This window comes from Zootoca vivipara, chromosome 7 (assembly GCF_963506605.1).
Source record: "Zootoca vivipara chromosome 7, rZooViv1.1, whole genome shotgun sequence".
Taxonomy (NCBI): domain Eukaryota; kingdom Metazoa; phylum Chordata; class Lepidosauria; order Squamata; family Lacertidae; genus Zootoca; species Zootoca vivipara.
Genome location: NC_083282.1, coordinates 63,656,941 through 63,708,756, shown reverse-complemented (window position 1 = coordinate 63,708,756; position 51,816 = coordinate 63,656,941). Strand labels below are relative to the sequence as shown.

Genomic DNA, 51,816 nt, shown 5'->3' with positions numbered 1-51,816 from the left:
ACCAGTGTGCCTCCAGATGTTTTGGGACTACAACTCCCATCATTCCTGACCACTGGTCTTGCTAGCTAGGGATGATGGGAGTTGTAGTCCCAAAACATCTGGAGGCACACTGGTTGGGCAACACTGAGCTACAGGATCATTCTGGCTAATGCCATGTGAATGCAGCTTCAGAAACTAGCAGTGAGTGTGCAGTGGATGTAGAGTAAGCTGTAATGCGAATGTAGCCTAGATCTTTATAGGGTATCTGTATTCTGCAAATTCCTAGTACATTCACAATAATGCAAGCAACATTTTTAAAATATGAAATGGATGCATTCATTGACACAAAGTGAGACCTATGTTGAATATTTAGTTCAAGAAGTGAATATGAACTATCTTTCTCCATATCAGTCAGGGCTTGTATACTTGCTGTATGCTAGGATACAGAAACCAAATATACCAGAAATATATCTACCGTGAAATTCCCTGAAATGAGAGGTAATCGGATAAAATAAATAAATAAATATATTTAAGGAGCTAAGGATATCAAGGAACAAATGAAAATACTCAAAGCCTTAACGGGATGCCGGCTACAACCTCGTTTCACTGCGATTAACAGTTTCCTCAGAAGGAAATTGAAATAAACTGTATTTTAAAGTAAACATCTTTCAGAAGTAAAGACTAAAGAAAACACCAATTCTGCATGTTCAAAGCCTAAAACCCAGGCCAAATGAGAGGGATTCAAATTAAGCTATACAGCTTTCTAAAAAACTCAAAGTCTGGGCTACAAGAGCTCCATGATCTAATGTTTGGCAGTGACTGCTGAAGGCCGATCCTAGTTACAGGTTTATATAGTCTGTAGTAAAAGACTTCTTAAAGGGGCAGGCCATATTATTACTCAATATGGGCGAGGCCGAAGAGCTTTTTTGAGGGAGGAAAATTGAATACAATGATACAGGATATAATTCCAGAACTGAAACCAATACCAATATTATGCCCAATATTATTTCTAAAGGCTTGGAGTATTTTCATTTGTTCCTTGATATCCTTAGCTCCTTAAATATATATATTTTTATTTTATCCGATTACCTGTTGTTTCAGGGAATTTCACGGTAGATATATTTCTGGTATATTTGGTTTCTGTTTACGTATTTTGTCGTGACTGTCTTTTCTGCTACTGTATGCTAGGATACAGCACTGGGAAAGGATTTAAAACTTCAGTGCTTCAGTGCTAAAGCTCACCAACAAAGCAATGATATCTGATTATTAAGCGTCAGACTCAAACTGTCACGGAAGAGAAGATCTGATATGACTGTGAACTAGATATTAAGCAAAATAACCTCCAACGATATAATCCAGGCACCTGCATGCTTCAAAAACTCTAGATCTAAACTTTTAATCACAAAGCTTCGTTTTGTCTCATATGGCAAAGGATTAACTGATGCAATTTGTAGGTGTTCAAAGGAATTTTGTAACGGCAGGTTAGTAGAAAATGAAACAACTTAGAAATGAAATAAAATTCTTAACATATGCCTTAGAAAGAAAGAAAGAAAAAAAGAAAGAAAGAAAGAAAGAAAGAAAGAAAGAAAGACAATTAGATGGTTTTAGCCTGGGGATGATGCATAATTTACAGAGAAGACACAAGAAGGGCCTAGCTTAGAAAACGAAGCAAGCTAACCTGGTCATTTTGTATTACTTAATTTTGCATTACTTAACTGGGTATAGGACCTATGGTTGGTCTGAAATTCCCAGTCAATTTCTCTTGGGCTCTAGTGCTTCTGTGGCAACTACAGTACATTGTTTCCTTATTAAGGGGTGGTGGTGGGGATTTCTGACACTCTGCTGTGTCAACACACTTGCATCTCCCTTTGAAATGGTGAGATTCTCATGGCATCTGCTTCCCCGCAACAGGCATGCAGCTGCAGGTTCCAAGCTTTAGTGTAAGCGTCAGGCCTATTATCCCCTCCTATCCTTGGAGTGAAACCAGATGCAATCGGGCAAGCAGGGCAGCCAATAGGAGTGGAGGACTATTCATTTCTTACATTAATTTATGTTTTCATATGCAGCCGTTTCATCTGGTCATGTCTCCACAAGCTGCTACTGTCTGCAAGCCAGTTTGGTAAGGGAAAAACAAAACCACCTTCCCCAAAGATGCCAATGCTACAGTTTCTTATCATGGTGTATCTAATTCCTTCCGCCACTCCCTGCTCAGATGAAGAAGTGTGGTTAACATTTGCAAGTGTGTATATGGAGCTTTTTCCTTTCTGAACAGCTACTGCAGATCTTCAGCTGATGTTACTGGTAGCACCAGTCAATGTTGATAAAAGCTGTATTTAAACAGCAGCCCGGGGGGGACGGGGGGACGGGGGACAATAGCCTCCCGTCATCACCAGATATACTTTGGGTTCCCCAAATGTGCACAATCCACAGTGAGAGGAGATCACTGTAGCTGCTCTCCCCCATTTGTCTTGGCCACCCTTCTGCCTGCAGTGAGGGTTTGCTTTACTGCAAGCAGAGGAGGAGGGTGGATACCAGAGGGATGGGCAAGAGCTATGGTATCTCCTTTCTCCCTTTACTGGTGTATCGAAACAGAAAAACCTCATTCTCTAGATAGCAATCGGGCAACCCTAAGACAAGCATCTTGACAAGACAAAAATAAATTGCTAGGTGAGGTGCAAGCTACTTCCAGACTCCCTCCTCCAGCTCATCCTTTACAGTAGATTTCTCTTCGCTGCTCCAAGAGAGTGTAGAACTGTTCTTCCATGTTTTTGTTTTTATATGTAATTTTTATGAAATTTTCTGTTATATAATTTCAAATAAACATTTTACATACTTTAAAATATCCAGTGACTTCTTCTCTTTCCATGGTTCATTTTGCATATCTTATCTCCCTGCATATTTTACAATAAGTATTCCAATGGGTTCTCCACTGTTACATCCGTCAAAAATTATTTACTCTGTTGAATTTATCTTAATGCCGGCAGCGTTTTCAGCCGTACGCAGTTTTTCCCATATACTCAATAAACTTTTTCCAATCTTCTTTAAAAGTATGTTCTTCTTGCTCTCTTATTCTATATGTTAAATGGGCAAGTTGTGCATATTCTGTCAACTAAAGTTGCCAGTCTTCTTTAGCTGAGACCTCGCTTACTTTCCATTTTTGAGCTAACAAAACACGGGTCATACTTGCCGTATATATAAACAACCTTTTCTGACACCTGGGGATTTCGGTCTGGGTTATCCCCAGGAGAAAGGACTCTGGTTTTTTGTGTGTGGGAAGGAAATAGTCCTTTTTTTTTAGCTTATTCACAAGACTGGGAGTCCAAGAATAACCATCCTCCTTAAGAAGTTCATGTTGCTGAAATACACCACTGGCTTGTGAGGATGTATTTACCATATGTGTGGAGAAGCAGGATAGATAGCAGCTCCTAGAAACACAGTGCTATGATCTGTAATGAGACTGAGGCATGTCCTCACCTACTTCCTCCTGCTTCTGTCTTTCATTAAAGCAGCACAAAGCTGATGACACATAATAGGAAATATGTTTTGAGATCTTTAGAAGAAAGGACAGTGTTCCACTAACTGCAGAATGAAGAAAACTGAATTATTCAAGTAAGTTGCTTTATTTATCAATATATTTGGTGGCAGACAGAAGCAAAGTAAGCTCACAATAGCCAAGGTGAAAAGTTAAAAGATCTCCCAACTCTTTATTGATTTCAGATGTTCCAATGAAGCAAATACACATACAGTACAGGAAAAAACAAAGTTGACATGGGATTCTTGTACATATATATTACAGAATACTTTGTATAGCTGGGTTAGTGATATGGGTGGTAATAAAAGGTAGTAAATTAATACAACAGAGGAGTAAGCTTGCAAAAGTTCATTTCTTCTAGTTGTGCCCATGAGCCTTCTGAAATGATGCATTGGAGATCCAAGACATCCTTTGACTAGCATTTTAGAATGCATAAAACAAAGCAAGCCCTAATAAGGAAAGCACTTTTTGCTTTCTTGAGGTCATAACAGGCTCTAGCATTTATTTACATGACTCATGTCCTATGCAAACATCAGCCTGTTGCATCTTGCTTCTCATGTGGCAGGGCCAAAAGAAATGTTCAGCTCATCCTCACAAATAAAATTCTATCCATCCATTCCATGCTAGCAAATGATATATACATTAGAGTCATTTCTCTCTGGAAAATAAGTTCGGAGAAGAGGGTTGATCAGGGATCACGAGCCATTGCAGAGCCTTTGACATTAATGCTCACGTAGATCTCAAGATCAATTTGCCTTGCTAAACAGCATAACCAGTGGTAAGGATTCTCTTACTACATGCCGAATATTGACAAAACTGGTTTATGGAGGGCAAGTGCAGATGACAGGTAGTTCTTGGTTATCTGATAACTGACTAGTTGTGCCAAAGCCTTCTATTAACTCAATGATAATCAGTCTGCTAACAAATCTAGTGTATGTGTAGACACACACTTTATGCTTACATATATGAACACTATTAAGACTATTAGTAGGTTTTCGTTATGAAATATCAAATGTTAAAAATGTAGTTCATGACCAGGTCTGGCATCACCACACAGCAACTCTTGGGACCTGGTTCTGGTAGGGCCTACGGATGACATGTGGCCTGTGCCTGCCCCCTCATTTACCCCCCCCCCCAGAAGCCAGGACTCTAAATCAACACTGGGCACCACTTTTACATTTCCCACAATACCATGGAGTGATGCAACATCGCCATTGTGGGAAATTAAACATCAGCATCATGTCCCAGTAAGTTAGGAGGGAGTTCCTTTTTTCTGAGAGTCCTCTGAAAACTTGGAACCAATCAAACTGGTGAAGATGAGATAACACCCATGTAATCCAGAAACCTACTGCCGATACATTTGATTGGTTCATTCAAAGGCAAATTGCAACACTGTTCATTTCTACAGTTCCTGGCCCTGTGCAGCCTTCCTGTCTGCCCATTCTCTTTCCTAGTCTCTTTCTCCTCTTAGATTCCTCCCTCTCCTCGCAGCTCCACGCCTCTCGACTCCTCTCCATTATTCTGTACCACTCCTTGTTCCAATCTTCCTTTCCAAGGCTCCACTTCTTCCCTAGGTCTGTGCTCTTTCAGCTGCCTGATGGCTCCTTCCCCCCTGCACATCATTCTACATTGTGCAGGAGAGTCCCCCCCACCCTCTGGAGAGTTCCCCACCCCCACCTGGAGACTGCAAATATCTGCAGGGAGAAGGAGGGGACAGGAAACTTTCCTGCCCTCAACTTCTTTGAATTAACTTATCTTTGTCATTTATTTGGAATGACACAGCAACTTGCTTTCACAAATGTACTTTTATCACTGAATAACGACGACACACCATTTGCCCAAGCTAAAGCTCCTCTACAAAATGCCATAACTGCCCCAGGAGTATTACGACACACCACTGAAAAATGTACAAAAACCTATGACAGGATGCCTCTGAGGTGTGAAGACTGAAATGGTAGTCGAAAGGCATAGGGCAAATCCATTTTAGATCCAGCAGAAACTGCTTGAATACATTTCTTCTTTAAAAAAATAATGAAACCCCCCCCCCCTTTCCTCCCATGCTTCTAAAATGGTCATATAAGAAACAGTTCAATTTCATAGCTACTTGTTAAACACTGTAATTTCATTTTGGTCCCTACTCATGAGTCTCGGGAAAAGGCTCCGGGTACATTCAAAGTGAACTCAGAAGACTTCTGCTCTCACAATGGAGTGTTTCTCTTTCCTTTTCTCTTCACCCCCAATCCAATTCTATGTCCTCCCCCCACATTTTCAAAATCTACTTCAGAGGTTGGAAGACCCTGTGAAGGGGGCTTGGGTGCCCACAGGGCTGAGGAGAGGAGAGGAAAGTGCCATTGGGTGAGAGGAAATTGGTTGTGCAACTAAGTGAACATAACAGGAATTCTCAAAGAGTAGATCATGTCTATTTTTCTTTTTTTTTCTGAGTATATATCGGCAGACGTGTCCAGCTGCTGGATTTATGAAATAGCAAGAATCCGACTTTGGTAAAGCAAGTATTTTTGAAAAGTCACATAGAAGCTTGTGGTAGATTATATCCTTAGTAAGACCTTGGGGGGGGTGTCTTCCACACAATCCATTACTTATATATAGTATAAAAATAAAGTTTTCAAAAACTATCAAGAATCAATTCAGGAGAAATTTATCTGACATGAATTTGCTTCTTGGGATTTGGAAACTAAGTGACCGATAGGGAGAAAAATGCTTAGCCATAAAATGGAATACGAAAGCAGAACCGGCGCCCTCACCCCCCCCCCTCCAAAGATGAATGCAGAAGAAACTGTGATGTCAGTAAAGTTTAGGGAGAAATAATTTCAGCAATCTAAAACAGGAGCTCTATACTAATTATCTATATAGAATGACCACTGACAAAGAAATGAACACATAAAGTATTAGTAATTTTACAAAATTTGTTGAAAAAGAGGAATAAAAAGAACTTAAAGCACTATCCCGGGCATGGTTATTAAGAAGGAAGCCACACTATGTTCAATGGGGCTGAATCCCAACCCTTTAGGCTGCCAATCGTGAGCACATTTACATGGGAGGAATCCCCAGTGAACTCAGTTTTCCAAGTAAACAAACATTGAATTGGACTGTTAGACAACTGAATAGCAGCCAAATGCCTTTGGTGACACTGGAATTGTCTCGCACTATATACGTATGCCCACTAAATATATACATACATAGGTGCTACCTCCTTGAAAGTTTCCTAATACAACATTAGTTGAGAGGTAGGTGTCTAACTTATTCATTGTACCTCTGAAAATTGTAAGCCCCCATTTGTTTTTTAAAAATACTAACAATTGACATCAAGTAACATTAACCTCCAACCCCCCAGCCTATCCCCAGAAAAAAAATGAAAGAAATATTTTAAACGGCCATTAGAACACTTTAAGATATGCCAGGCAATACAACTTTTGTACCTAGTTTTACAAGTGACTTGAAATCTGGCAACATTCTCTCCGTGTGTATGTTAATGTCCTAACAGTTTCTTGACTGCAGAGGGAACTAGGCAGAAAAGAGTCACAAACTCTGAAAGAAAAAGAAAAACACTGCAGAATTAGTCATTTCCAAGTGTCCCCCATGAACATATTGAGAAATGCCCCTGTGCGCCTTTAAGGCACAGTTGTACCTGTGGAAGGAGATGCATAGCACACATAGGAGCCAACTCCTAGGGGCTTCAGCCCCCACCATAAAGAATTTGAGGGGGCCGGGCCTCCACAAAGTTGATGGGCACTCCCATTCAAATGGTGTGTGTGCACTGTGTCATGTGATCAATTATGCAGGGCGGGGCTTATCTCTGGGGCCCCACAATATTTTATTCGAGTTGGCACCCCTGATAGCACACGACTCAACCGAGTCTTCCTCCTGCTGCTCCTCTGTTGAGCCACGAGTTCATAGCTGCACACAGATCACAGTGCGCTCAGAATGGGAGGGTGCTATATGCTCCCTAAATATTCATTCACTTCTCCCTCTTCAGCCCAGTTCTTAAGGCAGCAACTTAACCCAGTAATAACCCTGTGGAAGTACAACCTTTTTTTGGGGGGGGGGGGAGATAAGAGGTTTCCCTTGAGTCCTATAACCAGCAGTGGATGTTGTGGTGGCCTGCAAGTGTTCACCTGCCATCCAGTTGGTTGTATTGCTGCTGCTTACCTGCTGTGTGGGGGACTATGGTGAAGTTGGCATGGTGCAAACAAACCAGCAGAGCCAACCCAGTGCTTCTACCAGTTTATTTGCACCACGCCGACCTGGCCATCAACTCACATCTCTCCCTCTACCTCCCAGCAGTGATATGACTGACCAGCCTCACTTATTGAGACTAATCTAGATGTGACTAAGGTTTTTTTTCCAGCTTTGAAAGTCTGACTCAGTTGTTTACCTGTAAGCCACACATGCAGGAAAGGTATCTTCTTAGAACCTCGAAGAAAGGGTCCTGAGAGTGCTTCCTGTTAAGGATCCCATCATATTTCTATCATATCCTTGCTGCAGAATGGAAGGTTGTAGATCACATAAGGATAAATCAGACGAAGAACCGTTATGAGGAGTCAGATGCTTTGATATAAGCATGGGAGGAGTCAAATTCAGGCAAATGTCTGGATGCACTCACAAACTATATACAGTATGTTGCACATGTAAAACTCCCTAAGGCACAAGAGTGGTTTCAACTGAAGACTTCTAGCAACTTCACTTAATAAGTCATATATAAATGCAAAAAACATTTTGCAAAGCTTCTGAATTTTCTGCTTCTGTGTCCACAATTAGTCAATGTGTATCTTTCTGTTCTTTTCTTTTTAATTGCCCTCCATCAGCAGACCAGAGGAGCAAAACTAAAAACACTGGAAAATGCATTGCATTTTTTTTTAAAAAAAGATACATCGCAGTATATATTATTTATATTGAAGATCTGAAAAGGTAATTCCTAGGTTTCAAAACATGACATCCATAAGAGCTGCCTTTAAAACAATTCTATATACAAAAATGACAGCTCTGCTTTCCAAAACAGTTTACCATCACAACTTTTTAAAAAACACTGTTTCTATGATCTTCGGAGACATTCACCACAGGGCTAGCAACACCTTTTATTATGTGAGTGGGGCTGTCCAAGTGCCATCATGCTGTTTTATGAGAAACAGTGAAAAAGACCACATTATTCTCTTACCTGTTTTAGTATAGGTTGGAGCTCCCTGTTTGACCATAGGTCAGACAACAGCATCCGAGCAGCTTCAGCTGCTTTTGGATAAGATCTACGGAAAAGAAAGAAGGCAAATGAGTTTTAAGGAAAAGGATGGACGACAACAACTTCCTTGCTGTCCTTCTGCTGGCAGGTAAAGACTTTCTTGTTCCAACAGGCCTTTGGGAATTGACCAGTTTTTATTGTAATTATTGTTATAAAAGCAGATTTTATATAGGTATATAAAAGAGAGAGAGAGAGAGAGAGAGAGAGAGAGAGAGAGAGAGATTGTGTGTGTGTGTGTGTGATGTATGCATATATATGTATTTAGGTGTTTAAGTGATTTAGTGGGCCTTTGGGGATGAATTCAAACCAATGAAGAGTTACAGCATCCGCTGAGGTTGTAGAGACCACCAATATGGGAAAGACATGTTTGATGTGCTGATGCCGGTATACTATGGCATTTCTTCTTTCTGTACTCCTCCCTCTGGATCATCCATGCAGTGCTAAATCTTGGTTTAGTGTTACATGCAAATCTTCAGAATGTAGTTTCCAAAATAAGCGACAATAGCCAAAGTTTAAAATGCCATTCAGTAGACAGCAGCCACCACCAAGCCCATTCCGTGGTATTAATGAGTCTCCAGGTATATTAGGGCAGTGCTGAGGAGCTTTAGAAAGCCCATCATCTCTGACTATTGGCCATGCTGGCTGGGCCTGATGGAAACTGGGATCAAATAACAACAAGAGGACCACAGGTCTCCCATCAGTGGTTTAGGAAAACAAACTCAGTATATAAGACTCACACTAACCACAGGTTTTAAAATGCTTATGGGGTGGTGTCAGTGTTCTGCAATAAAATAAATTAGAAATGGAAAAAGTTCTAAGCTGCACATATATATGATATGCAAAGAACGGGATATACTCAAATCATGGTTTAAATCTCTCATATGCCCACTTTTCGTCACCATTACTCACCCATTACGGCATAGGCCTACAACATTATTTATCAAGCTGCCTGTCAGGTAGGGCTTGGCCATTTGTGGGTTGGACATGATTAGGTTCCTCAGTGTGTAGCAAGCAGATGCCATAATGTCTCCATAGTTGCTGGAACCTGGAGCCTGGAGGGCCAGGAGACGAGTCACATCTGGGAGCACCTGATTAGCTGAAGGGCAGAAACAGATGACCATTAAATACAACTCAAAAAAGCTACTGAGTTGTCTAAAACTCAAAAGGGCTACTGAGACTAAATAAGCATTAATCAATAAGGTCTACAATCGGACATAAGGGGAATATTAGTCACCCTTGGGAGTTGTAGCAACAGATCCCACTTTTGCTAAAAAGCAAAATTATCAGGTGGGAAGAGCCACACCATATCAGCTTCAGGTAGTGATGAAGTTCATGTAGCTGTGACTGTGGGTAACAAACCTAACCTAACACACCTGCCCCCCCAAACCCCAACCAACAGCATTTTACATGAAAGAGATAGCATCATCCGGAGGGAAAATAATTCTTTGCTTATTCTCAGCTGCTTTTTACATCATTAGATAGACCTGCTGGTCTTGAACAAACATGAAAGCACAAAACTGGATGAGAACAGAAAAATATAGAACCATCTTCTCACCGATGAACGCTTTATTGTGATAGAAGAGATTTAAACACTCTGATCGAATTCAGCATAGTGGGACTTTTGGAAAAAATGACATTTATGAAGAAAAGTCTGTGAATGTAAAGAAAGGAAAATAGGTGGAATACAAAATGGTGCCTACCCATTGTTTTGTGCAGAATAGGGTGTCGAGACATATTGCTCAGTAAGGATGTTCCAGAGCGAACTACTTCAGCATTATTGGACTGCAGAAGGCGTGCTATACGGGGCAAACCTTTCTCCTTTAGACCAATCAACTGGCTCATTGCATTTGACATCTAGGGGGGGAAAAAGTAAGGCATTTCTTATTTCTAGAGTTTTGGGTTAGTAGCCAGCATACATCATACACAGAGTGTCTACTATCATCAGCTAACAAAGTGCTTTTCCAGATATCTAACCAGCTGCAGGAGACAGTGGAAGACAGGAGTGCCTGGCGTGCTCTGGTCCATGGAGTCACAAAGAGTCGGACATGACTGAACAACTAAACAACAACAACCAGATGTGGAGGGCAAAATAATGCATTTACCAGTCCTCTGCTTGCAGTCAGATTTTGCAGGGCTCCAGCACAAGCCTCCAGGGTAGCATCTTTCTTGCTCTGGTCCATCAGAGACAGATATGTGCGGATGGCATCTGAATGGTACAGCCAGCTGGACCCTCTGGGTTTATAGTCCTCTTCAGGAAGAGGTATATTATAGTCATCATACTAAGGGTAAAGAAGAAGAATTTAAAAATCTAAGAAGTTGAAGTTTTAAAAAAGAACCACATTTTTTAAACCCATGTTTTGCAAAGAACCACATTTTAGTTATTTATTATACAAAACTAACATTAAACTGTTTTTGAATATTGCATTTTTGAATTGCTGAAATCCACCCTGGGCCTCGAAGCTACGAACATGAGTTTGACCATGCAGTGGAAGACAGGAGTGCCTGGCGTGCTCTGGTCCATGGGGTCACGAAGAGTCGGACATGACTAAACAACTAAACAACAACCCTGGGACTTTATGGTGAAAGGCGGGCAAGAAATTGAAGTGATCGTCATCCAATGTTGCCTTTAACACAAGGCAATGATGTACCTCTGTGCACCAAATCTCACCTCCAGCTTTCCACCTCTGTTGTTGAAGCAGCCAGTCAGGGTTTTGTCTGTGTGACTGTTCCTGGCCATGTGGTTGAGCTGCGTGTATTTATTAGGCACCTCGGCGTCAAGGCGATAGGACAGATTGTGCAGGATACAGATGCAGTTTTCTACAGACTAAAACAAAGAAAATGAAATAACCAGTCACTTCTCTCAGTTATCAGTGCATAAATATTTTACACAGGGCAGGATTCTTTTTTAATAAAAAAAAAGACATTGCTGTAAAAATAATTCTGGGTTTACAATTCTGGCAATGTTAACAAGACTTAGCTGATGAACAAACATTACTCTACGTCTGACTTGTACCTTGTCATCTGGCCGGTTAGCAGCCACACAGTTCTGAGAATAAGCCATTACAGAGTCAATCAGTCCAGAGTGGTTCCTCATGGTTTGACGTCCAACATCTGCAGAACTCAGGTTCCTACAGGGAAGACACATTTTATAAATCAAAGGGAGAAGTAATCAGAGCAGTCAAGCACCTCAGTTACTCTTGTCCTGCGTTCACCAATCTCTCTCTCTCTAGTCCTCTTTGATCCAATGAGGGTGAAATTCTCCTATACAGAGACCCCGTGGAATATATCGCAGACCTATTCCACAAAATAGATCTGCTCCTAAGCACAACTATTAGCTTTCAGGGCAGCTTTCTTTCTAAAGCTAATAGCCGAATGGGCAATTTTTCCTGGGATCACACCTGGGGAATAAATGGTTAAACCCTCCCCACATGCTGTAGTCTTCAATGAAAATCATCTGCAATATCTACTATTAACTTTTCTTTTTCTTTTTAAACCCGATATCGGCTATGTACATATTACTGGCTTAAAAGACATCTCAGTCTTTCTTTTGCTCAATTTGGATTAAAGATTTTTTTTTGGGGGGGGGGGACACACACACATCAAAATGCTGTATTTCATAAAGAATGGCAGGATAGATACAGGATAGATATGGATTATGGCTAATGTGGTATGTACACTGCTTCCAAAACCAGTGGTGGGAGCACACTGGGTGCAAAGTAAAAGGGAGTGTCTACATAGTCAGGGTTTCTAATAATGCATTTAGCACTGGGTCTAAGGTAAAGGTAAAGGGACCCCTGAACATTAGGTCCAGTCGTGACCGACTCTGGGGTTGCGCGCTCATCTCGCATTATTGGCCGAGGGAGCCGGCGTATAGCTTCCAGGTCATGTGGCCAGCATGACAAAGCCGTTTCTGGCAAACCAGAGCAGCACATGGAAACGCCATTTACCTTCCCGCTGTAGCGGTTCCTATTTATCTACTTGCATTTTGACGTGCTTTCGAACTGCTAGGTTGGCAGGAGCTGGGACCAAGCAACGGGAGCTCACCCCGTCACAGGGATTCGAACCGCCGACCTTCTGATCAGCAAGCCCTAGGCTCAGTGGTTTAACCACAGCGCCACCTGGGTCCCAGCATTGGGTCTAGCTTGTCCCAAAAGCTGCATATGCTGAGAGAAACAGGGTGCTTTAATATTAGCTGATTCTAATCATTTAAATAACTATTCAAAAATAATGCTTTTAAGGGGGTGAATATAATATCTGAAAGTTCATTAACCCAAGTACAGTGGTACATTGGTTCTCAAACCCATTGGTACTCAAACGCCTTGGTTGTCAAACGCCAAAAACCCAGAAGTAAGTGTTCTGGTTTTCAAACGTTTTTCGGAAGCCGAACATCTGATGCGGCTGTTGGCAATTGTTTCTGGGGCACCTGCACCAATCAGAAGCTGCACCTTGGTTTTCAAACATTTTGAAAGTCAAACAGACTTCTGGAATGGATTAAGTTTGGTGCTTTTGTTTTTGCTATTTTTTGAGGCTTTTTTGGTTAATTTGTTTTTGTGACTGTGTGGAACCCAGTTCAGCTACTGGTTGATTGATTGATTGTATGACTAAGGAAATGGATAAAAGCCCCCCCATCCAAACAATGACCATCATCAGTGCAGGTAAGAAAAAAATTAATTTTAAATTTTTATAATCTACAATACTGTCTTACTTATTTTATAGCACAGTACATTGATTATTGCTTTCATTTTATGGATCAATGGTCTCATTATATAGTAAAATTCATGTTATATTTTCTGTTTTAGGGGTTGTTTTTAAAAGTCTGGAACGGATTAATCCGTTTTGCATTACTTTCTATGGGAAACCGCACCTTGGTTTTGGAATACTTTGGTTTTGGAACGGACTTCGGGAACGGTTTAAGTTTGAGAACCAAGGTACCACTGTACTTAATTTAACAATTCTGGTTGGTTTTCTAGGGGTTGCAAGGGAGTCTAAGAACTTTGCCCTTTTGATAGCTCAAATTAATCTCCTTTTGCTCAGCTACACTACCATTAAGTCTGATGCTTGCCAAGTTTCATAACACAACTATTAAGACGAAACAATCTTTCAAAATGTTTGAGGGCAAATGCAAATATTTTGTTTGATCAAAGGAAATAGTGCTGTTTGGATGGTTATAGCTAACGTCTTCAAGACACTGGTTTTTCTCACATGAGGTTTACTTCACAATACTGTATCAAGATGCTGAGATTTTTTTTAACAGAGACCATTTCTGATACACAAACAAGCCCTAACTAGTTTTAAGTTTACTGTTTCCCCTTCAGACTCCCAAAGGTTTGAAGATATGGAGCTTGGAATGCTTCCATTTTGCACTGAGTCATTTTATAAGGGAGCCCTCTCTCCATTATCTACCTAAGCAAGAATGGAAATAATCTACTATTGTACAGTGAGTTTACAAGCTGCTTATATCAGCTTGTTAGACCCCTGGACCACGGAAGCTGCAGTCGCTGATGCAGTTCATATTTTTCATTTCAGCAAACAATGGTACTTTTAGTTCATGTGTGTGCTTGCGGCGTGAACTGCTGCTGCTCAGTTCCCTAAGGGTGAACTTCTAATTGTGTAGCTGTTCCATTGGCTTATTCAGTGATTCTCATATGCTGGCAGCCGAGCATTGCTGGAGATCAGTAAGAGAAACTGCAAGTCAGGACTAATACGTTCATGCCAGGGAGTTTGATAGCTTTTTCTAAGCATGAAAAAAACTATTGCATGCCAACTAATAGGCTTCCTACAGTTTAAAAGGGGTGGTTGTAGAGGACTAGGGAATCTGATGAAGAAAACCAATATGGAGGGCAATTCAAAGGAAAGTCATTGCCAGAGGCAGTCATTAAAATTCAATGAGGAGCAAGCAGAAGGTTTGTGTGTTTTTAAACATGCAGGTGAAGAACTTTTGGTCAGGGTGCCAGCACACACCTAGCACCTGCAACTCCAGTCTTTATGCAGACAACAAAAATACATCTAGATGACTGCAATGAGAATGGTTGAGAAGCTTCATTTTGTGCAGAATCGGACAGTGCTTACTGCAAACTTAAAGGAACTTCACTGTCTGTCAATTTAAAGGCTAGTTACAGGTAGGTAGCCATATTGGTCTACCAGTGTATCTGAAGAAGTGTGCATGCACACAAAAACTAATACCAATGACAAACTTAGTTGGTCTCTAAGGTGCTACTGGAAGGATTTTTTTAAAATTTAATTTAAAGGCTGCCACTTAACCTTTAAAACCCTAAATAGCTTTGTGCTCAAACTACCACACCTTACATGTTTATCAATTATACTGGAAATCTGCATCTACTGGGCCTGAAATCTCTATTTTCATTCTAGCTCTATTTTCATTCTATTTTGTTACTGGACTAGGAAACCAAAAACAGCAAATCAATGACCTTCTTGAAATACCACTTTCATTGGAATTTCGGCTTACAATTCCACGTCTTTTCCAGACATGGATCCCTACAATGGATTGCTCTACCCATCATGGTATGCCTAGTATATATTGAAATTTAAGTGAGAAGCAAAAACCTTTCAATTCACCCAAGCTTTTAAAAAATTTTTTTATCTTACATTTTTAAACTTTAAATCCCACTGCTGGAATGTGAAATGCTTGCAACATTCTAGCAACTTTTGGGGTTGTCCCAAATGTAGACAATTTCTGAGAGTTTATTGTTGACTAATATGGCAATTATTTGTTTCTTAAAATGTTTAAACTCTTTGACTCTTAATTACACTTCCATGCATTATTTGTTTTGTTGCTTTAATTTTTGTATACTGACTTGAAATCATTGATAAAAGACAGTATAACAACATTCTAAGTTACAGTACATAACATAAATGCAAAAGGGCCTTTTTGAGAATATTTCCCGGCTAAGCAGAATGCACATCAGTTTTTTCAATATGTTCAAAATACTAATATGTCTGTTGACCTACCTCAGACAGCCAGTGGCATTGAAGAATACCTCTGGGTCTATAATTTCTCTTGATCTAGTACTAACACCATCAGACCAGCCAGAAAAAGGAATAATAACACGATCAGTCAGAACAGGAAGAGCTTCGTGTATTAAATCTTCTTTCAGTTCATCTGTGGACGATAAGTTCCAGAGCAATCCTGGAAAGCAAATACATGAGATGGATTGCTATAGCTTCCTGTCATTCTCATTTGGAGTCATAATATATAATAATAATAATAATAATAATAATAATAATAATAATAATAATAATAATTCTTATTATTATTTATACCACCCATCTGGCTGGGTTTCCCCAGCCACTCTGGGCGGCTCACAGCAGAACATTAAAAACAGAATAAAACTTCAAACATTAAAAACTTCCCTAAATAGGCATTCAAGAGGAAACTGTAAAACTGATACTGTAGGTATTCTGAAAGTGAGTCTCCAAATGTTCATGGAAGGCATTTAAGCTACAGTCATGTTAAAATAAATTCTACCTGCCTCACTGCCTGCTTATGAATGATACTGGGAATTTATGTCTACTGGGTCTGAATTCTCTGATCCCACATAGCTTTATTTTCGTTCTGGTGTGTTACTGTGATAGGGAAGAAAAAAACCAGGGAACCAAAATATCAATCTAGAAGATTTCCTTTCCTTTTAACTAACTGGTAGTGTTTCTTTACTAAACTCCAACTTCTCTTCCACTTGCTGCATTAAATGAAAAAGCACCAATAGTGAGGTTTTGCAATACAGTGGTACCTCAGTTTATGAACAGTCCTGTTTATGAACTATTTGGTTTACGAACTCCACAAAACCGGAAGTAGTGTTCCAGTTTGCGAACTTTACCTCGGTCTACGAACAGAATCCGAATGGTGGAAGGGCACCGGCGGCGGGAGGCCTCATTAGGGAAAGTGCGCCTCAGTTTAAGAACGGATTTGGTTTAAGAACAGACTTCTGGAACGGATTAAGTTTGTAAACCAAGGTACCACTGTATACAAATATATTTAAGTTTAGTCAATTTTAGGTTTCTTATATTGAGGACTTCCACCTGCACAACAAGACTTCCTCTTCTCTCCCCAATCTGTTCAGGGTTTGACGGGGAGCACAGGGAGCACACAGAGTGAAGAGAGGGAGGAAGTTCCATTGCGCAGGTATAAATCCTTGCGCTAATGGGACACCTTTGTTGGACACAACCCAATATTTATGCACGAATTTGTATTAGTGATTTACTGTTCCAGTTGCTCCAACGTTGTTATTAAAGAGTCACGATACCTGTCAGCTGCTTTTGTATCTCTGTGTTCCCTGTCCTTCTCAGGAGGTTCACACATTCTCGGATTCCATTCTGACGGCGGGTTTCTAGCTTGTTGGTTGGATTTCTGAAAACTAAGTTTCGGAGGGCCCCAGCTGCAGCCTGTTGCACATTCTCATCTGGGCTGCGGAGAAGCTCAATAAGCTTCGAAATGCCTCCAAGCCGGTAGACCTAACAAAGAAGGAATTTAAATGTTTGTTGATCAAAACTGTTTAGATACTTCTCTTGGTTTTTTCTGCAGATAGAAAGCATCAGTGTTGAAGATTAACATATGACGGCAACTCATTGCAGTGGCAGTTTTAACAGTGTTGAACTACTACTGGCTTTACTGTGAATATTCATTCATTTTATTTATTACATCTGTATGCTGCCCTTCATCTGTAGATCTCAGGGAAGTTCACAGTATAAAAATACAAAAGAAAAATACATAATATAAACATAATAAACATGTGATAAAGTACATAATAAAAACAAAAACAAAAACACTAACCCCCTCCCCTATATATGTAAATGTGCCCCATATAGTAGCTTTTATTGCATGCATAAACTGCTGCTTCCTTTTTTTCCAAATGATGTTTATTGATTTTCAAAGAATACAAAAACTACAAAATACATAAAAACAAAAATATCAAAAAAACAAAACAAAACAGAAATAGCACACCCGAGAAAAATGAAAAACAAAAAACAAAAACATTCAATAATAATAGTTTTTCTATTCACTTAACATTGTTGACTTCCTCGACTCCCATCACACGGGGTCCATTTCTAAATCCAACTTAGGCAATTTTCATATTATATTTTAAATCATTTCCCAACATTTATATATTTCCATTCCCTTCAATTGTTCTTAATCTATATCAACAATTATCCTTAACCTTTAATCATCAAATAATGCTAACCAATAATTAATTTCCCAACTATATATTTTCTATTTCGTCCCTTAGCCTGAAATTTATTCCCAAAAACATTCATAGAATCAAACATTACTTCTTATATCCCAATAACATTTAAGCAATAACATCTAAATCAATCCCCCCTCCCCTGGTCCCGGTATCTCCCAGACAGCACAGCCAATACCATAATTCAATCCAGTATCAGACCATCCTAAGCAATCAGAAAATTACATTTTCATAAATCTCATCCCACTCCCACCCTGTCTCGGCCTGTCAGCCACTCATCCCTCTCCTGCTGTCTCCCCAATTCATTAACTGATGCACGATACCAACCATTTAACTTGTCATGGTTCCACCTTCCCCATTGTCTCCCTACTTCCCCTACCACTGTACAGAGCCATCCTCCTAAGTTTCCCCTTTTCATTCCTTTCACAACTTTTATTCCCCTTGAATTCAGACCCCAGTGTAGAAACTGCCCCCTCTCTCTCACTGAGAGAGCATTATTCCACACTTGCTCGACTTTAGAAACCTTTTGAGTCAGGCAAGGATCTTGTTCCCCCCACTCACTGGAGAAACAACATTCCATGCCTCTTCCTCTTCTTCTTTAGGGTCTGTTGCATTGTCCTGGAAACTGCTGCTTCCTATTGCACATGATAGCATTAAGAATTTATAGAGTGTTCCTTGAAGCCCAAAATCTCTCCTTCCTTTACAATAATGAATGAATGCTTTTGATTGGTTGAAAAGCCACCTTGGTGCAGAGGTCACTCAAAATATGTGAAGGAAGGAACACTTTGCTGATGAGTCAGGGCAGTTCATGCAATTCAGCAGTTCAGGTGATAGCAGTCTAGGTTCCAACATGCCATGTACCGTAGGGGAAAGGGTGTGCTCTTGTTCGTTGACTGCTGAAAGCTCTGGTCTAGACCTCACTTGGTTCAATGACCCTTGTACAATATAATTTGAAAAGGTGAAAGCGAGACTGGAAAGCTTATGTGTTAAAGAGGAAATGGGTGCTGCTCTAGGAAAGCCAGACTAGTCATGATGTAGAAAGTAAATATAAATGAACTGTTTATTGTAAATTGTTTAAGTTGTTGGACAAGCAATTAATCAGGATCACTGCCCTGGTATTTTATGGTATGGCTCTATAGAAATACTTTTTATAAATAATAAAACAACTCAGAATAAATGCTTTCCTACTGGTCATTATTATTCCTCAAAATACTGTTTATCTTGCTCCTTCCATTGCCTAGCGGGTAGGCACTATTGTTTGATATTAGAGCAAATTATATGTCCCAAATGGGTATTTTTCAAAAATTGTCCAAGATTTATTTGCCCTCATTGCAAGTTTGTTCTGAGTAAATTTTGGAAAAAGATATGCCCATGAAGACAGCATGGTTATGTTATTCAGTAAAGTATCATTTTTGTTAATGGCATGGTAATATGAACAATAATATTAACTGGATCCTGGCCTGCACCCAGCTTTGGCTAATGGGGGATGTAGGCCGGGGACTTGGGCTATGCCAGGGGGCTGAGCCAATGGAGCAGGTAGGCTTCCCTCGGATCCACCCCTTGCCCACACCTGGGACCTGTTTGCTCCTTCGCCGGGCTCCCCCCCCCCCCGCCCATCCACCCTCCATTTAAGCTTATAGTCAATGACTTTGCTGTGGCTATGGTGGTCACCGTTCTTTAAGGGGGCTGGGTAGGAATTTGCCCATCGGGCTAATTGGCACTGACCTGGTGGCTTTGCCTACCTCATAGCAATCGTCACAACTGGTTGGGCATTGGGCCAATCCTTTGTTTTGGATGGAGGGGAGGTTGTAGTCTCTATCTGCCCCTCCAAACGCTGGGGTATCCCGTTAAAGGGATCCTGGAGGAGTGCCCATGTCTGTGTGCCCAGGTGGGGGCCAGGGCCAAAGGCACTCCCCCAGACATCGGTCCCTGCAGGGGTCACCCTATTTGATGTAAATCTTAGGAACCCCCATCTGGATTGGCCACACGTCACTTCCAGTAGTTGGGCCGGAAGTATTTTGATTGCTCCATGCCTAAGCCAAACCTCTTTCATCTGTATTCAATAAAGTTGTGGTGCGTTTTGACCCCAAAACCAGCCTCGTTGGTCTTTTATTTGCATGGGTTGGGGTAGGGGAACCCAATGCCTGGTCCTGCAAGTCAAATATTTGTCTGACAGCTTACTTTCATAGAGTCATAGAACCTTAGAGTTGGAAGGGATCTCAAGGGTTATCTAGTCCAAGCCCCTGCAATGCAGGAATCTCAACTAAAGCATCCATGGCAGATGGCCATTCAACTTCTGTTTAAAAGCCTCCAAGGAAGGAGAGTCCACCACCTCTTGTGAGAGTCTATTCCACTGCTGAACAGCTCTTACTTTCAGAAAGTTTTTCCAAATGTCTAGCCAGAATCTCCTTTCTTGAAACTTGAAGCCATTGCTTCGAGTCCTACCTTCCAGAGCAGGGGAAAACAAGCATACTCCCTCCTCCACATGACAACCCTTAAGATATTTGAAGGTAGCTATCGTACCTCCTCTCAGACCCCTCTTTTCCAGGCTAAACAAACCCAGCTCCTTCAAACGTTCTTCATAAGGCTTAGTTTCCAGACCCTTGATCATCTTGGTCACCCTCCGCTGCACACGTTCCAACTTGTCAGCATCCTTCTTAAATTGTGATGCCCAAAATTGGACATAGTATTCCAAGTGTGGTCAGTGGGAATTTCAGAATTGGATGACCAATTTGTTCTGAAGGAACAAAACTGGATATCCTGTTTTGAAGCTGAATTTTGATACATTTATGGGATTTGACTGGTGCATGCTAACACTGGTGCTGTTTTAGAATTCAAATACTCAAAATGAAAGTTTTCTCAGTTGAATTTGTAATTCTGACACACTTCTTGAAAACATAAATTTAAAACAACTATATTTCAATTATCATTACCTGGAAATGACCAAATAATAATAATCACTCCTATGCATGCTGAATGCATCTGCATCCTTTCAAATAACCACATCTGAATCTATGCCAAGAATTTTGAAGTCAGATGCTGATGCTCTGAACAGTTGTATGTTTGTAAGTTTAAACATAAATTATTTGCAGAGAAGTAGAGCTTTGTGTGTGCCTAATAACAACCCAAAAAGCGCACCCAATGCACTCATGGTGAAGCCCCTTTATACCCCTAGCATTACCTCTTAGTGTTGAATGGACAAGATACCTCTTCCCAATCTGACTTCCTCTTCTTTCTGGTGGAGCTACAGGAAACATGAGTCCTGACATAATTCCACACATTGATTAAAGTATCTCCTACAAAGCCCCACACAGCTGAAGTAGTGAGGAAATAACTTTACCTCTTGCTTGGCAGATTCATCTTGAAAACAGGTGTGCTGCAGGTAGTAAGCCCCCATGGCATGGTACTTCTCATCTGAAGAACACAGGAACTGGATGGCTTTCTGAATAGTCATTGCTCCATAATCCATCTCATCATTGACTATTCTAAACATAAAAAAAGAAAGGGGAAGGAAATGTCATTCACCGTGAGGCAGATTCCTAGCAGTTTAATAGCAAAATAGTGGAAGAGCGAAAAATGAGTTACATCCTCTTCTTATCTAGGTGACAAGTAGCAACAGGAAAGTACAGGAACTCTGAACAGTGTATAAATCCCACCCTATGATCTATGTAAACACTATCTATCAAACCAAAAAGTTGTAAATATACAACTTTAAGATTAAAATAAAAATAACACAATTACACTAAAGTTAAGACTCCAGCTACCTCCTTGCTCAATAAAACCATCCCACCAACTCTTCTGTACCATATAGAAAGGACACCATTTCCCATAATGTAAATCAGGCATAGGCAAACTCTGGCCCTCCAGATGTTTGGGACTACAATTCCCATCATCCCTGACCACTGGTCCTGTTAGCTAGGGATGGTGGGAATTGTAGTCCCATACATCTGGAGGGCCAGAGTTTGCCTATGCTTGATGTAAATGATTCACCTAAATTAAAGAGTCAAAACCTTTATCCCATCCTCACCCTTTTTAGCCATAATCCGGCCTCATTTCCTATTCAATTCCTATTTTAGCATAAAACAATTCCTTACCCTGTCTTTCTCTTCTACCCATCCACCTAACTAGACCCCAGTATAGCAGTTATGCAACTGGATAGCAAATGAAGTCAGGGAAAGGACCAAGTGAACAATCTTCTAAGGACATCTGGCTTGCATGGCAGCAATGCAATTTTACCTCATTCTAAATGGCCCCAAAGTACTTGTTACTACCCAAGAGTTGGTGACATGGGATAATTCTGTACCAACACAATCGTTAGAAGCAGTGCTTATAGAAAGAACGGTGCTGGTACTCACCATGAAGTTGTTACAATAAGTGCCACACTTTTAACATTTGTGGGGGGGATATGCCAGTACTGCATTCCCTTGAGTACCCCCAGAAAAAAAGCCATGGCTGTAAGCCTGTAGACCAGGCATCCCCAAACTGCGGCCCTCCAGATGTTTTGGCCTACAACTCCCATGATCCCTAGCTAACAGGACCAGTGGTCAGGGATGATGGGAATTGTAGTCCAAAAAATCTGGAGGGCCGAAGTTTGGGGATGCCTGCTGTAGACCTTGGAAATGTGAATGTACATGTTTAAGATATATTGTCTTGGAGTTTTGACTAGGAGCTGCAGCATGGAGCCACAGATAGCACGGTGTACTTATTTACCTCTGCCGCATGCACTACAAGTGGCATATGGAAGATCATGGGTGAATCTTTTTTCCTTCAGGTGAATCTCAAATTACCAGTTGTGATTCCTTTTAAAATTATTTTCTCTCTCTCTCTTTTTGGACTAGAAGCATTGGTATCCCATCAAAGGGATTCAGGGTGGAGGTGTTTCTGTCCAGGCACCCAGATGGGTGCTGACAGGTCAGGTGACCACAGGTGGGGTCACCCTGATTTGGTGTGTGTCATAGGGTGATGCGTAACCTTGGCTAACCCTGCCAAAATAATCAACCAGCAACTGGGCTAGTTGATCCAGGTTACACACCCAATGCCTGCGCCTGAAACCTGTTGACATCTGTAATCAATAAAGTTGTGGCCTCTATAAATCTCAAGTGGTTTTCCTGCTTTTATTGCAATTCTACAAGGCTTGGGGCTGACCATCCACAGCTTCACTGCGCCTGGGGCCCACAACCACCTATTCAGTCTTAAACAAGTCTTAAAATAGCTAATGAGAAAAAACACACAAAGTGTATAAAGATCTGCTCAATCCTGATAAAATATCCAAAGTAGAAATAATTCTACAAGCATGTTGATTAACTGATGGAGGTGGAATATCAGAGCAAATGCTTGGCACACTCAGGTATAGCAATCCATCCTGGAATGTTTTACACCCAGAGATAAATCTATTCTCAACTGATAACCATTCTCTAAAAAAAAGGGCAGTCTTCAGCCTGTCCCAAATTTGTAGGTACACGGTGCTCTATTATGCAATGTGCCACTTAGTAGGTTTTCAGGACACCAGGAATAACTATGAACATGCATCAGAACATTTTTGCAAAAACAAAACAAAACAAAACAAAACAAAAAACCCTAGAAAATTTACCTAGTGATATCATTGCACCAAGCCCCTGTTTCTAGTTTAAGTCTCATTGTTTCATAAGAAAGCACAATCCCTTACCATTTCTGCAGTTTGGGCAAATTAACATATTTTATTTGAAAGCATATTTTATTTGAAAGGGATTTTCCACCACATAAGAAAGTTACTTTCCAATAGAATTTTCTTCTACAAGCCACCACACATTCATATCCTAGAACCACTTTGCTTCCTCTGTTGTGAATATAGCAATTACAAAAATGTTTAGTAAATATAACAAATAGGGCAGCCTCTCAGTTTCGACATCTTCTTTCATAGTTATCCATCTCTGCACTTCTCCTCCTTCTGTGATCATAAATAGGGGGGAAATGTGGTTGCAGGATAACCAGGTACTGACAAGCTTTGTTCCAGACACACTCCATGTGAAGTGACTTTGCTCAGCAGTGCATGGCCTAGAGAGCAGTAAAATGGGTGGAATTTCACCCCCACATCAGGGCTCTTGCACAATATTGCAGAGGCAGATTTAGGGGAGTGTGACCAGTTCAGTTGCAATGGGCATGGAGCTTTGGGGATGTCACCAAAGACACCACAAGTATTATTTAGAATGGAACGAGAGAGAACTCTGCAGAACCAAGAGTAGCTGGCCCATCTCCCCCACTTGTCCTAACTGCCAGATTATTTAAAAAATTGAAGATTCTGTTTTCAGAGGCCTATAGGTTATAGAAGCTGTTTCCCCTGGAGAAAGAATTGGCATTACCGGTGGCATCAAATCCTCTCCAAATTAGATATTGGACTGAATTTTCAAGTTCCACAGTGCTTCAGAACCATGCAGATAGTCTCAATTCTAGAAAGGAGGCAACTCCCCAACAAGAACAAGTTCAAGTTCAACAACCAGGCCCAGTGCTTCAAGACAGACAACTCCCAAATCTGAACCAGTTCTACAAGGTGAACCACACCCCATCAGGAAAGGTGTCTCTCAGGGACCACTCCTGAGAGACATTTGGCAGAGGACAGTGTTTCTCACTCAACAGTTATGCTGCTGCTGAATCTTCATGAGCTGAAATGGCTCTCTCATTTTTAAAAAGCTCTATAATAAACCAGAGGTCTGTAATAATATTTCCAATGGTAACTAGTCTTTTCTTAGGGAGAAGTTTGGGCAGGGCAACTAATTTGACACTCCAGAGTGGCAGAATCTCCTCCTCACACACCCCAAAGTATAATAGAGACCAACACATTTATTATGACATAGACTTTTGTGGACTAATATCCACTTTGCCATAAGTCTGAAGGGCTATCCTAAGTTAGCAGGTCTGCAGCAGCCCATACTTGTCTGCTTAGGATAACACTTCAGGCCTCTGAAGAAGTAGACTCTAGTTCATAAAAGCTTGTGCCATTTTCTATCTTTAAAGGTGTAACAAGACTTTTTGTAATTTTAAGCTCAAGTTCCATAGAGTTCCAAACCATTTTTTTCTGGATTCCATGCCACATACCTCATAATAATAATAATAATAATAATAATAAATATACTGCCCTATACCCGCAAGTCTTAGGGTGGTTCACAGAATAAATCTAACTGAAGGGTCAATACATCAGTTTTCACTGGAATTTTCTTTACTCCAAAGCTTAAGACATTTTAAAGTTACCACTACTATAGTAGGCTAAACTAATTACTTGAACCTCACTTGAACCTTTAGTTTATAACTCTTTACTTGGGAAGAACAGATAGAGTAGAGGCATATGTTATTGGTGCTGAATATCTGAATGCCATTATTAGTGTCACAGACAAATGATCTGTTAAATGTGGTGTCAGGTTAGATTCTTTAACAAGGAATTCTTCCTTTCCAGCTGAGATCCAAACAGTGCAATCCTATGAATGCTTACTTAGAAGCTTCATTGTGTCTAGTCCAAGTTGTTTAGGATTGCAAACTAAATGGCTCAAGTCTTGATTCATGCAAGCCCCATCAAAAAATCAGAAGGAAAAACACCAGAATAAGGATTGGAAAACCTTTTCTTTCTGCATGGTGATGAAAACCAAGTAAATTGCCCTGCAGACCACGAAGATAAAACCTCAAGTTAAGCAGAAAGGACACACATGAGAACTTACTTTGAGTTAACCTGTCCATAGACTGCATCCTGCTTGCTGCTAGCAACAGGCTGTACATAGACCATGCTGGCAGAGGTGCAAGAGGGGCTGCGGACTGGAACTACTTTGTTTGGCCTTGTTGCAGTTGTAATTCCATGCTGGTTGTTGCATGTGCTGTTGTAGAGGCTATGGCGATGCATACTGGCCTTGTGACTCACACGGCTTCCACTCTGGTTTCTCCTCAGCGTGCCTCTTGGAGGGTCATAGCAGAGGTCTGGCTCACTCCGGCTACTCTTCATAGTCTGCACAAGGCAGTAATCACTGCCAGGAACAGTTGGGCTACAGACCTTGTTGTAGTTCCGGCTGCCCCAGCCGTCCATTTGGCTGTAGGAGCTGTAGCGTTTGTTCTCGGCTTCTCTTTTGAGGGTTCCATTGTACAGCTGATGGAGATTGGGGAGAGGGAGAAGGGGAAGAATAGGAAATAAAAGGATCAAAGTTTTAAGTTAGAATTTCACTTGCTTTACGAAGACCTGAGCACCATGTCTAATGAAAGTAGAGTGGCCATGTGCTCTTTACACTGGGCAGCCTTCCATTTGAAGGGCTGTCCAGTCCAAGCCCAGCTTAAAGATGAAGTACCCTAAGAAGGCAAAGCAGGGGCCTTGACGTTGCCCATCAACAGTTACTACTTGTCAGCACACTGATCAGTATTCCCCTCTATGTGCTTTTATTTAAATTAGAATATCTCTTTTTTATAAAAAAAATATGTATCTGTATACAAAAAATATCATATGCAAATTTTATGTATTTCCTCTGTCTGGGGGATGCATAAGTAACCACCCTAACCGAAAGTAGCATTCCACTCAAACATATATTGTTTGGTTAAACTTGCTTGCTGGAATTACTCAGGGGCTGTGAAAAGAAGATAGAAGGATAACATCAGATTATTGGAAATGATTTAGACTATATTGATTAGAAAGGCAGTAAACTATAAGATGATTAGACCCTCTGAATCTGAAGCATGGGAAGTCTGATTAAATTTTATAATTTGGCAGAATATTTGGATTAATTGATTAATTGATATTTGTATAATTTGGAATATGATTGGATGGCATGGTAAACTTAATAAAAATGATTTTAAAAAAGAAAGAAAGTAGCATTCCACTCATTACCTTCGATAGGAAGAAGGAATGAGCTATGTACAGCAGAAGCAGTGACAGCCCAAGACATTTTGCTACCTGAAGCAAAGTCCACATGGCATACCCATCACCAATATTCGGGCCAAGATTTTTTTAAGGCTTTCTGCACCATATAGGAGGCACTCTTTTTCTGCCATACCCACCAGTGCTACTTTATGGAGCCATAGCCAAATCTACAGTCCTCCTACTCACGGCAGCTATAGCGAAAGGGGCAGGGAGCAGGATGATCAGGCCTGAATCAGGCTGGTGCAGCAATGGGGCCTGGATTGGGCCCAATACAGCTGTGCCTGGCTCATCCCCACAGGTAAAACACCCCTTTAAGGATATTGCAAAGTTTTCCATGAGTGGTGGCCAGTGGGGGGCTGCTAGACCTGGATGGAGCACCTCCTAATCCAACACACAAACACACATCTGATAGAAGGGGAGTTTAGGTTGCTCTGGATGAAACCAATGGCTGCCTTCATCTGGTCTCATAATGGTTCTGCCTAAAGCAAGTCATTTCACATTGCTGGTGAATTCCACTCTACTCAGCACCCCTTGGGATTTTTCTCATCACAATATTACACATTATTATGAACCGAGTGTATTTTTACCCATCTGCTCTCAACCACAAAGTAGAGGGGAAAGGACAAAAAGTGCAAATAAAATAGAGAATTGCAACCACAGGCCAGAGCTGTCTCAGCAATTCACTGAAGTTCAATGCAGCAATCTAAGAACTTCCTAATAAATTCTCATTCCCCCCCAGCTCACTGAGGCTTTTTGCATCTACTTAATGAACATATGTTCAGAAATTTGGATTTGTGAGGAATTTCAAGTATGTCCTGGCCTACAGGGTAAACATGTTGAACCATCTCCAAGATAGGAGTATCTCTAACCCTCTCTGGCAAAGTAACTCTCTTAAGAGAAGAAGAGAGACTGTGAAACACCCAGAGCCGGTGCTAGGACTTTTTGCGCCCTAGGCAAAATCACCTTCTGCCGCCCCCGGCGTCCCCTCCATAGGCGGGAGGAGTGCAAGCCAAAAGGAGAGCTCAGCACCCTCCCGCCTATGGAGGGGATGCTGTGAGCTCCTCAGTGGCTGCAGCAAGTGAGCAGCGGCGGCAGCAGCAGCGCCCATAGCTGAAGGTTTCAGCTACGGGCGCTGCCACCGCCACCACTCGCTTACTGCAGCTGCTGAGGAGCTCACAGCGTCCCCTCCATAGGCAGGAGGAGTGCAAGCCAAAAGGAGAGTTCAGCGCCCTCCCGCCTGTGGAGGGGGCGCTGTGAGCTCCTCAGCGGCTGCAGCGAGCAAGCGGGCGGCGGCGGCAGTGCCCATAGTTGAAGGCTTCAGCTACAGGCACTGCCACTGCCACCGCTCGCTCGCTGCAGCTGCTGAGGAGCTCACAGCGTTCCCTCCATAGGCAGGAGGGCGCTGAGTTCTCCTTTTGGTTCGCTGGTGGCGCGGGGGGTTGCGGGACAGGCTGCCCAGCGCCCCCTCCATTTCCGCGCCCTAGGCAACTGCCTAGTTCGCCTAAATGGACGCACCGGCCCTGGAAACACCTTAGTATGGATTCATTCAGTCCAAGTCTATTTGTGTGCTCATTTGAAGGTTACTCTTTTACCACACATTTCAAGCAGAATATACATCCATGTATCCATGTAACAATAGCAACTTCAATAATTTGTGCTTGAGCTTGCTTTCCCCTCGTCTTCTCTCCCACCCACCACCCCTTTTCTTCATGTATCATGTCCTTTTAGATGGTGAGCCTGAGAGCAGGGACCTACTTCAGATATCTGTAAGCTGCTCCAAGAGGCTTTTTCTGCCTAAAGGGTGGGTTTTAAAAATGCAATAAATAAATAGCCAAACCAGAATGTGCAGCAGCATCCCATGGTGCTTAGTCAAGAGAAGTAAATCCCACTGTATTCACTAGGATTTTTGCTTTCAGTTTGCACACATATTAAGGCTAGATCTAGACACATCAAAGAAGTGTTTCACTTAAATGCATTGTAAACTCATACAGGGAAATCCAGTAGGGAAAGACAGGACTCTACAGTGCTATCTGTTGTCACAGCTTTATATCGCATATACAATGCTTTTTCTTTACCAATCTAGCTGAGTCCTAAGTGTCTGCAAGACAGCTGCTAATCATGTCCCTAACATGATGCATTCAACCAAAGTGTTAATGTCAAAACTTCTGAGTTTGTTTTTTAAGCATGCATACCAGTTTTGCTCTACTGCATCACTGGGATTCAGTGGGTTTTCTGAGACCTTTTCCCTTGTGTAGAGTACTAGTCCAGTTAAAATGCACCCACATTTATGCCTTAGTCTTCCCAACTCAGGGAAGCGTTTCGCTGACACAAAGCTTGCCAAGACAGGAAGATGCATAGCTGCCAAGTTTTCCCTTTTCTCGCGAGGAAGCCTATTCAGCATAATGGAATTTCCCTTAAAAAAGGGAGAACTTGGCAGCTATAGGAAGATGTCCTTGTTGGAGACAGAACATTTTCCTTTCCTGTTAAACATGAGAAGCTATGGTCCTCTCCTGTCCATCTTACTGAGGGACCATCTGCTACCTGACATGGCATATCAGTTTAAAAGAAAGAAAGAAAAGAAAGCTGAAGAGCAAAAGTAGGGATTAAATAGCAAACTGCAATGCTGTCTATTAAAAGACAAACCATCAGCTAGAATCTTGGGAAAGAATGAGATGCAGAACCTTGGAGCCCGTGATATCAGGGTTCAGCTTATAGCAAAATTCAAACATTGGTTTTGATAATGAGCTTCTTTTAACACCATAGAAGCTGTTTTTCCACATCTCTGCAGGATAAATCTTGTGCATCTCACTCCACCCAAGTTGTGCTTGCATTGACTTGTTTCTAAGAACTTGTTTCGCAGAAAGGTGTCTTCCCAGAGCTAATAACTTGGCATCCACAGCTCCCAAGCTTCACTTGGAAGAAGAACATGTTAACAGCTCAATAGCACAGAAAAGGAGCCTGCCATTCCAAAATTCAGGATACCCCCTTGATAATTCCTTCTCATAAACACATTGAAATGAACAGTGTACAAACACACTTGTGCACAAACGTCTTTTCTTTTTGTTCTCCTTCCAGACACTTGATGTGGATAAATGCAAAAGAAAACAGAAGCCTTACATAAATAATATGTTAAGTCTTTAATGGAAACATAATAGCTAGCTTTTGTTAGCTGCAAATGCCCCAGGGACTCAACGTCTGTGCCAAGTTGCTATCTCTCTATTATTCTCTCTTTTACTTCTATAAAGGCGTATGACTTACAAAAAAAAAAAGTGTAGCCAAGGTAAGTCTCCAGCCATTCAAGCTAGATCAGACAGCCTTGAACATAGCCCACATAGTTTGAATGCAGCAAATGGCAACACTGGAGCAGCATCCAGGAGGCAAATAGCTGATCAAGCTAGCACTCAACTTGAAGTGCAAGAAGTAGAATGATGGAGAAGGGGACTACAAGGCCATGTGGAATTTAGTATAACAACCTTTGGGTCTCTCTCATTAGGCACTACCACCAAGACTGCTCCTGGTAATTTCCCAGTCTGTGTTGGGATGAGGAATCATTAGCAGGATCAGGGCTGAACCAAGACATTTTGGCATCCAAGGTCATAGCTGCCAAGTTATCCCCTTTTTTAAGGGATTTTCCATTATGCTGAATAGGCTTCCTTGCGAGAAAAGGGAAAACTTGGCAGCTATGTCCAAGGTGGACCCCAAAATGGTGTTCCTTATCTTGCCAGGGAAGAACGTGTGAGAGAAGATCTACAACAGGGACAAAGAGTAAGATTGACAGTGGGATCTGCTGCCTCTATAGATCTTGCCACCTGTGGCAGTCACCTCACCTTTCCTCATGGGTGGGCTGGCCCTGAGGATCAACTTAGTAGCCCTACCATCGCTTGATTTTCTTAAACCAGTATTGAAGAGCCATCTTTTCCCCGTAGCCTTTACTGGCTACTGCTCATCAAGCTATGGAAATGGTTCCTGTTTGTCTAGGTATTTGTTGGGTTATTTATTGCTTTTGTGATGGGCTCGTACTGATGTTATAAAATAGATAATTTCAAATGGTACAAATTATATTTTATTTTATGTCCATATTGTAAAGCACCTGGTGATGGAATTTCCTTGAAAAGTGGGTCATAAATAAATGGTGGGGTATCAAAAGCACTAAATCAATACCTTTGACACCATCCCAACCCACCTCCACACAAAACAAAACCCTTTCTTGCAAAAGCAGCTTGAACGCTTGAACATGTTGAGCCCTTGCAGCTTGACGTGAAACAAATATGTTTCAAATATACTGTATACCTTACAGACTGGTTAAATGCCAATTCACTCTTTTCAACAAACCTTTTGAATAGGCTGAGGTTCTGGCTCCCAACTTTGTGTGCATGCCAAGATCACCAAAAACAAGGAGCTAGTGATTCGGTGAAGAGCCTCTCTGCATTCTTCTGCCAAGTCCATTTGCAATTGAGGCTGCCTTGTTAGGTGAAGGGGCACTGCCCCACTAACCTAAGCTTGCCTTCAGCCAGGCCTCCAGCTGCCTGTTTCTACTACAACAACTCTAGGTAGTGGCAATGGCTATAACATTCTTTCTCCTGAGTCCTAGTGTTGTCCCTTGAGGGACGAGGATGCAGACAAAGACAGAATTAGTTGGCTCTGTTTGTCAATGGCTCTGGCTCCACCCACTGTTGACCTGCCTGCCCTACCAGTCCCAACAGACACCAGCACCACTGTCCATTTCCAATAGAAGGTGGCTGCTTTAAGCAAATATCTCTCTGCTTGAATTATTGACTGGAAGCAGTCAACGTCAGGATGGGAATCCTCTGTATACCAATTGTCCCCACTTTCGAATCTTGTATTAAGTTTTTGAAACTAACAGAGCCGTATGAAGCACTGTAAGCGAGAAATGGGGCATCTCAAAGCAGCAAATCCACAAGGGCAGTTGACAGGGGCAAGTGGCGCTGTGGGTTAAACCACAGAGTCTAGGGTTAGCTGATCAGAAGGTCGGCGGTTTGAATCCCTGCAACGGGGTGAGCTCCCGTTGCTCGGTCCCAGCTCCTGCCCACCTAGCAGTTCGAAAGCACATCAAAGTGCAAGTAGATAAATAGGGACCGCTCCGGCGGGAAGGTAAACGGCGTTTCCGTGCGCTGCTCTGGTTCGCCAGAAGCAGCTTTGTCATGCTGGCCACATGACCCAGAAGCTGTCTGCGGACAAACGCTGGCTCCCTCGGCCTATAGAGCAAGATGAGCGCCGCAACCCCAGAGTTGGACACGACTGGACCTGATGGTCAGGGTCCCATTTACCTTTACCTAGAACAGCTGAAAAGCATTAGAATCAGGTTCCTTGGGGGATCCATCATGCTTTGGACCCAGAAGATCCATAGATTCCTGTGCCCTGCCCTGAAAATCAGTTTTAGGCTTCTCTACTGGCCACCATTGATAGTAGCTTCTGCCCACCAATGACACTCCTCTCTGATGGCAGAAGTTTATGGGGATTCTAAAATTTTGCTCTAAACTATGACTGAGGCCAAGCAATCCAATGACCCTGGCCTGCTACTGTATACCAGCAGCTTTTTAATGTCAGCATAACATCAGTGTATCTTAGGATCCCATAGCAATCTGGGTGACATAGATGGAAAATATATTAATGCCTTATTAATCATCATCCACATAGTAATAATAATTTTGTACAGTACTTTAGTGTTGGATTATCTCAGTAATCCAGGCGTGCACAACTTGCCACTCGCCAAGTCAAATGCACCCTATCTTCCTTTTAAAACATGGCTAATTAAATATATTAACACCCCCATAAGTTAAGTAAGTAGCAATTATTGTAAATGTTCATATCACCAAAATGATTCACAAAGCACTTAAGTGATGTGATAATATGTTTATAATTTTTATTGTGTGAGGCTGTGGTCACCAAGAACTTTTCAGAAGTGGATCGCTATAATTCTCCACCCTGTCTAACTGCAGAAAGTGAACCACAACCTGCACACACAGACACAGACACACAGAGAGACAATTGGAAACTGAATAGGTCAGGCATCCCCAAACTTCGGCCCTCCAGCTGTTTTGGACTACAATCCCCATCATCCCTGACCACTGGTCCTGTTAGCTAGGGATCATGGGAGTTGTAGGCCAAAACATCTGGAGGGCCACAGTTTGGGGATGCCTGGAATAGGTCAATGGGAGAGACAGGAATTGAACCCACTCATGAGCCTACTTATCAGGTGGTTCCAATTTCTATAGCTAGCAAAGTGATGATTTATGAGAAAGATAGGAACTGAACAAAAAAGTACAGGTAGTTTAGTTACTTCTAGAGCAGCAGATGGTGTGGAGGTAAAAGAATGAAATTGCACAAACACATTGGGAGGAGGTTTCTCTCAGGCCAGAGGGGAAAGCCAAGGCAATGAAATATGATGGAGTGCCACCCTGAATGATGCATTGTGCACACCCTAGATCCTGCTTGCGAAATGCACTCATTCCAGTCTGTTACACACAACTGGAAGAGAAAAACTTGGATAACAAGTAAAAATAAAATAAAATAAAAAAAATAAAATAAAATAATTCTCTGCATTTGAAATATTTCTTCCCTTCACTGTTTCATATTTTTCTTTGACACTTTCCCAATTCTTTCAGAAGGCACAGATGTCCAAGTGTCTGTCTGTCTGTCTGTCTGTCTATTTATTTATTTATTTATTTATTTATTTATTTATTCCTGCATGCATAAAATTTGTTATTTTGTATGCTCTCTTTAATCAATTGATCCAAAGACAGCTTTGTCATAATTTGATCAGGATGTGAAACTGAATTTAGATGTTGTTTCTTCTCACACTCACACATAATTTGTTTTGTCATCGTATAGTGAAATCTATTGCATACTGCCCTGGTATCCACATGGCAGAATTGTTTAATATACAAACCAAACAAATAAATAAATAAACAAACACACCTATGTCTGACATATTGTCTGACACTAGCTTCAATCACAGGCAAGTTAAAAACAAAACAAAACAATTTTTATTCAACTTTTTATTGACTCTGAAATTATCCAGTTCTGCAAAAATATCACTGCAAGGTGGCTGGGGAAAAATGTTTCATGCTTAGTACAGCTCCTCATTTTTCAGTCTGGGTGGTATGATGCTTTAATCCCCAGATAAACAGATGATTCTCCTTCCCTCTCAGCTGGGCTGTAAAGGGTTTAGCTCTCAGTGGCGTCCCACGTCACTATTGCAGCTCAGCCAACTAGTTTCAGGGGATTCCCTGATGCAAGCAGTATAGGCAGAAGATTACAAAGATTTCCCTTATAATGCTGGTCAAACAGGATTACCAAGGACAGCGTTATCATAGTACAGTGGTGCCTCGCTAGACGAATTTAATTCGTTCCACGGGTCTATTCTTATAACAAAAAATTTGTCTAGCGAATCCCATAGGAATGCATTGATATTTTTTTTAAAAAAATTTGCCCATAGGAACGCATTAATTGAATTTCAATGCATTCCTATGGGAAACTGCGATTCGCTAGACGAATTTCCCATAAAACGAATTTGTCTAGCAAGGCAACCTCCGCTAGAAAAATCCTTTCTTTAAGCGAAAATTTTGTCTTACAGGGCGTTTGTTAAGCGAGGCACCACTGTACAATATATTTAGATGATGGCTATTTGAATGTTTTAACAGGATCCAATTTGCAGAGCCATGAAAAACAGCAGCTTTGTAACCTGGCCCGGTCATGGGAAACTCAGATAGCTGTGGATTTAACCAACACCCAACAGCTTCCATTATTCTTTTTCTCTCCCACTTGCACAGCATGATTCTTCTCTCATGTTTGCCCGAATCTGTCTGACTGCAGCATCACCGACTTTGAGTTTATACAGGACATTGTTAGGCGTGCCCTCTGCAATGAGTAGCCTTCATTCTCCCCAGCCTGTAAATTCCCTCGTTTACAAAAGATTTAACATGCTTCAGCAATAGTCATTTCATGACTAATTAAAGAAATATTTCTAATGAAACTAAGAAATACAGAAGCCGAGTGACACATGTGTGCAATGAGAGAATATGTTCTCCTGAGAATCTCTCCCTAGGTTATGGAATGTAATACGCAACAGAGTTTCAGAAAGCAATGATGCCCATTCAGTTAGCTTTATAGAGGGCAGAGAAATAGCTTGAACCAGTTTTCACACTGAACTTGGGAGACAAGAGAGTGTGCATGCTTACACTATGCTCTGCATAAAGTTTGTGGCTGCGTGTGAAGAAAATGTCAGTTATGTGTGTTTCATTTTGTAGAAGAGATCAGGGGAAGAAGGCATACAAAAAGAAAACTGGAAGGGAAGACATTGCATAAATTCTCCCCTTTATCAGGCTAACAAATTTGATGGTCAAACCAAGCGAGAGATATACTGTAATGCAAAAGTTTTTGTTCCTTGCAGGACAGATATGCACTCTGTCCTGAGACTTATTGCTGAGCACATGCTGTTGTTGCCGGGAAGGGGAGATCTTATGTTATGTTGTAGACTTCAATATTCCAAAGAGACAAAACCAACAAAAAAATGTTTCATTAATGAGAATGATCAAAGAATTGCTCAGAAGAGAAGGCAGCCTAAGGGAGAAACATGGTATGCAGTGGGATGGTATGCAGTGGGATGTCCTATTGTCCCATCATCATGCTCTCCAGGATAGGAAGTTCCCCCACAGCTGGTGATTATTTAGGCAACCCAGGTTAGTGAAGGATGTGGTTCTTCTCCATTAGGGCAATGAGATTCGTCTTTAGAGGGTTTGTGTGCTCTCCATCTTCCTTGTTTGTTTACGAAGGCTACTGTTTTTGTTTTGAGGTTAGTGAGAGTGCCAAGGAAACCAAGCTGAGCTGGCTATTTCCTGTGACAGGATGAGTAGTATATGAGAAGCAGCTTGGGAAGGCAGTGGAAACCATCCTTAAATGTGACACACACAAGGAAGAAGACAGCAGGAGTTTTGCAACAATCTCTCAGCGGGAGGTATGAAGTGGACTGTACACAACAATACCTGGAAGCTGCTGGGTGGAGAATGCTTATGCATGTAGGATTGTAAATAGGGACTGGCTCAGGATTGAGCCAGAAAGGCAGGGATGGATTTTGAGTGGCAAGACAGTCATCTCAGTACAGTTTCCTTGGGTGCCTGATTAGAAGTTAAGAACACTTGCCTCCACACTGCTCCTAGTTTCATTGCCGTTGTAATCTTTGAAAGAGATAAAAATAAAGTTGTGGTCTGTTTCTAGTCAAGTTCTGGTGTCCCTCCTTTATTACTCCACAATGCCGCTTGCTCTGTTCAAACATTGCTTCTGCTTGGCTCTGGCAAACTCACGAGATCTTGAAATACCATATAATATAAATGCACAAATACAGCAAAAATATATTTCCATAAACGTCTTCAAGCATGATCAACAACTGAGCCTCAACTGAGTCCATGGTAATGGACTTGCAGCCTAGGCTTTACATGAATGCCCCTACCCCAAATCTAAGTAGATGATTGGGATCTGAGTCAATGTATAGTTTTTAGAGTAAAACCGATTTATGCTAAACCTCAAAAATTACCAGGTGATTGTCTGGTGACATTAAATTCGCAGATAATTAAAGACAGAATCCTACAGACCAATTCTGAGCAGAAGCTGCACATAGACAACCAAAGAATAATCATACTTAAAGAAATTCCAGCTCGAATTTTGAGAAAAAGAAATAATTATATATATTTTTACGGAAGTACTAAAAAACCACAAGATCCGTTATAGATGGGAATACCCAGAAGGCATCTCATTTACATTTAATGGAAAGAAACAAAGATGTAGACAACCAAGTGAGGCGGAAACCTTCTGGGAAAGAAATAAGAAAAAGCTGAAAGCAAAGAGACCTGAACCAGATGAGGAAGAAAAAGGAGCCGTGGGGGGACAAAAAGAACAGGATAAAGATAATCTTAAGGACTCTAAATAAGGATTTGAAGATTTTGACTTGGAACATTAATGGACTGAATAACAAAAAGAAACGAAACAAATTAGAACATATTTTACGAAAACAAAATCTGGATATAATTTGTTTACAGGAAACACATGATGCTAGAAGACATAAAAGAGTGTTAATAAATAAAAGATTATAGAATGTATAGATTTATAGAACTGCAGAGTTGGAAGGGACCACATGGGGCATCTAGTCCAACCCTCTGCAATGCAGTAAGTTTTCACCCAACATGGAGGTTTGGACTTTGCTTCTTTGGATGAAAACAAAGAAACGAGGCATGATAATGTATATAAAAGAAAAACCTGAACCGGAAAAAATATATAAGGACGAAAAGGGAGGAGTGATAGTTGTACAGGTATCATCACAAGGGGGGTAGTAATTGTGGGGATTTATGCACTAAATGAAAAAAGTCAGAATTTTACAAAGAATTAGAGGGGAAAATGTTTGAATTTATGGAACAGAAAATAATATTAATGGTTGACTTGAATGGGGGTGGTCTCCCTAGAAATAGACAGAATAATAAGAAAATCAGATTCTAAAGAAGGAAGACTATAAATATTTTCAATCTGGTTGAGAATTTTAAATTGAATGATGTATGGAGATATAAACACTTGTTGAAAGACAATTCACACATTTCTCGGAGCCTAATTAGTCTGCTGGAAGAATTGCCTCAATATGGATTTCAGAAGAGATATTGATAAGAACAAGATAGGCAGAAATACAACCTAGGACTCTCTCGGACCATAATCCAGTATATCTGGAATTAAAAGGACAGCAGAACTCAACATTCAGATGGAGACTAAATGAAAGCTTATTGGAAAACCAATCGACCCTGGAAAAGGCAGACAACATTATGAAGGACTATTTTGAAATAAATTTAAATCAAGAGACATATATAAATGTGACTTGGGATGCTAGCAAAGCTGTGATGAGGGGCTTCTTCATACAGCAGAGTGCTTACAGGAAAAAGATAAGAGAGGCAAAAAAAAGGAGATCATGGAAGAATTAATGAAAAATTGGGGTGTGTGGTGTGATAAAGGCCCCCACCCCAAATCTAAGCAGATAATTGGGATCTGAGTCAATATATTCAGCAACACATCATATAGCATAACAGTGACATCTTGTTTTTGTTTCAAATGAGTTATTGCCTTTCCAAGGAAGAAAGCTATTTTTGCTTTGAGAGGTGCTCTGTAACAGAAGAGCCCCACCATTGTTTCTCCCCTTGCCTACCATCGGCGTCCCATGGTTCTTAGAGAAAACCTTACCCCATGTCCCCAGCTGTTGCTCCCTGTGTGAGCTTTGGCATAGTAGGTACCACGGGCTGTTCCATAGCTGTGACCATCAGCCAGACCATCGTACATGGAACCTGGAAGCAGAGCAAAAGAATTAGGTGTGAAAAGGAGGCACTCTGAATCCTGATCTGATTGAATATTTCAGTGACTGAAGGTTAGTCTCTCGGGAAAATAAATCTCCCTCCCTCCACCCAGTAGGTAAAGCACAATGGATTCAACAGTAATCAAGAAGAAGAAAGCTGCTTCTCCAATGGATATGGCTGTACTAGGCACAATGTCTGCCCATTAACCTACATCAAGTGAGAACTAGTGATGGATCAGTCCATGCCAGTTTTTCAGGTATTTGTTCACACTTCTGTTCCATCACACATTAATCTGTCAGTATTTTTTTTATAAAAAAAATACATATGCAAATTTCATATTTAAATTGTATTTAAACGTGTATTTAAATATGTGCTTTATTTTATTACAAAATGCACGTATTTTGTCTCAATGTATGCATTTCTAAATGCATACATTTATCTAAATTTCTTAAAATATATCTTTTCTTTACACATCTGGTACATTCATTGAGCCAAAAGTTATGTCATAACATTCAAATAAGTGCAATGTCTGTTTTTGTCTTGGAGATATAAATTTGGTTGGTTCACTTAAAAATGAATAAAATTATCCTCTATCCACAATAAGAGCCAGTTCACATGACTCCTATCTCATGAAGATTTTTTAAAAAACAAAAAGCTGAATTCTGAAATTTTCCATGCTTTGAATTTGTACAGAATTTTGTTTTAGCTCTAAAGCCAGTCAGATGAGATATTAGACAACCCATCAAACTGGGTGTTAAGTACATGATAAGATTCCTCCCAAATGATGTATTGCATAGTAAATGGTGACTGGTAAATGCTTCCAAGTGAGATTTCTCACATCACTTCTATCATATAAAAACCCCAGAACACTGTATTGAGGCTAGGAAATGTGATTCCTGATGATATGAATGCCCCTCTGCTCTCTGCCCCCCCCCCCGCCCCACACAACAGTTTAAATTGCACCCCATTGAATCTGTGCCCCAGTTATCAAACAGCCCCTAGAGACCTAAAAGCTCAATACGAGTAAGGCTGATAGGATTTATGGTATTCCTTAGTTTGTGAGAATAGATCTGCTTGCTAGCACATATTGTTCTCTCACAGAAGTCTGGAGTGGAGAAATGCCTGCCAATGAATCCTTTCCAACTGCGCTCATTTACACAACTTTCACTTTGCTTCTGTTTGAATTTTTTGCACAGTGTACAATTACTGAACAATGCCTTCTTTACCTTCTTCATCTACAAAAATGGGAAGCTGTCAAAATGGTAACATTTGACTGTTAAGGCAGCATAATGTAAACTAATGTCCAAAATTATAAGAAATGTGGCATGCGACAACTTCTTCAGAGGAAGTGCACATGAAGTCAACAGTTAATCAAAGTCCATTGTATGCAATGACATTTTACATGTTAAGTTAGGTCCATTAATTTCAATGAGTCTACTCTTGAGTAAAATGTCGTTGACTACTACCCACTGAGTTTCATTTATTAGTAATCAGCAACAAAGTCCAATAGACCAATTAAAATTAATAGAACTACCGTAAGTAATAACTAAGTAATACTCATTCATTTCAATGACTCTCCTATGAGTAGGATGAGAATTGGATACAACCCTTGCTGCACATAGGGTTGGGGCTGCAATCTTGTTATGTCCACTTACCTGTGAGCAAGACCCATTGAATTCTGAGGTCTGCTCACCACCACTAATGGCTACTTCATATGTGACCAAACTAAACATAGAATTCTAAGAGAGAAACATGTCCTGTTTGTGGTCTCTAAGGTCAAACCATGAGCAAAGGAGTGAAGTCTTCCTGGTGCATACATATGAAAGAGCCCCAATGAAGTTGCAAATAACTGTGGGTGAGCAATTTACATCAATTGATTTCAATGGCTCTACCCTGAATATGATTGAATTGCACCTTGTCCTATAATTTAACACTCCTGACGCAGAAATTGTGTATTTGCTGTTGCAGATAAATGTCCTGAACTGGAACAAATATCATTGGATCAATTGGGGGGGAGTAATCATTGGATGCCCAAGCCTTTCTGCAATTAAGCTAATTGTACATACGATGCACAGCAATTATTTAGACCTGCATTATACTTCTCATACAAGTCTGGGTTTTTGAACAAGAAACACAAGATGATGCACAATTATGTCAATTGTGAGTGGAAACACAAATAAATGTTGAACAATTATTCAAATGTCCATGGGGGGGGGCATATCTTATAATGCCAGTAGGTAAGAAGTTAATGGGACATCCATAAAGAATTTAGTAATGTTTAGTGCTTTGTCGTTATATATACACACACACACACACACACACACACGAGAGAAGCTGAGGATGTTGCCACCCAACTTCCATATATATATATATATATATATATATATATATATATATATATATTCTTCGCCGAAGAATTGATGCTTTTGAAATATGGTGCTGGAGGAGACTCTTGAGAGTCCCATGGACTGCAAGAAGATCAAACCTATCAATTCTTAAGGAAATCAGCCCTGAGTGCACCCTGGAAGGACAGATCGTGAAGCTGAGGCTCCAATACTTTGGCCACCTCATGAGAAGAGAAGAATCCTTGGAAAAGACCCTGATGTTGGGAAAGATTGAGGGCACTAGGAGAAGGGGACGACAGAGGACAAGATGGTTGGACAGTGTTCTCGAAGCTACGAACATGAGTTTGACCAAACTGCGGGAGGCAGTGCAAGACAGGAGTGCCTGGCGTGCTATGGTCCATGGGGTCACGAAGAGTCCGACACGACTAAACGACTAAACAACAACAACAACAAATATATATATATAATCTATCACATTTAATTAAACCTTCAGCCATCTTTTGTTCTAGGAGGTTGTTCTTTGGCTGAGGGCAACCTTCTGGCCAGCAGCAGAGGAACTCTATAGAAGGGGAAGAGGAGGTGGAGTTTCATTACAGGCTTAGCAAGTTTCTTCAGCCCAGAGCACTTTTGCACCGGCTTTTTGCAAGTGTATCATTTAGCAGGGAACAGGGAAACCCATTTGAAATTAGAAATGCTAGAAGGAGGAAGGAGGCTGAGTTAATTCCCATTCTCAAAGTGCCTGGATGTACTATGCTGAGAAAGCCTGCGTGGAACGTTGATTACATGTAGTATAATGCTCCCAGGGCAAGGGCTAAGTATGGGCTAGTGATACTAACTGAATTCTAAGCAGGTTTGGGCTGGGTCACTGCCTGCAAGGGAGACTACCTGGGCATTCTGTGTAAGCTGCCTTAAAAGGATGGAAGAAAAGTGGAATAGAAATGGATGGAATGTAGTAAAATAAAATAATGGAGCAGCTTCACAATTTTCTGTGGCATTCATGTTTGCTGAGGAAACAGCTTGATGCTTTTGCTACAGAAATTGGGCCTCCAAATTAGGGAAGGGAGAAATTCACACTTCTGAAAACTGTATGCAAACTGAAACACAGCTATTCTTTGAAATTCATTCTCAAGATTTTGTGATGCAGTTCTTCAATCTAGAAATGGGTAACACAAATGTGTATCAGTGGGGAAAGCTGCACAAAATGCCCCTATAAGTGAAAACTTCACACAGAAATGCTTTTTTATATGGAAAACTGCATGGAAATATGTGCATATTCAGCAAAATTGCACACAAAAATGTAGACTTAAATGATGATGAATTTTGGTGAGACCTTTTTTTAAAAAAGGCATGCAGATGTGTTGAATCAAACTTAATGTAAGAAAATAAGAAACTGAGAGAAACTGAAATTGACAGATGTCTCCCATTTCCTACAAATACAAAGCTGACACATCCAGGGATTCCTGACTTGTTGCATTTGCCTGGCAGAAGTCTCCAAGTGCTTCAAGGAATGCATCTGACGTTCACATTTCACATATCCACAGAGCAAGCCCTAGTATAACTATAGGATACACTGTTGCTACATAAACAATGAAATAACTATAAGGCTGCAATCCCAGTCCCACTTACATAGGAGTAAGCCACACTGGATTCAACAGATGTTACTTCTGTGCAGTCGTCCTTAGGATTACGCTGTAAACCAGGAAACTAGCTAGTTGTCTTTGAGCAAATCACTCTCTCTTGCCTTAACCTCCTTTACTGGTTGCTGTTGTAAGGCGAAAATGCTGTTTCGGTATCCATTTTCTAGTCTGCAGTTATGCTAATGGGCACGGAACCCACTCTGCACATGAAACTCTGGTGGGTTACCAATATTGCAGTTTAATTTGTAGTGCTGAGTATTTTCTGAATAGGAAACCCGATATTAATTCAATGCTAAAGCACATTGCCTCTGTGGGATGGGAATAGGGTCACAGGGCCAGTATGGTATATAAAACAGCATTTTCTCCTTCTTTTGCTCTCTTAGGTAGTATACCTGAAGGAGCATCTCCACCCCCATCATTCAGCCTGGACACAGAGGTCCAGCTCCAAGGGCCTTCTGGTGGTTCCCTCACTGCGAGAAGAGAGGTTACAGGGAACCAGGTAGAAGGTTTTCTTGGTAGTGGCGCCCACCCTGTGGAACGCCCTCCCATCAGATGTCAAGGAAAGAAACAACTATCTGTTTTTTATTTATTTATTTTTTTGCGGACTCAACTATCTGACTTTTGAAAGACATCTGAAGGCAGCCCTGTTTAGGGAAGTTTTTTAAGTTTGAAGTGTTGTTCTGTTTTTAGTGTTCTGTTGGGAACCACCCAAAATAATAATAATAATAATAATAATAATAATAATAATAATTGGTGAGAATTTATAGAAATAGATTGGCCTTCTAAATCACACTCACACATTTCTTTGCCTTAGTCCTCTGGGAATAATTTTATGAGGCAAAACTCTTCTGATATGTATGTGGTGCTGTAATCACATACAGGACTTTGTGTTCATTTCATCAGGTCCCCACAAGTAATCCACCAGGTGTCACACATACATGAAAGCATTTGGGTTCTCATGGGAGAAATGATGTTATCATTTTATCCTAATTGACACCTAGTGAACCATGTATGGTCCCAACATGCAACAAAGTGGGTCCCATTTCCCACTCAGACACCGTCAGTGAGAAGAAGAGGAGGAGGAGGTGGAGGTGGAGGAGTTGGGATTTGATATCCTGCTTTATCACTACCCAAAGGAGTCTCAAAGCGGCTAACATTCTCCTTTCCCTTCCTCCCCCACAACAAACACTCTGTGAGGTGAGTGGGGCTGAGAGACTTCAAAGAAGTGTGAATAGCCCAACGTCACCCAGCAGCTGCATGTGGAGGAGCAGAGACGCAAACCCGGTTCCCCAGATTACGAGTCTACCGCTCTTAACCACTACACCACACTGGCTCTCTGAGAACTATACTGGTTCATTCATAATCATCTTTCCTGTGTGCACCATGCCAATAGAGGGAAAAATATATGGCACAATTCAACCCACTCACTTAGATACTGTAATGCGTAATCCCTTGTAGAAGCAAGGTCGTTGATATACAGACAGATGCTCACAAGGTTCTGGAGTGCAAGGAGACTAGGGTTGCTGATCAGCCAGATTTTACAGGCCCTGCCAAAACTGAAGGATGCCAGACAAATCTAAAAAAGAAAACTTCAGCAGAGTAATTTCTACTATTCAACTTCATAGAACAGTGTAATAAAGCAATGTGCTGTGAATGTAAATATATGTCAAATTTGCAGCACTGTGTGGGGATCTGCCCCTTAATAAGAAGTGCATGGAGGTGGCTGGTGCCATTTTGCAAGTTGCATGTGTTAAGTCTGCACATATGTGCACTGTTCCCCACTGTTACCATTCAGCTGAGAAAGCCAGTCCAAAGGAGAATGCAACCCCCTTCCACTAAGTTGTGTCTTCTGTTTTCTCCCACTTAGCCTCTCAGTGTGGTATCCCATTGGAGGGGTAGATTGAGAATAAGAAGTACAAATCTAGACAAATCTTTTGCATGCTGGCATGCACAATCTGGATAGATGATTATGATGGTGATGATTATGATTACTATTCTCATTACTATTATTATTGCTTTCTGCTTTATCTTTGAACTAAGATGACATTCAGCATCAGAAATGAGCAACCACAAAGCATAACAACAAAACCAGAAACTAAAACAAACAAACCACTTGATCCCTTTTTCAAAAAACATTGCTACTTGTTGAAGAAAGAGGTGATTAGCCTGAATTGCCAGAATTTCTGAAAACAAATATTGGCATGCCGACTTGTGTGTGTACTTTTCAGCATACCTATAGCTCTGGACTGCTGTGTATGTGTGTGTTTTATAAAGACGTGTGTCTATCCAGCTGGTTAACCTTATCTTTGAAATGGAAAGCGATAGACAAAGGTTAAGCCACAGTTTATGTTTAGAAAGATATCAGCTGTCCAGGAATCCTGATGGTACTGAAGGAAAGGACACACACCTGGAATCTCACGTGGGCATTCTCCACACCTTTCTGCACACAACTAGAATTCATTTTTGTTATCAGCTGACAGTAATTGGTGTTGTGAGCGCCAAGTATTTTGTATGGTGCAATTCCACTTATGGGGACAAGCTTAAGGTGCAATCCTCTACTCATTTACCTGAAGCCAATTGGGCTTACTTCTGAGTAGACATGTATAATATTGCACTGCAAGGCTCTCATGAGATCCCCAGTGGCTCTGCATCTTTAAAACCCTGGTTTTTTAAAAAATCAAACATTTAAAAGTAGCAACACAGTGCTATAGTGTGTTATTAGTGCATTTAACATGAAAAATGAAGAGAGGTGCACAGTGAGTGATTTATTATCCCAATGCATTTCTGAGTAAAAGAAAAATAGCAATAACTAAAAGCAAAAGGGACTAAAATGCAGTGTGAAAGCAAAACACTTAAAGAGTAAAAGTGCAAAATATGTAGATGGACAGCATTTGGGGAAACAAATGTTATTTCTCTTTAAAAGTCCTAAACTATGCACAAATGTTCTAAGGCAATGAGCACTCGAAAGATGTTGATCTTTGAAGCATCTGACACACCCTAAGAGACTTTGACACTATTTAAATTCTTAACTTATCAAAAAAATATCTAGTTTCAGTCCTTCTGTATGGATTTTCAGCTTACATTATACTGTATGGTGTTGTGGGTGTTCTGCACAATTTTCACCTCATGCTACTTGCCTGTGTTGTTATTGTTGTTGATGGCGATGTTTTTGCAGAGCCATGAAATGGCATCACTATCTAAGGTCCCCCCTCACAATTTGGGGAAGGGCTCAATCTCCAGCATCTCCAGGTAGGGCTGGGAGATAACCCTGTCTAAAATCCCAGAGAGTCGCTTCCAGTCAGTGAAGCCATTACTGAACTAGGCAGACCGATGGCATGACTCAATATAAGACATCTTCATATGTTCCGAATCTGCACATGAACCATATAGCATTGACCAAGGTGGACCATATTGTCTCCAAATGTGCAGAGAGTTTGAGTTTATGTGCTGCAGTTTCATCCCTTGCAGCCATGATATTAGGTGGTACATCTACATTCCCAAACATTAGTAAAGATCTGGCCTCTCCTACTCCTCTCTAGCTGTAAATCTGGAAGATACCAATCAAAGAAGCACCACTATACTTTCTGTTTACAGTGGAACCTTCGGGTTACAGACTCTGCTAACCCAGAAATAGTACCTCAGGTTAAGAACTTTGCCCCAGGATGAGAATGGAAATCGTGCACCGGTGGCGCAGCGGCAGCGGAAGGCCCCATTAGCTAAAGTGGTACCTCAGGTTAAGAACAGTTTCAGGTTAAGAACGGACCTCCGGAACGAATTAAGTTTGTAACCAGAGGTACCACTGTACGTAGTTCACATACTTCTTTTCTTTTTGCCTTTGTCATCAGTAACACTTCAGAAAAATAAACAAATACTTTATGGATTCCTTTCATTAATATGAGAGGTTGCAAGTATCACCAATATTATTATTATACTTATACTAATCTGCACAATGGAAAAACAACAACCTGTTTTTAAAATGTTATGTATATACAACCAATTGACAACTGAGCAAACCTACAAAGCCTAGTGTGTGTTGCAATGAATGCAAATACATTATATTAATGTGGAACATCAATTGCACAAAGGAGAGGTGGAGATGGGTGGGGCCAGGTTAGCACTACAGAGCCACTACCATTCCCGTTGCATTATGGGTAAGATTCAGCATAACATACGCACTTAATTTCCATTTATTTCAATGGTTCAAATTCAAGGGTTGAAATTTTCCCATGGTAGCCAAAGAAGCATTGCAAGTGCTTACATTTGGCCTGATAGATGTAAAAATATAAAGTATAATATAAATGCTTAAAACAGGTAGCATACAGATTCACACTTCAAGAAGACAAGATTGGCTATTGGCCAAATACTCATTTTACCAGAGTATAATACTGTATATATAATATTATAAATATACAAAGTATAATACCTTTTTACCTTTAATATGTAAAATGAACCTAATATGCCACTGATCATTGACAAGCAACTCCTTAAAAGAAAAGCTAAGAAAAAACCCAAAATACGTCTTCCTTAAATTCATAAGTCTTGATTTTATTCTGTTTAATAGCCATTTACATAATCGGAGGCTCACGTTTATTGCCTGATGAATGACCAAGGCAAAATCCTCCTTCCCTCTCTCCTTGTACATTGATGCAAACTGCCGTTGCTCACCAAAGATGCTATCTTTCTGCCATGCTTTCCGTTTGCAGAATTTCCATTTATCTGTCTTGTTCAACATTATCTACATTGTTCAACAAGCTATATACAATGATAACAGTTAATCTAAAACCAATCATCATGACACACAAAATTGTTTCCTATTATCCAGGGACTATTAAAATGTCTATAAAAACTGAGTTCGTGACAGCTTTCTGAAAATTAATGGACTTCATTACCCTTAAGAATCTATCCATTGAGAAAGAAACTGTGTTATTTCCTTTTCTACAACGATGTCAGTCACTATGTCCACTCCAATATAATAATTCTGATCCTAATTATAATTTTTTTACTTCTATGATAGATGCTCAATTTAGGCTTAATTTCGGATTCTGCTTCTTTTGCACTTTATGTTAGCAACCTTTCAGGCAGGCAGGCTGCCGGTAACAGCTATTTCTCTGCAATTTCTTATCTGTGTTCCATCAGCACTCTAGAGAGATTGCCATCCAATTTTAGCAACTTATTGTTGCTCAGATGTTAGTTATACAACTACTTAATGAACTTTACATCCATCAAATACTATTCTGCCATAAATCACAAGTTTGCAATGTACAATTAATTTGAAAAGGGTGTGTAGACTTAGCCTATCCAGTCTAAAAAAGAATTCTTTTGGGTGTTGGTATTTTCTGGACATCTAATAGAAGACCAATGCATGAAACCATTTTGTTTCTCAGGAGCAGAAAGCCTGTGGGGTTCATCTACAACTACTAAAGGAGATTATGTTAGAAAGACATATTTTCACTAAAGGTTTACTCAGAGTAGATCTACTGAAATTAATGGACCCAAGTCAGCTGTGGTAAATAATTTCAACAAATCTATGCTGCATAGTTCTAGCATTGTGTCAAAATAGAAATATTGATTCTTTTAGAAAACATGCAATAATTTTATTCAATTTAATGTAAATTATAGAAATAAATACGTTGGGTTACTGCTCAGATGTGTAAATAACACAATTGATGGATTTAAGATACTGTGTTTTCTGTTTTTGCTAGATACCATCCACCTAGCTGATCCCACCAAGCCATCATTCTTACATAAAAAGTAGACCTAACATAATAAACACAAATTCCAATTGTTGCTGTATTGGTATCCTCAAATGCCCCTTTAAACATGCAGGGTGCTTCCAGGTGGGTATTTATTGTGGGATGGCATGCTCTTCACATGTGCAATTTTTTTTTTCATTTTAATTTTTGCAGCATCCATGCAACATTGTTGACATCAAAATGCCAGCAAGGACTTTTCCTCATTTAATCCAGATTTACTCTTCCCAGTGGACAATCCAATAAATTCTTTTAAAAACCAAAAACTTGTGGAGGTTTTTTTTCTTTGCAATGGGAGTTTCATTTATATCTCAATGACTTTTTCACCCTATCTCTCAAACGTGAAAAAGTCATACGCAAAGTGTCTTTCCAGAAGTTCGCTGTTAAACTTCAACACCGATCAGTCCATGCCAGCACAACCAGTGGTTAAGGATGAGAGGAATAGCAGCCCAGAACATCCAAGGGGCCTTGATCTAAGTAAATGTTATTTATCTCTTGAATAAAAATTGTCACATTTCTAAAAACTGGCTAAGCCACTTTCCCATAACACTTAACCAACCAACTGAAGTCTTAACTATAACAGAAGTTGCTTACAAAGGATAGCCTTGGTGCAAAATATATGAGTTACAAGGAGTACACTGTTCTATCAAGCCCAATTGTGAATAAACAGGCGACCTATTTTATCCCAGGAGGATTGTTTGGGGTACAATTATTTGTTTGTAAGCGTCTTTAAACTGCCTAATATTCACCGGAAAAACCTCTATGTGTTATACAAAATAGCATTACACCAACAAAACAGTACAATAAAAACTGAGACAAAACATTAAAAACCCATTAAACCCTATTAAATAAAAATAGATGAAAACAGGAATTCAGAAATGACAGTCCAAATCTTGTGGGTCAGGGAACGTTTGGTAAAACCTGAAATCTTTCCGGTAGCAGAACACCAAGGGGCTTATATCCACACTCAGCTGTGCATAGCTTTGCTGAGTGACCATAGGCAAATCCTTTTGCCCACCTATGCATAGAGGATACACAGAGGATAACCTTTCCTGGTAGAATCCTTTGCTATTTTGATCACAGAATATATGGATATCAATGAAAGAAATGCCAAAGACAAATGCTTCTTGTTGCACATTACTTCACACTTTGCTTTTAAAGGAGTCTTATCTTTCCAAAATGAGCTGAAATTTACAGGGCCATGGGTCTGACTCTCAAGTCTGAGATACGAAGGACAAATTATCTCACACATGGATAAGAGTTTAAGACACAACTCCACAGTGTTCTTCAGCCAAGTGTCCTGCCATGAGACAAGAGTAGCATGTCTTGTTGACTTTCCCTAAGGACCACCAGGGACATAATGCACAACTACCTAGCATGCTGCTTCATTTTAGGGTTCTTAATTCACATAGTTAGTTACTTCTCACAATCTCCCTACAGTGCATACAATCTGCTGGAGTAGTTTTAAGTATAAATTCCTCAAGATGTGAGTCATGAAAATACAAAGTACATCTATAAATGTGGTTTTAGCCTGAATGATTCACTCCCAAAGATTTTCAAAAGAAGCAGCAGCAGCAGCTTGAAATCATGAAACTTCAGTGTCTCAAACAAAAAGAAGGTGTGTGTTAAAGTGCTCCCAAATTAGATTTTTAAAAACCTCATTCTTTGAATAACAATGTCATGAACTGGGGAGGCAGAGGCTAGGCTTTGGGGTTTGCTCAATAATCTTAGAGCACTAATTAAGAACAGTGATGTAAAAAGCACAAAGCCACACACTTTGCTTAATTGATATGTGTGTATGTGTGTTTTTCAACATCATTTGCAGTTTAAGGTGTGCAGAAGTTGACACATGAGCTGTAAAATAAAAACCAGGGGTGGTTAAATCCAACTAAGTTATACTTCTGGAGGTACCATTGAAATCAATAGACTTGGGTTATGTAAATCTATTGGTTTCAGTGCGTCTGCTCTGTGAATGACTAATGTTGGATATTCCTCCACTGTCTGGAAAGTTACAGAGTACTTAGATCAGTGGTGCAAGTAAGTAGTAACAACATTCTCTGTTTGACAGTCACAGCAGACCTATGGACATGCCTTAATTTCAACTGGACAACTTTCCTGCTCAGGTGCATACCATTTCCAATTTGTAGATAAATAGACTTGAAATGCTGTCAAGAATCCAGATAATATCAAACCCTTGGATCTAAGTTAAATTGTGCATTACAAATCTCATTGGTTTTAGGGGGAATTGCTTGACTTCTATGATTCCATGACTCTAAATTGGAATGGTTTGCTCTCCTGCTGAAGTCCGTGGAATTTATCTGTGGTTAACTTTTGCAAAATTGTACCAGTCATTCACACCAATGAGTTTCATCAGGTCTCAATCACAATAGAATTACGGGAATCCTGAGGATGAAACCGGCTAGAAGATGTTCAGCTCCAACCTACTTTGTCTCAAAGCAGAAGCATTTGCTCTTAGCACCACCTTGCAATTCCAAATCAACCTACACACTCCAAATCAAAGGCCTTCAGCTTAATTAGATTCCCATGGCCTATCTTGAAACCACCAAGGCTGGGATCTCCAAATCCCTATGTATCCCTCAAGATTGCAAAACGTCCTTGGTATCACCACAACACAAACCTGCCGAGAGAACCAAACAACACCAGCTATATTGAGTCCCATGGACAATGCCCAATACCACACATCCTTAAGCTCAAAGAGGCATCGGATGGGGCAAGTGCTGTACAGCCAAATTTCTCACACTCAGCGGTCATCCCTTGTTAATCCCAGCAGTGATAGGTATTTACCTCGGTTGGAGTGGCCTGCTGCATTCGATGCTGATGAAAGGGAGGTCTTTTGCTTTTGCCGTTTCACCGTCATCATCACCTGCTCCTCGACCCGTTGTTTTCCTGTCCCCCTATTTTTCAGCTTGTGATCCGAGGGCAATGCTAGAGTAGAATTGGCCTGGTCCTGGAAGCACTCATAAGCCAGTGCTGTTTTCAGTGGAGAAGGAGAGTGAAGCATGGTTGCAGATGGGGTGGCAGTGGGTGGGATGTCACCTGTCTCTCTTTTGTGACTTAAAAAACAAAACAGAAACAGCAGTACCAAAAAAAGAGGCTTGTTCGGGTGTAGAATGTCAGGGAGCCCTCCTTGCCATACGTCCGTCTGCTGACAGCTGCTCTTTCCCCACACTCTGCTCTCCTGTGTGTGAGTGAGCAGGCACACCCTCTGCTAGACTGGATATACAGCCTTCAGACTATGTCTGCACACACCCACTTCTGTACTCTGGTTGCAGATCTAAGGCAACATAAGACACTCATCCAGGTGCAAGAGAGCTGGTGACCCCGTTGCTGCTGCTATTTAAGTGACTGTGCTTTGAAAAGTTAACATAAATGTAGCAAAGGATTAGCAACCATGGCAGGTTGGCAGTGTGGGGTAAAATGTAACATCGAGGTTGCATCCTACATACAGTAATTTTATCTTCGCCTTTCTATCACTGACAAAAATGATTGTTCTGAATAATTTTAATTTTGGCAAGTTTCCCTCATTGCACCTGGTTAATACCTCCTACACTGAATAGGGATGGGCAAATCTGTCAATTGCAGTTTTTCCTTTTTCCACTCTTGTTCAGTTCACATTTCCATATCAGTTTGTGAATATTTCAGTCCTTGTGAACATTCAGCAGCATTTTACTGCAAGTTTCTCCTAATATGCACATCTTTGCATGAAATTCTGCCTAATACATATCTTTCTGCAAATCCATTTTTATACAGACTCCAGCACCCCAATGTTTATAAAACTATGGGATGAAAAACTCAGCTATGTATACCTTGGCTCCAACAATGCTCTGTAATCTCTTTCCAAAACACAAAATACTTTGTCTCTAGTGGCAAAGCTAATTTTGTTTCTGTTTTTT

The 51,816-nt window shown here is 40.7% G+C and overlaps 1 protein-coding gene across 1 annotated transcript; it reads right to left on the bottom strand.

Annotated features, from left to right (window-relative positions):
• Positions 1-3,656: 3,656 nt before the first annotated feature.
• Positions 3,657-51,121, bottom strand: PKP1 (plakophilin 1). The gene is made up of 14 exons (XM_035122175.2): positions 50,708-51,121; positions 38,061-38,161; positions 25,645-26,063; positions 21,300-21,444; positions 17,024-17,231; positions 15,732-15,909; positions 11,776-11,890; positions 11,431-11,586; positions 10,865-11,041; positions 10,463-10,616; positions 9,672-9,858; positions 8,685-8,769; positions 7,905-8,008; positions 3,657-7,057 (listed from the first exon to the last, which is right to left on the bottom strand). The coding sequence occupies exons 1-13, from the start codon at positions 50,922-50,924 to the stop codon at positions 7,937-7,939; spliced, it is 2,214 nt and encodes a 737-aa protein (XP_034978066.1). The 5' UTR covers positions 50,925-51,121; the 3' UTR covers positions 3,657-7,057; positions 7,905-7,936.
• Positions 51,122-51,816: the final 695 nt, after the last annotated feature.

Excerpts from the sequence above, each read along its gene's own strand:
- PKP1 (XM_035122175.2), bottom strand. The coding sequence starts at position 50,924 with ATGCTTCACTCTCCTTCTCCACTGAAAACAGCACTGGCTTATGAGTGC. Across the intron at positions 9,859-10,462 it reads TATTCTGCACAAAACAATGG|CTAATCAGGTGCTCCCAGAT; the intron begins GTAGGCACCATT and ends TCTGCCCTTCAG. Across the intron at positions 8,009-8,684 it reads TCCAACCTATACTAAAACAG|CAAGGATATGATAGAAATAT; the intron begins GTAAGAGAATAA and ends TCCATTCTGCAG.